The 72,089-nt window shown below is 33.3% G+C and overlaps 5 protein-coding genes, 4 non-coding genes and 1 pseudogene across 14 annotated transcripts; 5 read left to right on the top strand and 5 right to left on the bottom strand.

The window, feature by feature from the left end:
• Positions 1–14,450: 14,450 nt before the first annotated feature.
• On the bottom strand, positions 14,451–16,766 carry LOC148192605 (septum-promoting GTP-binding protein 1-like). The gene is made up of 6 exons (XM_088099059.1): positions 16,320–16,766; positions 15,625–15,745; positions 15,419–15,515; positions 15,291–15,330; positions 14,884–14,967; positions 14,451–14,715 (listed from the first exon to the last, which is right to left on the bottom strand). Exons 1-6 carry the CDS (start codon positions 16,650–16,652, stop codon positions 14,551–14,553), a joined length of 840 nt encoding a protein of 279 aa, XP_087955185.1. The 5' UTR covers positions 16,653–16,766; the 3' UTR covers positions 14,451–14,550.
• Positions 16,767–31,337: 14,571 nt separating this feature from the next.
• On the top strand, positions 31,338–31,496 carry LOC148192604 (U1 spliceosomal RNA). Its single transcript, XR_015782461.1, has one exon. It is a non-coding gene; the product is annotated as a U1 spliceosomal RNA (small nuclear RNA).
• Positions 31,497–32,340: 844 nt separating this feature from the next.
• On the bottom strand, positions 32,341–35,903 carry LOC148192602 (protein LHCP TRANSLOCATION DEFECT-like). Its single transcript, XM_088098067.1, has 2 exons — positions 35,596–35,903; positions 32,341–32,721 (listed from the first exon to the last, which is right to left on the bottom strand). Exons 1-2 carry the CDS (start codon positions 35,869–35,871, stop codon positions 32,467–32,469), a joined length of 531 nt encoding a protein of 176 aa, XP_087954193.1. The 5' UTR covers positions 35,872–35,903; the 3' UTR covers positions 32,341–32,466.
• On the top strand, positions 33,782–33,934 carry LOC148192603 (U1 spliceosomal RNA). The gene has a single exon (XR_015782470.1). It is a non-coding gene; the product is annotated as a U1 spliceosomal RNA (small nuclear RNA).
• Positions 35,904–36,107: 204 nt separating the features above from the next.
• On the bottom strand, positions 36,108–36,179 carry TRNAM-CAU (transfer RNA methionine (anticodon CAU)). The gene has a single exon. It is a non-coding gene; the product is annotated as a tRNA-Met (tRNA).
• A 1,347-nt stretch (positions 36,180–37,526) lies between these two features.
• LOC148192600 (U1 spliceosomal RNA) lies at positions 37,527–37,696 on the top strand (annotated as a pseudogene).
• Positions 37,697–38,215: 519 nt separating this feature from the next.
• LOC148192599 (disease resistance RPP13-like protein 4) lies at positions 38,216–40,252 on the top strand. Its single transcript, XM_088098046.1, has one exon. It carries the CDS (start codon positions 38,216–38,218, stop codon positions 39,797–39,799), a length of 1,584 nt encoding a protein of 527 aa, XP_087954172.1. The 3' UTR covers positions 39,800–40,252.
• Positions 40,253–41,080: 828 nt separating this feature from the next.
• On the top strand, positions 41,081–41,240 carry LOC148192598 (U1 spliceosomal RNA). The gene has a single exon (XR_015782419.1). It is a non-coding gene; the product is annotated as a U1 spliceosomal RNA (small nuclear RNA).
• Positions 41,241–43,756: 2,516 nt separating this feature from the next.
• On the bottom strand, positions 43,757–46,342 carry LOC124847486 (uncharacterized). Of its 6 annotated transcripts, none has more exons than XM_088098261.1 (3): positions 46,191–46,342; positions 45,868–45,989; positions 43,757–45,033 (listed from the first exon to the last, which is right to left on the bottom strand). In XM_088098261.1, exon 3 carries the CDS (start codon positions 44,968–44,970, stop codon positions 44,488–44,490), a length of 483 nt encoding a protein of 160 aa, XP_087954387.1. In that variant the 5' UTR covers positions 44,971–45,033; positions 45,868–45,989; positions 46,191–46,342; the 3' UTR covers positions 43,757–44,487. The 6 variants fall into 6 exon arrangements, with proteins under 6 accessions (XP_087954387.1, XP_087954386.1, XP_087954389.1 ...); XM_088098260.1 differs by having other exon boundaries at positions 46,186–46,341; XM_088098263.1 differs by having other exon boundaries at positions 43,757–44,981; positions 46,186–46,341.
• A 14,434-nt stretch (positions 46,343–60,776) lies between these two features.
• Positions 60,777–69,274, bottom strand: LOC148192597 (DEAD-box ATP-dependent RNA helicase 28-like). Its single transcript, XM_088098007.1, has 19 exons — positions 68,904–69,274; positions 67,794–67,973; positions 67,495–67,563; positions 67,287–67,393; positions 66,640–66,718; positions 65,846–66,019; positions 65,573–65,721; positions 65,098–65,193; positions 64,784–64,886; positions 64,533–64,595; positions 64,253–64,314; positions 63,993–64,089; positions 63,412–63,530; positions 63,266–63,308; positions 62,936–63,037; positions 62,095–62,196; positions 61,882–61,968; positions 61,502–61,776; positions 60,777–61,225 (listed from the first exon to the last, which is right to left on the bottom strand). The coding sequence occupies exons 1-19, from the start codon at positions 69,237–69,239 to the stop codon at positions 61,210–61,212; spliced, it is 2,259 nt and encodes a 752-aa protein (XP_087954133.1). The 5' UTR covers positions 69,240–69,274; the 3' UTR covers positions 60,777–61,209.
• Positions 69,275–72,089: the final 2,815 nt, after the last annotated feature.

Genomic DNA, 72,089 nt, shown 5'->3' with positions numbered 1-72,089 from the left:
ACGGACGTCCATATATAATAGACGACCGTGCCCCTCCTGGTCGGACGTTCAAGAGGCTGACAGGGTAGTGAACCCATCAGTCTCTTGAACGTCCGTCCTGGAGGGGGACGGTCGTCTATTATATATGGACGTCCGTCCCCCTCCAGGACGGACGTTCAAGAGACTGACGAGTTGTACTACCCTGTCAGTCTCTTCAACGCCCGTCCTGGAGGGGGACGGACGTCTACTACATATAGACGTCCGGCCCCCTCCAGGGCGGACGTTCAAGAGGCTGACCAGGTAGTTCAACCAGTCAGTCTTTTGAACGTCCGTCCTTGGGGGGCCGGACGTTTACTATATCTAGACGTCCGGCTCCCTCTAGGGCGGACGTCTCCACACTCAATTATTTACATTTATGCCACCGGTCAATTATTTACGTTGGAGTTTTCGTGGACGGACGTCTATGGGGTGACGTTAAAGATCAATTATGCACTAGTGATTTTACATCTAATATCAATAAATAGAAATAACTCTCCATGGTAGAGAACCTAGGGTTTACAAATTGAAGAAATAAAGAAGAAATTGAAACCATAAAGAAGATGAAGTTCCTTTCCCAAGGCACCTGGCAACTACTCCAAGCTTCAATCACGTCTCTCCTTCACATTTTCACCTCCATTCTACAACCTATCTTCATCTTGAACCCCAAAAGGAGGAAACCACCATGGATAAAGGAGGAGAGGAATAACTTCTCAACACTTCAAACGATCTCCAAGAGTCTCTCTCAAACACCCTAGGTGATTTTATTTGTGTAAAAACGAGGAATCCCCAAAACCCTCGCAAAAACATGACTAAATATCCACTTTTGAGTATTAGGGCTGACAAACTCGTCTAACGACTTCATTCTTGCCCAATGAGACGTATAAATCGATGCTTTATAACATTTAACTCATTCGGCAAGCCATATTTTCACCTAGCGACTCGAATACTGTAGGTTTAGGTTATCATTTTCATTCAGCGAGCAGCTAATGAGCCCAACAACTCAGCCTAACACCTAATAGTGGTTTTTTGGTCATTCAGGGGCAGTTTGTAGCTATATAACATTATAGGTAAGTCATTTCTTCATGTTTTGGGTGCGATTCTAGTGCCCCTCGGCATGAGTATTTGTCTAAAAATCACTCTTTGTTGTTCAATCATGTCTCCTTGAGTTTCAGCTTGTTTTCCTTCACTAGAATTGCTTCTTACTGACTTATTTCATACACTCAAACTACATATTAGAGAAAAATAATCATAAAACAACTAAAATACAAATAATGCAAAAACAAGATGAAATTGAGGATTAAACAAGATAAAAGCTACAGAGAAGTTTATTTTATTCACAAAACTTAACACCAATAAAAGGTAATAAAATAATGTTATCATGGAAGAAACATAGAATGATATAATGTTCTATCTTTTAATTAAATGCAAATTAAAGGGTATTAAAGGATATTCAGTGAGAATTATTGTAAAATTCGTAGGATATTGCTTAATTCATCTTATAAGAATAAGACATATATATTCTAAAAGAAAATGAGATTTCTATTTGTAAGAGTTTTTCTATCTGTAAGAGTTTTATGGAGTTTTAAATTATAAAAATCTAATTTAGATCTTATTAGGTAACCTCTTCTCATTTTTCTTGAGTATTAATGTTCGTCTACAAACTTACTATCAAAATATTCCCTCTAGTTTTACATCATATAGGTACTTTTAAATATAAAAATAATTCATGAAAACCATTTGCTAATGAGTAAGTTTTAGTAAAGTAATTAAGTTAAATAGAAAAACGAAACAATTATCCTTACTTCCTAAAATGGCAATGTGTTTGAAAAGGTACAAGTCAAATGCAAGTTTAAATATGATGCAAGGTTCTCAACAAAACAAAATCATGATTCATACATACCAAGGAGTGTTCAAGATATAAGAAAGAATAAAACTACCTTTCTATGTTCAAAATTAGTCTTTACATTTACGTGAGTGAATAACCATCAATAGTCATGACTCAATCTCCCATGTATCAATTTTTAGCCACTTTTAATCTGCCATGAAGTTGAATAATATCTTAACATGAATAGCTCATGACTCAATTTTGGCCAAATTTTCACATCATCAAGCAAGAAATATTATACAAAACTTATGAATTATTGCTTAAGCTGAAACATGGTTTAAGTGTTGGTAACGTGCAACCGCAACCAAACAGACACTAAGATGTGTGTCAAGTTAGCATAAGATTATTGACGGGACAAAGACATTGTCATTAGAGTCCTCAACTTGACTTTCATTCTTCCTTTTATGCTTCCTCTCGTGTAATGTAAACTTGTATGATTTCTGTAACACAGGAAAAACTCTAGAAATGGGGGTTTGAATAAAGTTTTAAACTTTTTGCAAATCAGTGTTTAATTTTCTTTGTAGGGGTTAGACGGTCTGCAATAGTTGTTAAACACTTAAGTTTATAAAGCATCGTTTAATGAAAAACCTTTGAAAAACAAAAGCAATAAGACACAATTGTCTTTATACTAGTTCGCTCCAAACCGAGTTACGTTCAATTCTCCCTTAAATTCCTTTAAAGGGTTCCACTAATCATGAATGATTAAAAACGAGTTTAACCACTCTTAGTGTACAACTAACTCACTGGTTAGACGAGTATAACCACACCTAGTATCATTAGTCTATCTGACTAGACAGTCTAACTTCACTGAGTTAACCTTACAAGTCTTTTACTTCACTTTTGAATACAAACACAAGGTATTTTGAAAGATTACAAGAACAAAATGTATAAATCTATTAAAGAGGATTTGAAATCAATACAATATATTCTAAAAACTTGTAAAAGAACTTTTCTTTTCAAAGCCAAGTCTAAGAGACAAAGCTTACAGAGAGAAGTAGTGTGAGTGTATTGCAATAATATAATTCTTGTTGTTGTCATCTCTTCATGCAATCCTCTTTATATAAACTTCTTCGAAAAAAGATTTGTAACTCAGAGCTTTGACTTTCTTCTAAGTGTGTAGCCTTTATGGTACTGAGTCAGAAGCTATGTTGTGTCTTGACAAAGCAACTATGTTATGTGTATGAAAAGTATAGGCAAAAAACAATGAAGGAAACATTTCTTTAATATTTTCCTATCTGTTAACATTATTTTGATGCTGAGTAGGCTTTTGAATAAAGGTTGAGATTTGCACAGAAAAAGAGAGCACAACACTACAGATAAAGAAGTGCTAGAATGTACATGCTTTGAAGCGTTAAACAATCATAAGATTTTAGGCATAATACGTATACTATCGTTTAACACAGTCTGTTTTAGTAACATTATGTCGTTTAGGATATTAAAGTTATAGCATTTAGCGCTGATCTAAACTTTCGTTAGACGTTGTTCATATTAGATACTCCGTTAGAATTCCTTATAGCATTTAGTGTTTATCCTAGATGGTTAAACATTCATTAGACACTATTCTAGTTAGACACTTAAGGTGTATCATCTAACGCTTCTTATCTTTTATCCTAGGCAATTAAATGCTATTTCATTTAAATATTCTATTAAACTTCAAAACAAGGTTTGCTTAGACGATCTTGTCTAAACCTTAAACCTTAAATCTAATGTTACAAAATCATCACTAACAGGATAGAAATTTCTAAAAGCTTGCATCAATAAGATATACTAATAAGGGAGAAGAAAATATATCAACCTATCGTTTTACATTCATATATGAGAAACTTAGATGAACAAGAGGAACAAACTAACCTCAATTCCATCAAGAATTATTGTGTTTGACTATTTGGTTATAGAGAGAGAGAAGAAACCATGTGGAACAATGAAACAACATCAAGTAATACATGTGCAAGGAGTATAAAAATGGTTCAAATAAATTCGATCAATAATGTTATAAGATAAATGCATGATCAGAGTAAACAATAATTTATGTTTTACAGTATCTAATATATCTTTACTTTCCTTTTTCTTTGTCTTGCACACACCACATGTAAGGAAAAGGCAAACAAAACTCAATATATTGGAAAAAAAATCCTCATGTCATGGCAAAGAGCTAAGCACTAGAGAAGAATTGCCTGAAACATCATCACAACATAAATATGAATACAACATATTTTAAATATCCACTCATATTTTTTTGTCATTATTGTTGGAAGTCTTGTATCGGCTAGAAATAAAATCAATTTAGAGTATATAAATGAGTGGAAACTTCACCTTACATGCTGATTTTGTATAATTAAGTTAAATTTAAAGTCTACTTCTTAATATAATATCATGTGTTGAATGTTTTTTGTCATTATTGTTGGAAGTCTTATATCGACTGGAGATAAAATCAATTTAAAGTATATAAATGGGTGCAAACTTCACCTTACATGTTGATTTTGTATAATTAAGTTAAATTTAAAGTCTATTTCTTAATATAATATCATGTGTTGAACGTTTTACATCCACTAAGAATAAGTCAATTTATTATGTATGTGTGTGGGAAACACCATGCAAAATAATTGTTAGACATAATATAGAGTTACTTCTCTAAAAGAATAACCCTCTGTTTGTTTTATAACAAGGAGGCATGATATTAAAATACAAGTTCCTCCGAGTTTGTTGATTACATAAGTCTTAAAGTCCCTTCTCACCAACAAATTTCAATATAGACCAAAGAAACCCCAAAAAAGATGTACATACAATTTTCCTCACAAATGCAATCCTCGCTTTAAAAAAATAAATAAATTTCATGATAGTTGTGAAACATTATGCAATTGCTTATTGAATGTGGAGAAAGTGTAAAACATAACATGTAGTGAACCTCTAAAAGATGCTGGAAATTCGAAGAGTGTGGATGTTGGTTCTTATTCTTGTACATTATTCTAGGTAAAATGCCACACTCAGATTGAAGTTGGGAAAGCATATATGTTATTCTTGCCTCAATTGTTTCAGACTAGTATTTAAACTATTATTTTACCGTGCAATAGGATTTTAAAAATTAAACTATATGTGTTTCGGGTGTAGGGTCAATCAACTCCAAAAAACACACCTTCACACTTTCTCCTTAGTCGTTTACGTCCCTAGGTTCGTTCTAAGTCCAAGTCTTCCTTCGTCCGCTCTCGAAACCGATTGGGGGTACCTACCAAAGGTACTCCGATGTTTAAGTCAGTAATTAATCCGAATGGGAGTTAGAGCAAAGTCTTAAATTCAGAGATCACCTACCTCTTACCTTTGACCTCTATTTATAGTTTTTGAGATGAGCCTAAGATTAGTGAAACCCTAATCACGACCCAATCTCGGCCCATTTATACACAAATCAATACTTACCCTTAATCCTGATTTGCAATGTCTCTTAAGGAGTTCTTTATTGATGGAACCGTCCATTCGATCTCTAATCATGCCGACCAAATGGTCTTCGTCATATCTTGTCCGAGTATGATATTCCCGCATACGTGTTACGGTCGCTCGACCATATAAAGTCCAATATGTATTATTTTTGAGTTTATAAAAGTATAACTAAAATTTAATTTAAGTATTTTATTTTATAAAATTGAATAATAATATTTTGATTGTTTTTATGATGAAAATTTATTTAACTTATTTATATACTTTTTTAATAAAATGTGTTGTATGTTATTTCAAATAAATATTAAAATATTGAGTTAAAATTAAGAATTCAAATTTAATTTTACGTAAAACATGGTTAGGAAAGTGTAAGTACATGACTCTCTAATAATAAAAAATATGAACAATGTAGAAGTTAAATAATAAAGGGTTAAATATGTTTTTCGTCCCTTAAGTATCACACAATTTTTGTTTTAGTCCCTACTCGAAACTTTGATAGTTTTTAATCCTCGTAGTTTTGAAACTCTTACTACTAGTCCTTAAAATTGGACGGCGTTAACTTTTAGTAGATGTGGCTAACGACCAGCCCACGTGTGATGCCACCTTCCCTGACTACTTTTAATTGGCGTGGCAGTAAAGGTGTGGTTGCCGGTCGGCCTGGTGGGTTCTATTACAATCAACAGAACAATGCAATAGAAGCAGACTATATAAAAGACCGAATGATGTTGGGCAAAGACCGAACGGTTATGGTGACGGGTGGAGTTTAATATATGAAAGACCGAACGGTGTTGGACAAAGACCAAACGGTTATGGTGACGGGTGGAGTGCAATATATGAAAGACCGAACGGTGTTGGGAAAAGACCAAACGGTTATGGGCAAAGACCACCATGCCGACCACCAGACCGAGTGGCCGACCACCCACCAGGCCGACCGACCACCACACCTTTACTGTCACGTCAATTAAAAGTAGTCAGGTGGCATAACACGTGGGCTGGCCATTAGCCACGTCAAACAAAAGTTAACCACATACAACTTTAAGGACTAATAGTAAGAGTGTCAAAACTATGAAGACTAAAACCCATCAAAGTTTCGAGTAGGGACTAAAACCAAAATCGTGTAATACTTAAGGGATGAAAAACATATTTCACCCAATAATAAATTATCTAAAGTTAAAAAAGATGGATCATGAAAGACTTTATAAAAATATTAAAGTTACACGTATAATGAACTCATCTCATAAATTTCTTATAGTGATGTTTTAGCGTAAATTTATATTTTTAACTTTTATTTATCGTATTTATTTTGAAATGATAAATTGTAAATAATATAAAAAATTTAATAATTGATTTTGGTTGACAATACAATTAAATTAAATAATACAAAATTACGTATTTATTATTCAATTATATATTTATCATTTATATCATATTTTATTGTTATCATTATATTAAAACTATTGTGTTATTATATTATTAAATATTATTACGTATTATAATACATTATTATATTGTTAAGAATTATTTTTAACTTTTCAGCTTTCAAGTTTCCATCTTATTATTCAATTATTTAAAGAATTTCTAATTTTCACTTTCTAATTATACACTTATTATTGAAATTATTTTTTAAAATATTATTTTGTATTATATATGATCGAAGACTCTTCGGTTCTGTCAACTACATCTTTTGGATTACTTAAGACAAAGCCATAATATCATGTATTAGTTTGCACTCAATAAAGTAGTGAATGCTTCATGAATGAATCATATAGTCAAAAACCAAATATGGAATGCTAGGAATTATGCTTTCAACATGAAAGACTACATCTTCTTTCTTAACAACATTGCTAAATAAACAAGGATATCACGTATCCTACCAGACTCTCGTCATGCCTGTTAAGGACATTCTTTCATTGAATAACTTAACTAAAAAATCATTTTAGTTTCTCACAAGTAAGTTTTTCATTGGATCTTTGGATGAATGAGTCCATAACTATGGCTTATTTGAGTGAGTACCATAGCCAACGAGGTAAACCTATAAATCTTATTATAATCATAATTTAACTTTCACTTTTTTAGATTTAATTTAAATTTTTGATCAGAATCTCCGACTAAGTCGTGACTTAATCTTTAAAGAATCTTTTAGAGACATTATTTTATAGTGGACAAACAAAACTTAGAAAACGAATAATAGATAATAAAGAATTTGTGAAAATACAAAGCAACTTCACATGATACGGTTGATTCCACAAGAACATATTAAAATTTGACACAAGTGTTTTGTAATTTCAAAAAGAAGTATGCGAGTGTGTGTGGCTGTATGGGTGGTGTGGATGTAACTGCCTTATATTTTGTGGTTATACATCTTACGGTGTTCCTTCACAATGACATTTACTTCACACAAAAAAAATAAAATAAAGCAAAAGCTTGAAAAGTTGTTTATGTCAGAATCCCTTTTCAATAGCTAAACAATAGTATTCTTCTTTAAGAATAGTTAATGTGACACAAACTTCGCCTAAAAGATACAAATAAAATTTCACAAAATCTATAATACCTAACACTCAAAACTACATGCCATCAAGATGCACACAATAGAAAAAATCTAAACAAATGAAGTTGTTTCTTTCTTCAAAAATATCATACTAAATATTGTCCCCATTATTCTTTATGATACAATTTCACCTCTAAATTTTCATTCTTCTTCACAAATTCTAAATCACCTTTTTATCATAAGAAGTATCAAAAGAACCAACCTCAGCTTAACATAATAGTTTTTTATCATTGTACTTGCTCTCATTCTATAATACAAAACACAACCTATCATTTACACTATGAATCACTTTCTTCATATATGTTAATGCTAGATTCAAGTCAAAAATCTCATCATATATCACCATTCACATCATTAGACATTACATAGTTTGTCAATATAGTTCCAGTTTTGAGCATCATTCCATACAATAAAATATTTCAATTATGTCTTTACTCTATCATTTATCAAAATTAATATATACACATCTCCAACTCAATACAATTCACAATTTAATCATAATGAACTTTACGAAAATATTAGGAGCATCTCCTTTTAAAATTTAAAATAAATGTTTAGTTTCTCTTACATGAAGAGGTTTTTATCACAACTCTTCTCTTTTCACAATTTCACCACGTATGACACTCCTATTTTCACAACCCAAAAATCAAAAACCAGAAATATAAGAGAATACCTGTTGAAAATGTAAGGGTTTTTGCAACAACTTCTATTTTCGAAAACCCCTCTTAAATTTTTTTACCTTTTTATAATATAATTATTAATAATAAAAAAAAGAGTTTTTTTCTTATTATAATATATATATATATATATATAATTGTTTTCTCTTTAAAATTATACATAATTTCTCACAAAATGCCTTCAGAATTTTAAAGTTTGAGGTTTATATAGTAACATCCCAAAATATAGCATAATATTATATCATAGATTAATCACATATAATAATAAGATAGATCAGTTCAACCAGAGTTAGTAAAGTATTTAACATTACAATTATCCAAAATAACCACAAAACTTAAAAACTTTATAAAGTAACATAAGTCTAATACCAAAATATAACCATAAACCGAACGATGATACAACAGCCTATATAAACCGATCGGTTTACAAAAGGAATACTAAACCTATCGACCGAACGACCCAATCTAAAACTATACACAACTGATGATCGAGCGGTCATAACTTAAGCGACAGGATCTTCGCCTTCCAACACTTGCTCTACCGAACACTCGTCACCTTCTGCTCACATCCATAGGATGATCATCGCAGGGGAAAAGAAAACCGAACGGACAAGACAAGACAGAACAAGAAAATAGGGTAAGCTATTGTAATTTAATTATAAACACATATATGCATTTCATGCAAGTTCAATCCATATGAAACCGAACGGTACATCATACAACAATGAATACAATTCATCACATACAACCAAACCATCATAATTCATATAAATATATATAAACCGAACACTATGACTTGACCATCCGGATTGTATGAATATGTAGCTACAGTCGTCCTTGCACTTGTAGTAGTGTAACAACTAACACCAATCAAGCTACTACCCAAGGTTAATCCCATAATACCTACCTTGGCTCCCTAAGGTGGTAGGACCTCCTGCTATTCTCACAAATGATATACCTCTCTCTATGTGAGAATGATACTCATAGAATTTCAGGATGAACGTCAGCTTAGCATATCCATATTCATACTTTACAAATCAATAACCATACACGAGACATTCCGCCTTGGAATTCTCTTCCACGGTATTCAAAAGTTCAACCTTCTCATTTTCACCACAATCTATCATTCATCATTTATATTTCCATTCACATAATAAAGAGAACATGTGAACTTTGGAGACCGAACACCTTCACAGTTACCCAACCGAGAGAACCGAACGGTTCATAACAGACAAAATAGAAGAAACTGACCGAACGCTATTATTGACCGACCACCATAGAAACCAACTATTAGACACTTAGCCCAACCCAAAGAGTTTAAACCACACACTCATAACTTACACTGAAAACTCTTAAAAACTTATACCGAATATTATACTAGACTGAGTACTTAGAGATTTTTGGATACTCTATCCAGACCGAACACTAGTTTAATATTATAACTCTGTGATTAGACCGAACGGACATAAATAGATAATATTGCTAATAGACCGAACCCAGTTAATGACTGAGTACGTAACACAGCCGAACGGTCAACAAAACAAATCTCTGAATAACACTTCTTAAACCAAAACAAGATATTTTTCTTAATTTCTAACCCTCCAAACGTGATTTCTGAGTTATTTTAAACCTATTACACACTACTCACCACTCACATTTTTCGACACTCTCTTCTCTCACCCAGACTGACCGAACGTTCTACAATAGGAACTCCAATCCAGTTCACAAGTCTCGGCCAAACACAGAATTTGAATACAATTCAATCAAACATACCATCATTCATACATGCCAACGTTCACACATCAACTTCAAACACAGAAAAATATAATTAAATCACTAGCTTCCCTTGCCTTGAATAAACGAGACACTTCCTAAGCTTCCACAACTTTAACTAACCAAATCCCACTTCTAAAGCAACCCACTACAATTCCGATCGGTGAAAAGGGACCAACCAAAGGATTAAAACAGAAACAGGTTCAAAAAAAGATAGATGAAGAACACATGCAAGCTGAACAATGCTTGCATGTTCCAGAAACTACTGAAACTTAAAAAGAACGAATGAGTTTACTTACCCACTTCACACAACAACTAGATTGATGGAAGAGAACTTCTTGCCACCAAGGAAGAACTCACACACAGCCTAGATGATGATCAGAAGAAGGATAAAGTGAGGATTTTTAGAGAGAAGAAGGAGGATTATAGAGAGAAGGAGGAGAAACTCAGAATTCTGGAGAAAAGAAATGCATGCAAAAGTGGCTCAACGTTTGAAAATTTTGCTTATATACCATCATAAAAAACCGATCGGCCAACTAGATACACACACCTGTCTTTCACTTTTTGAATTAACACCTGGATTCCACTCAGCATGGATTTAATGGTTCTGACATAGGATCTCGTTGCATTTTATTTTTTGATAAAAAAGTTTAACCTTTTCTATTTTATTTTAGTTTTAGTTTTTTAAATATTTTTTAGATAACAATCTTTTGTATTATTAAAAACCTATAACTTTCATTCAAATTTTCAAAAATGAATAAATTTTAAAAAATGTAAAAAATGGGTAAGTAGCATTTTGGAGCTTTGAACGTGCTATTTTTACTTTTTTTTTTTATTTTATTTTTATCATTTTCAACTTTTTATATCATGTAACATTCCATTAAATAGTGATTGTATAGGCAGCTCTTGATCGTCAAATAGATGTCTCAAGAGTCAGTAATTTTAGAGAAAACAGAGAGAAAACTTAGAAAATGAGTTATAAAGATAATAAAGTCTGATTATGAAATTCTATTTATATTATTAAATTATTTTAACATTAAAATATTCAGTTTCATTATTTTGAAATATTTATCAATTCTAATACTCTATTTTATATGTTTTTACATATTCAAAATGTGTTTTTTATTTCATTCAAATAATCTTTGTGTTTTTAATTTTTTTAATTATTTAATTAATAAGTTAAAAATAAAATATTAAAATACTATTAGAAGTTTTTCATTTTAATTTATTAACCAGATTATTAAAAATATCTAAAACTAAAAATATTGTCACATTTTCTTAAAATAATATTCAAATATTTTTTTAATAAAAATTATCCATAAATTCTAATATTTAGATTAAATAAAAAAATTTAAATAGTAAAAGAAATTAAAAACACTACTTTTAATTCATCAATTAAATTATAAAAAACTAATTTAAAACTTAAAAAAAATATTTTCATAAAAATTTGAAAAAACATAAAAACTATCATATTTGAAAAATAAAAAAGTAATAGAAAATCAAATGTAAAAGTTAAAAGAGAAGCCAACACGACTTCTAAAAACGGAAATAAAAAAGTATATAAAAATGTAAAATAAAAGAATACGGAAGTTGAAAAATCAGAAGAAGTCGTTTGTAAAAAACATAATTTCTCTAAAAAAATAGTAAATTGAATTGCTCATTTAAAATATAACGCTTATTAGTTTGAAAATGTGTTTGGAAAACATGATTTTGTTTTTCCTTTTTGATATCATATTTCCAAAACACACTTTACTTATTTGTATAAACTTTTAAAAAAATTACTCATAGTAATAATTTGATAAAAAAACAATTAAATCGTTTTGACAAAAGCGTAATAAAATTAGTTTGTTGAATGATGGTTTTAGTAAACAAATTTATACGTGTTTTGGGTATAGGATATGTATAACAATATATACACTTTTCTTTGTATTTGATATTTATATAAAAATAACATATATATAAACCATTCCATTGAAAATACATTGTAATTACATTTTTATTATATATAAAAATAAAATTTTATAATTTTATTATTTTTATAATTAAGTAATAAAATATCATGAAAGTAATACGTTTTAAAATATATAACCGTTAATTTAAAAGAACTATTTAATTATGTTGAAATAAAAAATTATTCAATTACTTAATTTATCATATTACCTAATTAATTTTATTTCAGGTGTAGGGTCAAATGTTACATAGAGGAGTCACTTGTTCTAATGTTATACTTTCTTTTATCTGAGAATACTTGCTAAAGGTAATATGATGTTAAAATTCGTTCGAGTTTAATTGATTAAATAATTAATGTTGTAATAAATATGGTAAAAGTCTAAAAATCATATTTTTTTATCGATATAAATTTAGTTACTGAAATGTTTAAATTAACTAGATAATTAGCTGATTTTGATCGGATTGTGATGGATTATGTTATTTTGATCGTATAATAAAAATTTTATTTATTAATAGATAAAAATATTTAATTAAAAATAATACTAGAAAAAGTTACATTTATCAAGATATAGATATATAAATATACAAAATTTTCAATAATCTATTTTAATTATTTTCTTATTGATTAACGTATTCATCTTTTAATTTTAATTTAATTATTTTTTTTTAGATGAAGTGAAGAAGGTAAAAGTAAGAGAAATATTATAAGAAAATCACCAATTTATTACTAATAAAAACATATTCTAATAAATTTTGTATTCTTGAATTAAATATTGGTTTAATCACTTTATTTAAATGATTTTAAAAGAGATTAATCTCTTTATTTGGTTGCTTTTGTAATTTCGGTATTTTAAGACATTTCTTTAACTTAAAAAATATTCACGTATGTTTGTACATTTTTTTAAATTTTTATAATGGTATATTAAGTACATTTTTTAAATATTTATAATTTTATATTAATAGGCGATGATATCGTAATGTCATTAAGTATAATATACATTGATATACATATGTCAATGTTTACCACCATGTTGAACATATTTTTTTCGTTATACTTATTATTTTTTTTCAATATTATGGTAAAAAAGAAGCATCAATTAGAAATTGAATAGCTCATCTTACATAAACAACATTTTCTATCCTTATTATTTTTTACATTTTTCACCTTTTCAAATTCATATTACTGGCTCCCTTGTCATGGATAATTTCTATATGAATAAATTTTAGTTTAGAATAAGGTTAGTCTTATTATAAAATACCTCTCAATCATGTTATTGTGTCCGTTTTTATACTTTTCTCAGTTTTATCTGCATAACAATTTTAGAGGTATTAACTATGTAAAATATTCTAAAATTAAAAAAAAAATATTTATACTATAATTTGCATATATAAAATAATAACAAAAAATTTTGGGATATGAATCTTTTGAGCTCCTTCACTGATTCTGTGAACTATAATTTAACTTTTAAATGAAATTTAGAATTATTTATACATGGTTCACCAATATTTGTGTTTTGAATACTATGTTAATTTTTGAACAAAAATATTGATAAAAAATATAACATCATGACAAAGGCAATTGAAATTTGGTAGAAACCAACTGACCAACTTTAAAAATTGTTTTAGAAGTACTTAATTTTTTTAAAAGATGGATTAAATTAAGCTATTTATAATTGCTTCGAGTTATTTTGAAATATTGAATATTATAAATTGTTTTAACGCTTACACTTGTATTTTGGAGCAAAAAATAGATTTAAGTTGAGATTTAAAACTTAATGAGAAAATTGAATTTGATTCATTGGAATGGTATCTTTGTGTGTTAAAGAAAAGATTAAAAATAATAAGAATGATTTTGTCGTGAAAAGGATTAAAGATAATAATAATATATATTACATAATTAAAATTTAATTAAAGTTGGTTTTAGTATATTGGTTTTTTCTTAACTAAAAATTGATTTATTAGAAATGTTTGCTTTTAAAATTAAATACTAAGTTACAACTGGAAACATGTAGCACTATGAACATTTATCACTAGACTAAAAACTATAATCATTAATTTTTGTATTTAAAAAAGTAACATCCATCAAATGATAAATCTTGTTTCTTATAAATCAATAAATTTTCCCATTTTTCTACTCAGTAAAAAAAAAAAAACTTTTACTCATATAATAAACTTTACCAAACAAAATTTAGTCAATATGAATGTTTTTTTTTTCCTTTAAAATGTTGTTTTCTTTGTCATGCTATTTACATATAAATGTGAAATACATATCAAAAGTCAATAGTGGGCTCTCCTAGTGTCAGATTTCGTTCCAATTTCCATGGCAAGTTAAAGAGTTTGGCCATGATAAACTTGAAGATTTTGTTCACATTTATATTGTGGGTTGCACTTGAGAAAAAAAGCGTAGCTTTCATTGCCCTTGCATATGCCCTTGCCTGTGGGTAATCAAACTTCAACATCACTAATCCATACTTACCAATAATCAAAACAAGACTCAGTCAATCAAAACACTCTTCAATCTCACATGTTTGAAATGTTAAAACAAAACAAAACAGTATTTTGAAAACATGTTTGAAATCTTCTACTCAGCAATAATCATTTACCTGTGTTACAATTGTCCATTGCACATCAGGAGGAAGTCTAACAAAGTCATCAAATTTGGTTCCTATCAGAATGGGAATTGCAGTCTGTAGTAAATAAAATGAACAACATCAGTGAGTTCATTAATGAATGACACTGATTTTTCCATTTTAACACACAAAAACAATCACTAATATGTTCTCTGTTTGGTCTCAGTAAGAAGTTTACACCACATACTTATCCTAAATCATAAGGGTCATTAAACCTTTGTAAAAATCATGCATGTGCCTTGTCCTTTTCTTTGTACTATTCCATGTGAAAAGAATTTGAAACTAACTTTAAGCAGTTAAAGGTATTAATTATCTGTACCACACACAATGAATTCATGTAATTTCAAAATTATTGACCATGTGAAATTGAATTTTTGTACCTGGTTCCACTTCCTTGCCTTACTGTACCACCCCACAACACTGCAATACATAAACACAAAAGGGTAAATAAATATCTTTGCATTTTTGCTGTCAAAATGTTTCCACAGATCATGAAGGAAACAGCTACCTGTTCAGTGTACAACGATTGGTGAGATCAAACATGATCAAAATCGCAACTGAATCTTTGCAAGCCATTGGAATTTGATGAAGAGAACCTGTGTCACCTACATACATACATACACCAGCAAAAATTATTCACCATTAAAACTTCACTTAAAGTTACAACCCCAGAAAAGCCTTAAAAGTTCAAAGAAAAAGTTAAAAGTTAAACACCTGCAACATCCCAAATACTAAAAGAAATTCTTGCTCCTTGAACTGATAATGTTTTGTCCATCAGATTAAGTCCCTTCATCTGCAAGCTCCTCTTTTCTTGCTCATCCCCCACATACTTGATCTGAAAATAGCAGTCACACTCATCTATCAAAACAAGAAATGGAAAAAAATAATAATAAATTAATGAGAAAAAGAAAATCTTTTTTCCACCTAAGTTTCTGGGGTCACATAAATTTCAGGGACAAACAAATCTTGTACTTAAAACATAAACGTAAGTGTCAATGTTTGTTCCTAATGAAAAACATAAAGACAACCAACACTGCATAAATGAAAAGTGAAACCAAAAGCTAAGAAACCCAAAACTGGTTTTTCCCGGAAGAAAAATACCCAGCTAAAAGAACTAAAACCCATTTTAGATAAGTAAAAAGTGAAACAAAAGTTAGTTTGAAACTAGTCAAAACTTAAAACTAGTTTTTTTTCTTTTCAATATGGTAATGACCAAGCATAAACCATCGATACCCATTTTAGATGCATGAAAACTGAACAAAAGCTAGGAACAGATCAAATTAAAACTTGAAGCTAGTTTTTCCAATATGACAATAACCAAGGAAAAACAACTGATACACATTTCAGATGAATGAAAAGTGAAACAGAAGCAAGGAATAAACTATATATTAAAGCATGAAAACAAGTACCACAAAACTGGTTTTTCCAATATGGCAATCACCAAGCAAACTGATCTTGAGGTTGACCAAATCAGAGTCAGAGTCACATGGGGTGGTGATGGGGTGTCCATGCAGGGAGGAGCCACCGTGCACGGTGGCCGTGGAAGGGAGGCTACGGAGGGGCAGTCTGAGGTAAGGGGCAGGTGAAGGCCTTCCGAGACAGCAGAGAAAGATCCTGTCCCAGATGAAACGACCAAGAAAGGACACCCTATGGAACAGGTTGCAGTTAAGGTTGACATGATGAACCATTCTGTGACATACTTGAGTTGTTCTTCTTCTGCTCTTGCCAATGATTTTGGCCATGGAAGACTGGTGTCTGTTTCTTCTTCTTCTGCTACCTTTTCTCTATGCTCATTACTTCATCGCTTTACTTTGGTCCCATCAACGAAGCATAAATTCTTGTGCATTCAATATGTTTAAATTGTTAATTGTTCTCTTTTTGGTTTGACAGAATAAACAATAAAGTTCTTTTTTCCTGTGCCTTTTTTTTTAATAATATTCCCCAATACTTAAAGTTGAAAGTTGTTTGGTTTATGGATTTAATATTAATGATGGACATTCCTTGAACAATTAATTACTCTTCAACCAACCAATAACGATTATAGATCTTGAAATATAAAAAATAAGAAAGAAAATGTTTAGCAGTCTAGGCATAAAAACAAGTAATATTGGAATTATGTCAAAATGTTCATTCAAAACTGATCTTTACATTTCATTAATATATGAAAAATATATGAAATATATCTTCAATTGGCAGGGTTAACTTTTTTAGTTGAACTATTTAACTTAGCATGACCATTACATATCTCAATTAAAAATCAATACCCCTGAAGAATTAACGTGTTTTATACGATAAATGAAAGAATTCCAATTTTACTTATAAATTAAAAAATTAAAAATATATTTAATTTTTAAATTAATTAACATGCTAATATTACATAGAATTATAAACTAAATATGTGATATGAACATAATCGCTGAAGTAGTTGATTTATTTTTCCATTCTTGAATATTATTACAAGTGTAATTTTGTACTTAATATGTTCTGTTTTTAAAATTAGAATCGCTGTCATAATTTTATCTATATTTTAAAAAGTTTAATAAAAAAACATATTTAATTTTTTTTTCGACTTTTAAGAGGAAACTATTGGATACAGCGAGCGAATCATATATATTTTCAATACCAAAACAATGTATAAAAATATCTATTTTTTTATTTAAATGTATATTTTCTATTATTGCATATCACAAAGAAAGAAAGAGGTCAATCTGAGACGCTTTGACTCATATTTCTGAGACTCCAAAGGAATCCATGTGGCCGGCTATGATGGAAGAAAAAATTGTAAGGGTACTGTAGTAGTTGAACAGAGGGTAGTTTCGTAAATAACGATAGCAAGGCTTATGTACGTGTTTTTGTCCATATCTGCTAAGCGTTTTTGTGACTTGTTTGCGTGTTCTGCTTTTAAGATAACAAAAAGATGGTAAAAATGATAAAATAAAAAAGAGTGGTTATGATAACAAGGAATTTATCCAAATGAATGTAGAAAGAGTGTTGTTTCTTCTTTTATTCCCATGTTTTTCATGGAATCAAACGTACGTTTTATCATAAGCACATATAAAAGGGCCAGAGGAAAAAAGTAAAATAAAAAAAAAGTTGTTTGAATTTAATAAAAATTAAAACATGTGAAAAATAATTAAAATTTTAAACTATTAGGTTATAGTTGTTTTTATTAGATTATTTAAATCGTTTGATACAATCATATGTCGGGACCAGAAAAAATTCAAAAAATGGACATCCCGTTGATCAATGATGGTTTGTGTGAAAGAAGATTCCAACACTTATGCTAAAAAATGTCACAAGTTTTCAAAATTGAGTATTAGAATAATGATGTTCCAAAAATACTTCAAGTTAAGTGTTCTTATACAAGATCTATAAATTTCTGGCTTAGACTCTTCATGTTGAACCATATTTTCATATGTTGTTACATAATTTACTCTTAATGTTCCAAACTTCTTACTAGTCATCTGTGTGACCGAGGATCCATAACTAAGAGTAGAAAGTTTTTATAATGACATTCTCATATCTAAATCAACATAGGAGTAATAAGTAATAAACATGCAATATAATTAAAATGCCCATACCTTGAAATCACAAGTTTTTTGTACTAATTGTACCAAGTTATTATTAGTGTGCGAGTTCAAGACAAGTGCATATGTGTTTTAGGTGAGATAGTCTTTGTTCTTAGCCTAACACTATTACTTAGCAGTGTAATGTAATTAAGTTGTTAATTTGTCTCGTCCTTAATATATTCTATACAAGAAAGATCAAGATTGTGACAATTAGGAATGACAATGGGTATGTGATAAGTGCTCATTTTACTTATAATTCACATGCATTTTAAAACTTATCTTGATTGATTATATTACATATGCTAAGATTTTACTCCATTTTTCCTAAAATTCACTGAAAGCATTTGGATATGAACATGAGTGACAAACTAATGCAATTTCTCATTAATTTAAGCACTTTTAGAAGAAATAAAGCATAATATCTTGAGCCCTAGAATCACAAGTTGAGAACTTTATGACGGTTTCAAAATAATTCAAATTTTGCTTCCACAACTCAAGTAGAAAATATAATGTCTGAACCATGCGAGGAAAAATTCACTATAAAGCACTCTAAAGCACTAAAGCTCTGAAGCTCAAACATGGATGAAACCCACCATTGAAGAAAGTTTTGTGAGGACACTAAGAACAAAGTCTAAGTTATAAGGAAACCCATCATAGAAGAAAAGCTCTTAAGAATGACCACCATGTTTGGAGCTGCAACCAAGACCTAAAATTCTATAAATTAAGGGATAAACCTCTTGTTTTGATATCAGAATTTCATCTCAGGCTCTTAGTCTCCCTCTCTCTCACTTCACTTGTAATATCTCTTAGAATAAAGGAGACGTGGGGAATATGATTAGTTGTTAGAATCATCATGAGTTGTTGAACTACCTAGTGTTTGCATTAATATGATTAGTCAATCATCCATTGCACAAATAACTCGAGTTAGGCAAAAATTAATTCGTCTTATAGATCTAATTGAGTCATTTAATGTTGTTTGGTGGTTGACATGCATATATATGCATTAGTTGGTGACAAAGTCTTGTTCAAATTAATGCAAATAGTTCATTCATAAGGAGTGGAGAAATCACACATAGTTTTAATGTCTTTAAGTCTTAGGTTGCAGACATAGGTCTACAATTACATTAGAGTACTTCGAGGAACAATGAATGAAGGTTGTTAATCCAATGAAACACTAACCACACTTAAGGATAAAGTTGTGAAATCTAATCTCAACACACATTATTTGATTGAGTTATCCATTTTACTTTGAAGTTTTGGATCAATCTATTTCACAATCAAACAATTTTAAATACAAATCCAAATAACATCACGAGTTCTGATAAAATTTGATTAGATACTTATGGATACGACACTTGGTATTACGATTGAACCAGTGCACTTTTCGGTGTGATTACTGATAGTGGCATATTTTACTATGAATTCAGTATTGAATTAGAGAAAATATCAACTCTTTCTCATCCTTTTTACCTTGTAAATCCTAGTTTTCATTTAGTTTAAGAAGTGGTTTCATCTTAAGCTTTAATTAGATAAATTGATCTTTAACCCCTTTATTTATACAAGTTAATTAGTTGGAAGAAGTCTCTGCATCAAATGAAGAGTGCTGGAACCAGAGAAAACAAGAAAACAGCAAAAACAGCAAAAATATGAAGAACCAGAATCTGGAAAAAAGTTAGCTGGAGCGCCCCTGAACAATGGGCGCTGGAGCGCGCTCTGCACCAGGATTGGAGCTAGCTGGAGCGCCCCCTACAAAAGGGCGCTGGAGCGCCCTTTTTCCAGTCTTCGCGCGCTGGAGCGCGGTCTCAAGCGCGCCTATTGCTGATTTGGCAGATTGGGTTTATTTAACCCCAAATTAGAAGGGCTTTGACATCTTTGGCATCCCAGACACGATTTCTCTCAATTGGAGCGTCCAGAGGCGATCTAGGAGCTGTGGGAACAACCCTTCTTCATTCTTGGGTCTTCAACCTTCTTCCATTTCCACCTTTGTTGTAAGATCAAGCTCTCCATTCATGGAGAGCTAGTTTCATTATTGTTGGGGATTGATGTAATCACGGATCTCTTATGTAAATTACAGTTGTTTTGAATGATTATATGCCTCTTTGATTAATTGTTAGTGTTTAATTCCTTTGCTTAAAGCTTGTATGATTGATTCAACCATTTCATGATTTTAGGGTTTGCTTGATATTGGGAAATATTGGGTGAATCTAGAACTGGATTAAACACCTAAAGGAAATTGTATCTAGGGATAGAACATGGACCTTTGGTTTCTTGAATCTCAATTCTTAAAGCGGATGAACTTGTTAGGTTTTCCAAGGGATTGGAGTTTAAGAAGTAAGTCTAGGCTCTCTCTACCAAGGGATTGGGTTTGAGTAAATTAGAAGATTGACATTGGCTAATTAATGAAGAGGAAGTGATTTTCTATACATAAGAGTGAAGTAGGTGAAATCAACCCCCAACAATATCATTCCATATCATTTCTAATCTTTCCATTTCTAAGTGTTTGCGTTATCAAAGATCATTTTTACACTTTATGTTTTATCTTTAATTTAATTGCATGAAAACCACAAAAACATGGAATCATTCTTTAGTCTAAATTAGTTAGATTTTATACGATTGTCTAGGACACGAGTCTCTTGGGAAACGATATCCGGTCTTACCGGTTTTATTACTTGAACGATTTGGTACACTTGCCAAAGTCTCAACAAGTTTTTGGCGCCGTTGCCGGGGACCCGTATTAAACTAGAATTTTGTGTGATTTTTAACCGATTTAGACTTTATCTTTTTGTGTATAATTTTCTATTTTGTTGTAATTATTATCTTTATTTTTTGGGCTGACTTGTGGCACGAGTTTGGTTGTTTTCTAGTGTATGCAGGGAAACATCCGTACAAGGAGGACGGTGTCATCTGAACCACTCCTTGTGGATCCTGAGATCGAGAAAACAGCTCGTAGAAACAATAGTGACACAAGGAGACAGCGAGCTCTAAGTCAACAAGCTGCCCCTCAATCCTCATCTTTTCTCAACAATCAAATCATAGAATCTTTTGATTCTTCTTCTGTGAACGGGATGGCTGGCGCAGGACCACCTCCAAGGAGAACCATAGGGGACTCAATAACCTACACAAGCCCGAGGAATTTCTCAAGCATTGTGAGGCCCACTATGAGTGACAAGCTGGCAGAAATGAAGCCTGCTCTACTACAGCTCATCAGTTCAAATCAATTTTCTGGCTTGGACAATGAAGACCCTCATGCGCATTTGGTCACCTTCTATGAGTTGTGTAGCACTATGGGTGTACAAGGGGAGGATGAAGAAGCATTATACATGAGACTCTTCCCATTCTCGCTGAATGGCAAAGCAAAGGCTTGACTCCAGTCACAGCCTAATCAAAGTCTTACGAGCTGGGAGGATGTGGAATACAAATTTCTAGCACGCTTCTTTCCACCATCAAAGAGCACAGAGGTGAAGGCTGCCATTGCTACCTTCGTACAAGGAGTAGATGAACCACTTTGTGAAGCCTGGGAAAGATTTAAATCCTTATTGAGAAAGTGTCCCAGCCATGGATTCAGTCTAGAAATGCAAGTGCAAACTTTCTGTAATGGTTTGCAACCTCATACAAAGATGATATTAGACGCATCCTTTGGTGGTTTAGTACTATTCAAGACTGCTGATGAAGCCATTGCTGTGATAGAAAATATGGCTTCCACTGATTTGAGGAGCCAACATGGAATAATTCCAGCACAGAGGAGAGGAGTGTATGAACTGAGTGCCCAGGATGCTTTACTTGCACAAAATAAGCTTCTGGCTCAACAAATGGAACTCTTAACTCAACATATGGCTAAACTACCTCAGCAGTTGCAAGCAATGCAAGCTCAACCTCAATCACATCATCAAGTAATGAGATGTGATTTCTGTGGAGATAGCCACCCCAACGGCCATTGTCAAAGTCCTAGTAGTTCCCAACATGAAGAAGTCAACTATATGGGAAATCAAGGACGACAACACTTCTTCAACAATCATTTCCCTAATCCTTCCAATCAAGGGTGGAGACAAAATCAAGAAGCTTCTAGCAGTAAAAATCCGTATCAACCTGCTCAACATTATCCACCTCAAAATGATCGGACTTCAAAGCTAGAAGACACATTGCATATGTTTATGCAGCAGTCCATCCAAAACCAGAAAAACACTGATGCATCCATAAAGAACCTGGAAGTGCAAGTTGGTCAATTGGCTAAGCAATTAGCAAACCAACAGGGTGGACATTTTACTGCAAATACTCAAGCCAACCCGAAGGAGGAGTGTAATGTAATATTCACAAGAAGTGGGAAAGAGGTTGGAAGAAAAGAAGAAGAGGAAGAAAAGCCAGAAGAAGAAGATCAGAAAGAAAATGAAGAAGAAGAAGACATGGTTGGAAGAGAAGAAGAGAATAAAAAGAAAGAAAAAGAGAAAAATCAAAAAGAGAAAGAGATTGTGAAACACCTTCCTTACCCAAAAATCCCATCTATTGAAGGGAAGGAGAAACAATTGGCTCGGTTTAAGCAAATATTTGATCAACTTGAGATTACCATGCCATTGACCGAAGCACTACAACAAATTCCTGCCTACGCAAAGTACATGAAGCAAATCCTCAACAAGAAGAATAAGTATTTAGATGAGGAAACAATTGAAGTGCAAGGGAATTCTAGTGCCATCATGCAGAAAACCCTTCCTCCCAAATTTAAAGATCCGGGGAGTTTCACCATTCCATGCACAATTGGAAATCATGATATAGGTAGAGCTCTCGTTGACTTGGGAGCTAGCATCAATATGATACCTTTATCCATGCTCAAGAAGATTGGTGGTCTTGAAGTCAAGCCTACAAGAATGATGTTGCAACTGGCAGATAGATCCATCAAGTACCCATATGGTGTAGTGGAAGATGTGGTGGTCAAAATAGATAAACTCAAATTCCCGGTGGATTTTGTAGTTATGGACATGGAGGAATCTGCAGATATACCACTCATCCTTGGAAGACCTTTCATGAAGACAGCCAAGGTTGTCATTCATGTGGAAGAAGGAACAGTGAAATTGAAAGACCAAGATGAGGAGGTGACTTTCAACGTCTTTGGGGTTGAGCAGCAAAATCATGAAAAAGAGACTAGTCTTGAAGCTACAGATGAACTTCTATCAATTACTAGTCTAACAGAGCAAGCTGCCAAGTTGGTAAAAAGGAGCCTTAGTTGTTTATCTCCAAGAGTAAAGGGAGAAGAAGAAGAAAAGGAAGAGGAACTAGTTCACCAAAATCCTGTGATGGCAAGCGATGAGCCCAAACCTGGCAAACCAGTGAGATTCAAGAATAGGTTATGGGTCATCAAGAACATAAAGATAAATGGAGTGCTTGAGATAGAGGCTCCATATTCTAGGAGAGTCAAGTTGGTGACTAGGAAATTGCTGAGAGGATGTTGGTGTCATGACAAGAAGAAGCATTCCAACATCAAAAATCAAACTTGAGCTTAATGGTGTCAAGCTAATGACGTTAAACAAGCGCTTACTGGGAGGCAACCCAGCTTTCTAACCCTTTCTCATGTGTGATTTTATTGTTTGAGTGTGTTTTGATTGTTTGAATTTGCTTTAGAATGTTTTGATTTGATTTGGTTATTTTGGAGCATGTTAGTTTCAATTGTAGTTTATGTGTTGTTAATGGTTAACTAGTGTAATGTTGAGTTTTATTGTGTATTGATGTGTTTTAGATTTGTTCAATCTGTTTTTATGTGTTATAGTGTGATTAAGTATGTTCTGAATGGTTATGTTGAGTTTAGGTATGTTTAAAGTGTAAAATTTGAAGCCTTGAGTTGTAGAATTAGAAAGCTTTGGAAGTGTGCACCTAAATTGGCATTCTTGCACTCAATTTCAATCCTTATGGATTTGATCAAGTTTGTATAGTGAAAACATGTTAATCTGGGCTGAATTGAGCATCAAGAAGTGCCAAATTCCAAAAATCGTAGGTGTAGTTGGGAAATTCTGCAAATCTGCAATCTGGTATGGCGCTCCAGCGCCCTCTGCTCAGGGGCGCTCCAGCGCGCTCAGCACGAATCCAGTTTTCTGGCATTCTGACCCATAGCTAGCTCCAGCGCCCTCTGCTTAGGGGCGCTCCAGCTAGCTCCAACCAGACCAGATTTTTCAGCAACTCTATTTTTCTCTTCTGCTTCAAATTTTTCATGCTCCAGGCTGTGTTTTGTGATTTTTCTTGCATATTTAATGTGCGTTTGACCTTGTGAACTCATGATCATGTGATCTAATGATTGTTTGTTACAAATACATACATTGTGAGCTCACATTTGCAAACTTTATTTTCAATCTTTTGTGCAGAAATGACTTCTTCATCCAACTCCAAGAGAATAAAAACAAACGCCGCCACAAAGTAGAGATGTCAACAGAGGAATATGCGACCCAAGTAGCATGGCTTGGGGACCAACCCAATTTATTGGGGGAGGTGGTGCAGAAAATGAAGGAGTCTGACAATGAGCTACAAATCATGAGTCACAGGACCTTTTATTTTGCTTTCTTTTACTTTGGTTGCTAGTTAGCTTTTGTTTTTTTTAATTTTAGTTAAGTTGTTTTAGTTATCTGGCTTGATAGACTTATGCTGATTCATAATGCTTATGGTTTGATATGAAATGATGCTTGAGATGGGTCAGTTTAGTTCAAATTGTGGTTGCTTTTTACATGAAAAGTCTGACAATGCTTTATGTTTAACTGCGATCAATATTCTTGGCAGTTGCTTGATGATGTTTGTGGAACCTTGAGTTAACCTTGTGAGATGTTGTGCTTTAGACTTTTCTTGTGAATGTTATCATATTTGATCACAATTGACTTTGCCTGAGTTTCTCTGATTTGAACCATTTGCTTGTTAGTTGCACTGATCAAGGTCATCTTGCTCTCCTACTTCTTCCACATATTGCCAAAGAAACCAATTCAAAACCTTTCGACCTTGATTGATAAATGACTCTTTTTGAACCTTAAAGCCCAAATGAAAATTCCCTATTTTCCTTACCTTGAGCTAAATGGAGAAATCATCTGTACTGCAGGAGCATGGTTTAAGTTTGGGGGAGTTGTTATGAAAGGATGAATTGAGAAAAATTTAAAAGATACAAAAGTAACAAAAAGGAAGAAAGAAAAAGAGAGAAGGAAAAGTACTGAATGAAAAACAGTTGGGTGTAAGTTCGACATTGGTGGTAATCTAAGTGAAGCAAAAGAGAACTTTTATTCATGATTGTAATTGTTTGATCTCTTAGCTCAAGGTGCTTTGTTATCCAGAAAAACCATGTTCCTTCTTATCCCAGCCACAATACAAGCCAATGAAAGTCCTTGTGATGTTGACTTACTTGTGAATGTGTTTAATTTGGTTGAAACAAATGGCAAAGTTGATTTGTGTGACAATTTGATAGTAGAGTGATAGACACACATCCTTATACACCAGTGCATTAGAGTGAAACACCATCTTAAGTGAGGATTGGTTCTACATAATTCAGTAAAGCATCCTGCCATGACTGTTGATCTCTTATAGACTATGGCATTTGATTGATTGATTGTGTTGTGAGCATCATAGTGGAAAACTAACATGATACACATTTCTAGTTGTTTCAAGTTAAGCAATGTATTATGAATCCAACTGTAATCTTTGAAAAATATGTTTTGTTTGACAGTCAGATACCTTTTGCTTGAGGACAAGCAAGGTTCTAAGTTTGGGGGAGTTGATAGTGGCATATTTTACTATGAATTCAGTATTGAATTAGAGAAAATATCAACTCTTTCTCATCCTTTTTACTTTGTAAATCCTAGTTTTCATTTAGTTTAAGAAGTGGTTTCATCTTAAGCTTTAATTAGATAAATTGATCTTTAACCCCTTTATTTATACAAGTTAATTAGTTGGAAGAAGTCTCTGCATCAAATGAAGAGTGCTGGAACCAGAGAAAACAAGAAAACAGCAAAAACAGCAAAAATATGAAGAACCAGAATCTGGAAAAAAGTTAGCTGGAGCGCCCCTGAACAATGGGCGCTGGAGCGCGCTCTGCACCAGGATTGGAGCTAGCTGGAGCGCCCCCTACAAAAGGGCGCTGGATCGCCCTTTTTCCAGTCTTCGCGCGCTGGAGCGCGGTCTCAAGCGCGCCTAGTTGCTGATTTGGCAGATTGGGTTTATTTAACCCCAAATTAGAAGGGCTTTGACATCTTTGGCATCCCAGACACGATTTCTCTCAATTGGAGCGTCCAGAGGCGATCTAGGAGCTGTGGGAACAACCCTTCTTCATCCTTGGGTCTTCAACCTTCTTCCATTTCCACCTTTGTTGTAAGATCAAGCTCTCCATTCATGGAGAGCTAGTTTCATTATTGTTGGGGATTGATGTAATCACGGATCTCTTATGTAAATTACAGTTGTTTTGAATGATTATATGCCTCTTTGATTAATTGTTAGTGTTTAATTCCTTTGCTTAAAGCTTGTATGATTGATTCAACCATTTCATGATTTTAGGGTTTGCTTGATATTGGGAAATATTGGGTGAATCTAGAACTGGATTAAACACCTAAAGGAAATTGTATCTAGGGATAGAACATGGACCTTTGGTTGTCTTGAATCTCAATTCTTAAAGCGGATGAACTTGTTAGGTTTTCCAAGGGATTGGAGTTTAAGAAGTAAGTCTAGGCTCTCTCTACCAAGGGATTGGGTTTGAGTAAATTAGAAGATTGACATTGGCTAATTAATGAAGAGGAAGTGATTTTCTATACATAAGAGTGAAGTAGGTGAAATCAACCCCCAACAATATCATTCCATATCATTTCTAATCTTTCCATTTCTAAGTGTTTGCGTTATCAAAGATCACTTTTACACTTTATGTTTTATCTTTAATTTAATTGCATGAAAACCACAAAAACATGGAATCATTCTTTAGTCTAAATTAGTTAGATTTTATACGATTGTCTAGGACACGAGTCTCTTGGGAAACGATATCCGGTCTTACCGGTTTTATTACTTGAACGATTTGGTACACTTGCCAAAGTCTCAACAATTACTCACAATCCAAGAGGTCATCAAGTTTTTGGCGTTGTTATTGTGGATTTGATTCTAAATTTTTATCAAAAATATGTGATCACTTTTAGGTTTGTTGTAAATTTGTTCAAATCTATAGAGTTAGTTATATCTTAGCATCTACTTTTTTGCGCTCACTTATTCTTGGAACTTTTGTATATGTAAAGTAAAAATCGAGTTGGAGATTTGTTGTTTGATACTAAGATTGAAATAACTACAAGAAGAAACAACACCATGACAAAAAACACAAGAAATAATTAAGACAAGCATGGCAAGAAGGACAACCTTCCAGTTTAGAAATAAATAAGCAATCTCAAGAAGAAATCAAGTTAGGAGATGTTGGACCTAGGAGAAAGCTGAGAGAGACTATGCTAAAAGTCTTGGACTGAGACAATTTTCCAGCATAGATAGTCCATAAAAAATAATAGAAATGAAGTCAGGTTTATTGTCATTAATAACGTCAAACCAATTAGTAGTTTAGACAACGAAGACCCCTATAACTATTTATCCACCTTCTATGAACCTATTGGTACTATAAGAGTAAAAGATGAAGATGAGGACGCAACTTATCACAAGAGTTTTCCATTTTCATTGACAGGAAGAGCCAAAACGCGGCTGCAATCATGCCCCAACTAGAGTTTTAACAAATGAGAAGAGGTGGGGAGAAAATTTCTAACAAGATCTTTTTCCTCATTCAAATATGTGAGTGCCAAATCAGCTATAGCCACATTCTCTCAAGGTGCAGATGAGCATCTTTATGAAGCTTAGGAGATATTTAAGTCATTACTAAAAAATTCCTAAATCATAGTTTCGATTAGGTGACTAAATTAAACATGTTTTATAATGGGCTAAGACCTCAAACGAGTCTGCTATTAGATGCCTCAACAAGAGGATCAATGATGACCAAAGATGATAAGGAAGAAAGAACATCATTAAGGCACTAACAACTAGTGATCATCACATCCATCATGATAAAAGTCAACCTATTAAGAAAGAAGTATTTGAGTTCGACACTTAGAATGCCATCTTAGCACAAAATAAGATCATCTCTCAACAAATAAATGAGTTAAAGGAACAAATTATCAAAATGCATTGAGGAACATCTGCACAAGATTCATCTTAACAAGTCATGAGATGTTATTTTTATTCTGGAGACCATCCTAATGGCCACTACATTATCATAGAACCCCCAAGGAAGTTAGTAACATGAACAACTCAAAGAGGGTAGAGAACCGAACCATGTTGAGAGTCTAAGTGATTATTTCATCACTAAAGGATGGACTTATGTTGAGAGTGATGATTTGACTCCTATATAGTTAACTCATGTTGAAATTTATTTTACTCTCTAAAGGATAAACTTATCTTCAGAATCTAATATTTGATTTGAGCATCAATGCAGTTGTCAGTTGTCCCTCCCTTTAAAAGAGACTCAGAAACTTCTTTATTGTAAAAAAAGTTGTCATTGAAGATGTTGAGAAGAAATATCAAAATTGAAAATTGAGTTTTATAATATGGAAAACATTGTGTTAAAGTTTAAGTATGTGTACTAATTAACAAGAGTTTTTGTTGGTTTTATTTGGTTGGTATTTGATATTTGAAAAAACATTGGGTTGAAGTTTAAGTATGTGTAGTTATTAAGAGGACTTTTTATTGTTTTTATGTTGTCTGTATTTGATATTTGGAAAATATTGATTGAAGGTTAAGTATGTGTACTTATTAAGAAGACTTTTTGATGTTTTTATATTGTTCGTATTTGTTATATGTATTTGTTGTACAAGTTTAAGAATGTTATCACAAATTTTATATGTAATGTTATTTTTGTTTGTATTTGTATTTCTGCTTTATGTTAAGTTTTTTCATTTTTTTGGTTTAGGTTTTTTTATTCATCCTATGCTTATTATTGCCATTGAATACTTATGATGCTTTAATTGTTAAACTCATGTTAAACTCAAATAACACAATTAAAATGAATTTAATATGTTTGTTCTAACACTTAATTTTACCCAGCTATCCCGGTTTTGAATGAAAATGATTCACCAAATACAACAATCAAAAGTAGCACATCAATTAATAAAATTCTACTCAAAATGAACTTGTAAAAATAAAATCTTAACAGTCAACCTCGTAAAGTGACAAAGTGTAGTATAAAATAACCAAAAACAATTCATGTTTATTATTTTAAGTTTTTCATTTTGAGTGTAGATGCAAATGAAGTGATAGAGATGCAAAATGAAGGATTCATGTTTCAAGTTAACACGTTGAGGTAATTGTGTTGTCATTCAAGTTTACACTAAATAAAATTTGTACTATCGAAATATAATATTTTCTCTACACTTTGGTTCAAATTTTCCAGACATTGACATAAACAATTCACGAAATGCAAGAACACAGAGGAAGATCATTCTTAATAAGAAACTTCCACGAAATGTAGATGTTTAGGACATATTCTGTATTGTGTTGTTATAAGACAAGAACAATGTTAAAATAAAATCGTCTATGTGCCTAAATACTCTCATGTTTTGAAGTTTAACCAAATAATATTAAACGAAATAATAATCTGAAAACATCATAGGATGAAAACACAAGACTTAGAACTAAATTCCCCAACACAGAAAACCTTAGGAAAACACTTAGGATTTTAGGAAACAAAGAAATAACTAAGACAAAACACCCAGACATAATGCCAAAGCTACTAAGTTGTAAGGTAAGTGTATAATAGGTTGTAACTGAAACATTTTCTAAATTGATCGAAGCATTTTGTGGTGCTTGTAGGTTATATTGCTCAGTATGCTGCTAAAGTAGGAGGGGATGAGGACATCTTTCGTCGCCTTAAGAATCAATTAGTCAATGAGGCTAAGAAGACCAATAAGAATGTCATTCCTAACCCACAAGGAAAAGAGGTGGACATTCATCGAATTGTTAGTGGCAACAAAATAACTGTGCCCCCTAAGTAAAAAGAGGTTGGGAAAAATAGAAAGAAATTAAAGGCCATATTGCTCGACACTAGTGAAGGTGCTACCTTAGGGAGTAACTGATCTTAACCTTGTGGTCATAGGTTCGATCCTACGGTGAGCACCAATTGTTCTTACAAAGCTAAAAATGTACCTTATAAAGATTTCAACTCCATGAATTCAGTCTTTACTTTGGAAAGTACTCTTCCTCCTCCTTCTTGGTACTCTTCCTCCTCCTTCTTGGTACTCTTCCTCCGTAAGGAGAATGAGTGTTGTACCTGCAGAAAATATTTTGACATTATTATGGTTTGTTTAACCAATTTTTCAGATGGATGATAAGAATTATATTATATAGATTATTCTCATTGAAAAAAACCAACCTAATTTTGTAGTAATTTTAATATGCCATTTTTTTTATGTTGATTACATAATATATAATATATAATATATAATATATAATATATAATACGTAATATAATATATATATATATATATATATATTTATTTATATCCACATGTACAATCAAGTGCAAGGATAAATAAAGAGGTTTATAATAATTTTTTCTAATGCTGGACAAGAAAAATATATAATTGTATTGTCTGTTTCTTTAATTTAGGCATGAGATAATTTTTTAAAGTATTTCAGCTAACTAGATTTATTTAATCAACTTAAAAAGTAAATAACTGTCCTTTGTTGTTATATTTAGGTGTGATGAAGCATTGACTGTAAGCACTTTGGGATCTTTGATCTAACCATTAGGTAATACGTCAAATCCCACATTGAAAATACTAGTTACACTGACGAGAAGATTATACTACAAATTTAAGATGCGCCAGCACAGCCAACATACTTACCTGGACAGGGTCAATGGATGATCAATAAGGTCCATGTCCTAGAATGGCAGCCTTCATTGCACATGGAAGGAATGTTATTCTAAGGTCTGTCCAAGTGACAGAACCTATGTCATAATTTGTGGTTGTGGAGCCTGCGTTCGCGCGGCTCCTTTAGTTCTAGTTAAATTTTCTGTTGTATTCAATCAATATGTGGGTTTCAGATGTTGTCCCATGAGTTTAGCAGAATCTTTTCTCAAATAATGAAGCATTTTGGAAGTCAGATCTGGTTGTGTGTGATTGTTATGATCTTTTCTCAAATAACGAAGCTAACTTTGTTTCTGTACTTAATTTACATTTTTGAAGGTTGTATGTGATATGAAGCATACCTCAGTTTAGTTGCAAAATTGGATGCTTTTAATCTCAGAATTACAACTAGGTTTGGATATCTTTCAATACATGTTCATGCAGAATTTAGTTTTCATTTCCAAACCTATATCTCAAAACCTAACTTTCTTCAAGGGGTCAACAGTTTTAACTAAGCTTGCATGCATGTGAATGAACTTCTTTGGAACTAATGACTGAATTTATTAATTATAATGCCTTAGAAGAATTAAGACTCTTTTCTATTATAATTTAAGTATGAATTGATTTAAAAATTTAGTTTTTGTAGTAATTATTTTAAAAATTATATCTAGGGTAACTAGTTGACAATTTTCAGTAAAGCATGCATTAAAATTAAACTCCTATTCAAGACTCTTGCTAAAATACTTGTCCTTTAGCAATATTTCACTTCAGTTTGTTGGTTATGCCAGAAATAAAAGATATTTTAGTTTATCTTCACTCGTTATAAAACAATTCCATTAGATCAAAATATAGAATATTGTTAGAATAAAAACATGTTTTTGATTGTTAAGCATGTCTATATTTTTTATTTGTAATTGCGTAAGATTATGTTTGACGTAATAATTTAAATATGCTCAACCAATTTTATTGTCATGGACACGAAGAACTCTTGGTTTTATGGGTATTAAAATCCATTCTGATGATTAATCCAAAGCATATAAACTAACAGAGTTCAAAAGTTATCAAAATGTTAGCAACTATGTAGCTGAATAGGCATGCTTATGGTGGAAACAAACAAATCATGCCCTTTGCACTGAAAAATTAAGAATGAATTCTTTAATTTCTTCGTTGGCTCGGTCCAATGCGGTCCTACCCTCTCTATCTTTTACATCATATTTTGCTCCAGCTCTCAGGAGTTCTTCAATTTTTGGCTTGTCACCTTCTGATGCAGCTAATAGGAGAAGGATGTCCACAGGGTGGATGTTTAGGCTTAGAAGGGCTTCCATTTTATCATAGGTTCCATCTACTGCTAGCATCCCCATGTAGTTGAAGTACTGTATAATTTTATCAAATGTGAATTATATGATGTGCAGCAAAATGTTATGATGTCATTGTAAAGTTCATTGATGCTTTTAGAAACAAAAGCACTTTCTCTTCCAAAACTGAATTTCCAAAATTACCATGGAAAGTCAATCTAAGAACAGGAAAAGTAAATGAAAGTTAGAATAAAATAGATACCCAATAGAGTTACAGTTTGAACTGAATAATACACAAACAATTTAGATAAACTAATGCAGAGAAAAGTCGTACAAAGTGTTTGCTTGACTTATCTGTGACTCAAATGTTTGACTTCTCAAGATATCACTATGATGAATTCATCTCATTGTTACCATTTACTAAACTTTTGTAACTAATGCTCTAGTTATTAAGTTTCCATTTACTAAATTGCAGTTAGAGCGACTCCAAGAACAAATCCTAGTAAATGCATAAACATAATAGTTAACAGTTGCAGAAGTTTAAAATTTCGAATCAACAAAAACATCATTCACATTCCTTAGTAGCTGTAAACTCCTAGTAGAGAAAAATAATAAGGGCTTCATTACTGTCTCTTTTATTCAATTATGTTCTTGCCTACTTTCTCCTTTTGTTTACTTACAATTTTATTATTATAAAAAACTGTTAAAAAGTTCCAATCTTATCCTAGAAATGGAAGCATGTAAGCAATAACAGGACATGAACAATCTTATTAAACTAATAAGGATGAGAATAAGAACTTTCCTCCAAGAGTTTCTCTTTCATAAAAAGTGAGACTACTCTAAAAATCAAACAAAAAATATTTTGAATAGATATAACGAAATTGAGATAATGATTTTATTACATCTTTGTGATAGTAGTTTGACTATAAAATTTTGCAGAGTGGAGTAGCATCAGTGTTAAACGTCACGTCATTTTCTTATTGGACGCTCAATTTCTTAGTCGGAGTGATATTAAAGCTAAACAAATGTCCAACGAACAGAAGTACCAGTTAACTCTGTTCCAATCCCACATCGACAATGATAGATATAGTAACAGTAATAATAGACTACAAATATCAAATGTGTCACTCAGAGTAAAATACTTACCTGGACAGGGTCAATGGGCGATCAAGAAGGTCCATGGCCTAGGAAAGTGACTTTCATTGCACTTTGAATGGGTGCTTTTCTAAGGTCGGACAGAGCCTATGTCATAATTTGTTGAAGTGGGGGCCTGCGTTCGCGCGGCCCCTATTAATCCTATTTCTAATGTTTAATAATAGTTATATTTATATTCCCTGATATTAGAGGGTTATTAAAGTATATTATCATATGTTGCAGATGAAAATTAAATCTTTCATGCCTTGGTTTACTCAGTATGTATTGTGTTTGTTTTATAGACTTTGTTTGAGAGAATGGTTGAATAAGGGAATGTATATTATCAGTGGAATAAACTTCTACCAATGTGGCTTAAATCAAAGAATATCCTATTAAGTTGGAACATTTGAAAATATCGGGATGGTTTGCTTTTCTAGATGGAGTCTTTGATACCTTAACCAGTTTATAGACTGGGCTTTGCTACAGCAAACAGTCTAAAAACTTGATGTTCATTCCTTGGGAACTTGAAAAATCAATATTCTTTTAGTTCACCATCAAGAAATGGATTTGAAAGAAAGAATAGACCACTGGCACATGGGAATAAATAATGACGTCAAACTTGTCAATTAGTTCTCTTCTCATAGTCTACTGGAAGTTGTTCCTGAGAAAAGAAATGAATCATGTTTGGAGATTCTTTGCTTATTTTCTATTGGAATAACTTTATGGCAAAGGTAAACTTGGTAAAAAATATTTCTACCCAAATCTCAAACCTCATTCCACCCTATCTCCAATTTCAATACTGGAAAAGTATTCTGTTTCTTTTATCAGTTCTTTATGAAGCCATAGACTTGATACCTCAATCTTCTTTCCTCACGCCACTCTGTCCCTCCACCTTATAACCTGTATTGTACTTAGAAGGGATGTTGGCCTAAAGTCTCTTCAGGTGGTGTACTAGAATATTTTTTAAGTTTAGCCTTTTAAATTTGATGACATTGTAAGAGATTGTTCATATAAGTTGATTGATTCAAGATTACATAACAAAAATGCATAACGGTAAAGAATGGATGGGATGTGAACGGACTTCTATCTATTTTCTAGCAGATGTGGCAAGATGAGTTGTTGACAAGTGTATTACCATTCTCAATGTATTAAGTGATTACCTTGAGCAGAGGCCTAATCCGTTACAATTTATATTATTCCATGGCAATCATGTCTTAGTGAGACTTGTTTGTAAGGTATTTTAATAACAATATGGAAGATGAGTCAATCACAGCTCAAAATTGGGTAAAAGATCAAGCAGATTTAAACATCTATTCATCATAGCAATTCCAACCCAAATCAACATTCCAGCCTAATAGAAGAAATCTACAGTGACTCCAAGAACAACAAATCCCTCCAAGGGTTTCTCCTTCGCAAGAAGAGTTTCTCTTTCCTCACAAACTTTCTAATTCTCTGAATGTGCCTTTATTTACCAAATCGATTCCCTCAGTCTAACTCGCTAACCCCTTTAAGAACATGCACTCACTTTTATATTCTTCTTGCTACATGAGATTAGAAAATCCTAATGTAAATGAAAAATATCCCCACTTCTTAAAGCCACCCCCAAAACACAGACCAGCTATGCATAGGCATAATCTCTCATGTCAAATCTCCACAAGCTCAAATTTTTCCAAACAGCTAACATGCACATATAATCTTACCCCTAACTTAATGTAATTTCCTAACACAAACAACAATGAACTTGAACAGCATTACCACATGCGTAAGCATGACACAATTGTAATAACTAACAACTCTCTAACAGCTTCAATCACAAACCTGCTCCACATCATCTCTATCGAAGTCATCACGGCTCTGGCTGCCATAAATGCCAGCACCTTCGGCATCAACACCGTTCTTCCCGAACCTGAACCAGCACGTGGCTCTGGAGCCGTTGGAGGGGCCAATACTAGAGGTGAGGCTGAGCCACCCAACACTTTTTTTTGTGCCCAGAAACCTGGAAGCCAAGTTTGAGGCAGAAGCGTGAGGTGAAGGGGAGAAAGTTTTTAGCTTGGAAGTGACGGGGTGGTGGGTGATGCATGAGATAGAAGCCATTGCTGTTGAGTTTTGAAACAGCAAGCTTCTGTAGTGAAAGTTTCACTTCTTTTGTATTGTGTGTTGCTATCCACACACGTGTCTCATAGATGCTATCCACCAACTATGCAGATTTTCTTCTTACACCCCTACTTTTCTCTCTTCACCCTACAACTTTATTTATTTTATCAGTGACTAAAAGAATAATTGTAAACAGAGGAAGAACGGATGAAAATTAAAAAAAATAATTCCTTAATTATCAGAGCCTGGTTTCGATCCAGGGACCTGTGGGTTATGGGCCCACCACGCTTCCGCTGCGCCACTCTGATTTTTTATGTTTGTTGATTTATTACAGAATAAACTAATTAATAGCAGTTAAGGTGCATGATTAGTATAATGTACAGAAGTTGCAAACTATGGGCTAGATTCACCCTCTAACTCCAGAGGAATGAAAAAGCGATATCAATCTTGCTGATAAAGCACAACTTACTCATGAAAAACAGTCACTTAAAAATAACCTGTTATTCAATTTTTCATTTCATATTGAAACTCTAAATGTCAAACTAAACAGCACTCATTATACGCAGAAAGTAATTATATTTGTGTATTGCATTTTCTCCTGTATCGAGTCTATATTGATACTTGACATGTACTGGCTGATCTGATCAAGCTACTAGTCTTTTGAACCAGAATGACATGCCTTCTATCGATCCCAAGATGTTTTACAGTCGAAAGCCCAGCCAAGTGATTTGAAAAATATCTTCTCACTTCTTATTGAAGCTTCATCAATCTCTACCCTTTTATATTTCTATTTAGTTAATGCAAAATGGAGAAGTACTTAAACTTTGTCTGAAGTATAGGAGAGATCAGATGTCAATCTTTACTTAGTTGTAACAATGTAATGAGATAATCACATATGCTTGCCATTATACACTGACTTTTAATCTAATGATAGCATTTAGGTATGAATGAGAGTTGCAGCACATGCAGTTTTTATGCTTCAAGGAAGTGTTTGGTTTGCTAAAATATGTTATATTTTCATTTGTGACAATAATTTTCTTACTAAATTGCTAAGATAAGAAAATTATGTTTTGCTTTTACTTCTTGTTCTCAGTTTTAATTTCTTGACTAGCTCCCTATCTTCACCACCTGTTTCTCTACCACTTCTTTATTGTGGATTCTCAGTCCTGAATTGTCTAAGATCTTAAAGACTTATGGGGATATTGTTATAGAAGAATAAAAAGTGAAACTACTGTAATAATCAAACAAAAATCTTTTGAATAGATATAACGAAATTGAGATGATGATTTATTACATTTTTGTGATACTAGTTTGCAACTATCAAAATTTTCAGAACGGAGCAGCATCAGTATTAAACGTCACTTCATTTTCTTATGCAGTTTGGACGCTTAATTTCTTAGTTGGAGTGATATTAAATAGACACATATCCAACGAACAGAAACACCAGTTAACTCTGGACATTTATTCTAACATTTAAAGTACTCTGTTTCAATCCCACATCGACAATACTAGAAATAGTAAATGGAATAATAGGATACAAATATAACATGTTTCACTCTGAAAAACATACTTACCTGGATAGGGTCAATGGACAATCAAGAAGATCCATGGCCTAGAAAAGTGATGTTCATTGCACTTTGAATGAGTGCTTTTCTAAGGTCTGTTGGATAGGGTCAATGGACAATCAAGAAGATCCATGGCCTAGAAAAGTGATGTTCATTGCACTTTGAATGAGTGCTTTTCTAAGGTCTGTCCCAGTGACAGAGCCTATGTCATAATTTGTTGCAGTGGGGGCAGTGGGGGCCTGTGTTCGCGCGGCCTCTTTTAATTCTATCTTTTAAAGTTCTGTATGTAATTAATGAAATGAACTTCTATTAATGGAAGAATATTCTGGTAATTTCAAAGTGTCTTTCAATTACTATAAAATGTTACTTGGGTTCAGGGTAAGTTCAGAATCAAGGAATTTCTGTGGCAGCTGTTCCTGAAAAGAGATATGAAACATTTTTGGGGATTCTTTTCTTTGCTTCTTATTGTCTATTGGAATATCTTGATGACAAAGTTCAGCTCGGTAAAAAAAATATTTCTCTCCAATCTTAAGTCCCATTCCACCTATCTCCAATCTCGAGCAAAAGTATTGTTTCTTTTATCAGGTTTTGATGAGATCATAGACTTGATACCTCAATCTTGTTGCAAAACTTTATTGCTTCGTTAATTGATCTTTCATAGTCTCAAAACATCACACCACTCTGTTCCTCCATCTTATAGGAAAAAATATAGTTTCTTTCGTCAGAGATTTTTCTATAAAGTCACAAGTCTGTTCTTCAGTCTCATAGCAGAAAAAGAAATGGCTATTCGGACAAATCCCATGAAAGCAGTGCCTACATTGTTGAAACTTTTGGTGACTGTAGACAAACAAACAAAATTGAAGGATTTGAAAAGTGAGTTGACCAACATAAAGGATTTGTTTTCCAAGGTGAAGCAAAATGAACAAGATCTACTTGACAAGTTAACAAAGGTAGATGGCTATCTTCGCAACAACAACATACGTAAGTTGATGGAAGACGAGGAAATGATTTGCAAGGAAATAAAGGAATCAACTAAAAAGTTGCTGCCAGCTGATCAATTCCCACAACCTGAAAAAGCAAATAAAGAAGCTACTGCATCACTCCCTTCAACCCAACAACCTGAGGAGTTGGAAGTGATTGAGAAAAATTATGAGAGCCTTGGTTATACTGAAATGAAATGCTTGAAGTCTCTCTTACATTTCCCAAAGAATTCTGTCATGAAGAGAAGGAATATAATCCTTTGGTGGGTTGGAGTGGGTTTAATTGAAATGGAAGCAGCAAAGGAAAATGGTGAGTATATGTTTGGAAAGCTTATGGATCATAAATTAATTTTACCAGATAAGTATGACTTTGTGAATAAATTATTTAAAGTTAATCCTTTGGTTTATGGTGTTCATGAATCAAGGAAGAAAGCAAATGAAGGAAAAAAGCTTTTTCAAACTTACTCAGAAATAGTTACCTCATCTCATCAGAGTGATTCTCCTGCATGTTTAGCACTTAACAAACTGAAAGTTGAACTTAGTGATGCGTTTGGTTCTAAATCTAACCATTTCACAAGTATTTTTAATACTAGTGCAAGTTATCTTATATTTGGATCCCAAACGATGGCCAAAATGAAGCAGTTGCAGGTGCTTCAACTTGGTCGTTGGCTGCACGCTTCACCAAAACATCATATTGAAGTGAACAGCGAAGAATTCTTAAAGGAGTTAAGGAATCAAGAGAAATTGAAATATCTTAGCCTTCGTGGAATATCTAGAATATCTCAGCTGCCAGACTCCATTTTTCAACTTAAGAGCCTAGAGACTCTCGACCTCAAGGCCTGTCACAACCTAGAAACATTACCACGTGATATTGCATTGTTGAAAAACCTCAAACATTTGAATCTGTCTCAATGCTACTTATTGGATAGAATGCCAAAGGGGATTGACAAGCTGAATAAGCTTGAAGTACTAAAGGGATTTGTGATTAGTAGTTCAGACAAGATTCCTGATCTTGCAAAATTGTCAAAACTAAAGCAACTCAGCATACATGTAGGAAGTGGGGCTATTGTCCAAGATATAGGGTTTAAATCGGGAGATTTGTCAGCGCTTGAGAAACTAAAAATATCATGGGGTGTGTTTGACACAAGGTACTCTGAGATTGAGCTTAAGCTGCCTCAAAAGTTGAAAAAGTTGCATCTTGAAGGCTTTCCTGGACAACATATTCCAGAATGGTTGAAACCTGACAAGATAACCACAAGTTTGTGTGAGCTATATATTACAGGAGGAAAACTCCAAAGTGTGGATCTTCAAGGATATGCTCATGTGTCTTGCTCATTGCAGATCATTCGGCTCAAGTACTTACAACGTTTAAATATTAACTGAATCAACTCATTTGCTGGATCTGTTACCTGTTGTGTAGTGCAGAGAAATAAAATATGCTCTAAATTATCATGAATTTGAATAGAGAGCATTCTGAGTGAAGAAAGGTGAAAGTATGTGTCTATGTCGTACTACTATTTACAGAATTTTATGTACATGTTCTAAATTCTATTGTGCCTAGCTATGTTTTTCTGGCAAGAATAAATGTAAGCTGAAAAGAACAAAGAAACATGCCTTATATGACAATATCTATACCTACCTCATATCCTCAGCTTATGTAATTGATATTAAAAGAAGAGTGGTGATAAGTTCATAACTGATACATGAGCACAACTATTTTTCATAAACTTCATCAACATCTACACTCCTTAATCTTGCTTAATTGAAATTTCTTTGGTCATTTCTCGGTACCTCTGCTTAATAGAGCATGCACTATGTGCTGTGTTTTATTATAGTATCTTCTTCCATTGTCCACTGCAATTGCAATGCATGCAATCACGTAAGCATACTTCTTCCACATTTAACTTCCCCTTATCAGTCCAGGATTCATTAGGTCAAGATTTCCTTCTAAATGAAACACAAGTAACCAACCTTAGTTCTTAGAAAAGGTCAACATAACAAAACCTAAGACAAAAACTGTATGTGTTTGGAAATAAGAAAAATATTCTTGTAAGGTAGAATATAACTAAGTTGTCCTTGAATTGTGGTGAACTAAGACAGATCCATTACACATCTCCCAACCAAGTAATGATATAGTACTTTTTCACTCTGCCGTATAACCTTTTGTGTTTTTAGTTAATGCATATTGGGAGGATATTTAAAGAGTGAAACTAGTGTAATAACCACGAAAATATTTATTTTTTTATTAGAAACAATGAAATTGACACAAAATAGAAAGAGGTAATAAGAGAATAATGATCTTAGAATATTTTTGTTATGACAGTTTGCAGCACCAATTCAGAATGGAGCAGGTCTAGTTCAAGGTCTTATTATAAGAGAACTCAAATAGTACCTGTTTTTGACATTCTTCCATAACTGGTGTGAAACTAAAGCTGCAATGTTGATTCTACTTGCAGTATATTAATGAAACAGTGGTTCTTGAAGGCAAATCCTTCCTACTTTGAACACAATTTACCTGAATCCTTTTTCTTAAGTTAAACCAAGCACTCAAGGGATCTGAAACCTTTCCATGTTCATATAGTCTACCAAATCCCATATTGAAAATATTACTTACAATGGCATTGAAAATAGACTACAAAATAGAGATTTGTTACACTAAGCAACATACTTACCTGGACGGGGTCTATGGATGATCAATAAGATTCATGGCCTAGAGAAGCAACTTTCATGGCACTGAGAAAGGGTGTTTCTCTAAGGTCTGTCCTTGTGACAGAGCCTACGTCATAATTTGTGGTAGTAGGGACCTGCGTCCGCGCGGTCCCTTTAATTGAGTTTCTATAGTTTTGTCCCTTTAATTGAGTTTCTATAGTTTTGTGCCTCGATCATTTAGTTGATTATTGATGCTTATTCTGTGTAGTTTATTTGATGGTTTTGTGTTGTATTAATTTGTCTGTTATTAGATTACCCTTTTTAAAGCAAGGTGTATAATGGTAAGTGATGCTGTCTTTTTTGAGGTTCTTTATATTGTCTCATACATTTGCTTACATTGATATTGTATGAAATTATTGCAGCTCTTCAATCTTCAATCCACTGTTTCATACATTTTTAATATTGTCCCTTGTAACCATTCTCTACAGGGGAAAGGTTCAATCAAGCATGCACTCACTTTTGCATACTTCTTCCACATCCAGACAATAGAAAAAACAAAAACTCTAAACTTATGAAAATGTTCTTATCTAACTAAATGTTATAAAGAAACAATCTAACACATTAGTTGATCACAGATGTATAAATCACAAGTAGTACGATGTTTTATCAATTGATTTACTTAACTGTTTTTTGTCTCAAAAAGTTATATTAATAGTAGGACACTTGGATGCTTTAACCTTTACAAAAAAATATATACAAGGTTTTTCTTCTGCATTTTTCTCTAAATCTATATTTTGATGCAAAACTTATGGATTTGCATGTTACTTTCCCCAAAACACAACCCTCTCAACATTATTGTTCCTGAGTTATTGAATCTGCATCGTTCCACACACCATGTTGAGAGATCGTTACCCAGTTCACATCTCCTGATTTATTTTACTGTTTCCCTTAACTTTTATGTCGATGAATGTCTCTATTTGGATCTTTGGTGGTATCCACTCAATATTAAGTTGTATGACATACACAAATCTTAAAATTTATGTTTGGTAGAATTAAAAAATGATTTTGAGAAACCGTGTCTTAAATTCTTAAAAAACAATACAAAATATTATCAGACACTTGTCCCAGTCCAAGATGTCCCAAGATTACTGCTTCTTATTATAACAGCTCATTTCTTTAAGATTACACTATCCACTCTACTTTTAAAGTATACAAACTCTATGACAAGAATATTTCTTCCGTATTTAGCTTCACCTTAGCAGTGCATGGTTTCGTTACGTCAAAGTTTTCCCCTAAAGTAGAAAAGACCCACTTAACATGAGCAAACATAAAAACAGTACCATGTTTTGAAGTATGAAAAATTCAGATGAATGTGTCTTAACTCTTAAAATAAAATGATAATTGTTCATTCAATTACTCATCCTTGAATTTTAGAAAACTAAGATTGTTATGTATTATAAATTAAATGTAAGAATAAACAACCATGAGCTTTTCAAATGAACCCTAGGAGCTGAAAACACTTGCTGAAAATCACTAGCCTTATCAAAAGAAAACTTGAAGTGGAGTTAAAAAGATAGAAATGTGAAGTGGACAGTGAACAGTGCGTTTTAAATGATGCTAATGCCATAAAAACGTAATCACATGTGAAGTGTCTTCTACCAATGAAAATATCTGTCACACTCACATGCAAAACAGAACCAGAAAAGTTTATCACACTTCAAGAAAACAGTGACAAATGATTGAAAATAACAGGGGAATTGTCCTTATAGCTGCTTTACATTACCTTACCATGGTTAAAAACTAATCTAATCACTAACAAAATTGGTTATCTTGGGCAACTAGGATCACTAACTTGTACCAATTTGATCTATCTATTCCGTTGCATGACAATGACATAATTTCTCCTTCGAAGTAGAAGCTTATGAGCAGTGGTACTCTTAAAATGCACAGAATAAATGGTAAGAAATCAGTCCCTTTAGTGAATGAAAGTGTTACACAGTTTTGATAAGAACCTTTGCTTTCTATCTTGTGAAAGGAATATATGTCCAAGAAGTCCACATACAAATTAATGGAGCACCCGTGAATGACTCCACTACAAACAAATGCAGCAAAGGGTCCACAAAAAGTGACACATTGCGTTAGTTCCTCAAACTTGCAGAGTATTTTTTTGGGCAGTGTAAAGTGGGGGTGACAATAAAATCATATAGAAATATATAAAAAACCAAACAATTGGGTTTCCCAATGTAGAGAACAACTAAAATGTATCAAAACCAGATATGTGAAGAAGCATGGTGATATAATACAGTTGCAACTTGCAATGAGTAAATTTTAGTGTAAGAAAAATATTTGAAACCCTCAACACGGTTTTCTTACTAACAATTCTTCTACCTTCTCTCCATCTTGCCAAATATTTTAATTATAAACAGTGAAATCAGGAAACTATAAATCCTAGTAAGCATTGTCTTTGAGCATACAATGTTAAATGTCTCTCCCACTCCCCTTCACATCTCAAAAGAAAACCAGATTATATGATGGATGAAACCAACCAAAACAAAATCATCCACACTTAATCACTACCTCAAAAGTGCTCAAATGGAAAGTTATTTACACAACCGTCTAGACTTTTCTATTTTCCGGTGCCATTTAAAGACACCAAAATGTTACATTGGCTTGCTCAGAAGTCAAACAAAGTGATGGTCCAATTTCTTCTTTCACATGAATTCATCTGCTCCAAATTACACTGACTATAGTCTCAAATAATGAACTTATTATTGGGATGTAGCTAGACATGATTAAACATAAAGTTACAAGGATAATACTTTTTACTGCATGCACATGAATGGAATGACAATGTCATGTCACCAACTAACTCTACAACCATAAACATAATACATGTCATGCACTTCATATAAATAGTACATGGTAGAGTGGAGAGCTTCTGTGAAACTAAAGAAAATGCCTCAGCTTGTGGAAAAGTTCATCAAACATACAACAAAACCACTCTTCTTCAATCCCACTTTTTCTTTCTCCTTGACACCAACAATATAAAGCATACAGACACCCACCATCCTTGCCACAAGCAACACAAAAGAAATGGCTGAATTTCCACCTGTAGAAATAGGCACCAGAGGCACAGTGGGGTCCCTTCTAATGCAAGAAATTGAGTACTTTAGCCGGCTTGAACTAAATTCCAATGGCTGGTCACAGAACAACAAATCTCAAACCATCAACATGGGTTCCTCAGTTAGCACTGATTCCAGACCCTCAACTGTATCCAGAGTAGAAACAAGAAAGAAAAAGCGAGGAAGTAGCAAGCTCTTGCCAAGCATGTGTTCTATGGTCGATATAATAGACAGTAGTAAGCCAAATGTAATTTCTGCTTTCAGCTACAAGAACCTGAAGTCTGACATACAATTCCAGCTTTAGGTAATGCTCTCAGAGAGCTTTGAGAAACCCAACTTCTTGAGAGAATTTGTGATAGGTGTGGCCCAAGCTTTATCTGCATAACCACACTTGATGTCCACAACTTCCACAAATTTAGATTTTTTCTTCTTATCCTTTTTCTTCATAACTGGACTTGCCTCCAATGGAAGGGTGTGGGAACCAAGCATGGGTAGTTGATGGGTATGTTTGCCATTATGTTTTGTTTTGGGGCCAATCCCTGAGCTTATATGGTTTGTAACATTACTACTAGTACTACTACTACTGGCTTCAAATGATTTTCTTGGTTGTGGTCGTTTCGGCGTAGCACTACCACTTGAAACTGAAATTCGAGGTTTACTTGTTGAAGATAGATCCTGCTGTGGAACACCAGACATCTGATCCAATTCCTTTGTCATCAATAAGCTGATTGTTCCAGTGGTTCCTACGGTAATGGATCCTTCATCACCCTTAGTGCCTTCCATGCTTCTTTTAGCTACAATCAAACTCCCAAATGTTCAAAGCTCTGATGGATATAGCCAGATAATCTGTTATACATGTAAATGGTGCATTCAGATCAACAACTCCTAGTCTTTCATTTACCAGTTCACAATTCAAATATAAATGTTTCCATCAGAGTCAACAAAACATAAACAGCATAAGAAAATCAAAATTAGCAAGTAGCTTAGATTTACCATTTAGAAATTCACAGTTGAAAGTGAATGGAATGATGAATAAACAAGTGATAAACATCATATCTTACAGCAAGCAAGAAGGGTTGCAAAGGGTATAATGTGTCACCAAGTTCACACTAGCAAAGCATCATCGAATCAACCACTGCATGGCTGCTTGAGATGCAAATCACAAAACACAAAAATCCATTTTCCATAAACAGCAGAACTGAGTAGGGCAAGCAAATAAAGAATGCTTTATTGGGAGAAACAAACACAAATTAGAATGTACATTGTCACGATACATCATGTGGCATCTCTCAACCACAAGACACCAACCACACATAAATTTAAAATATCAATTTGAGGATGCCAACTACACCACTCTTCGTGCATTTATGACTATGGGCCTGCTTAAGTAGATCTCTGTAACCACTTACAGAAGAGGAAAATAAAAAGAACAAAAAGAAATAAGTTGCGGTAGTTCAAACTATCTTATGCGTAAGTTAAAACTCTGATTTTGGAGAAGTTAATATGAAAGAGCCATTATAAATTAACTTATGGATAAGGTTTTCACTTTTCCTTCTTATTTTGCTATTTCTAGAAATGTTTACTGAAAAGTTCATCCAAACAAGTTTCACGGGATAAAGGAAACAAAATTAATGAATAATTTTGAATAGGAAAAAGGATGAAAAAGGTAAAGAAACAAACCTAAGAGGACCACCAATCAAGAATAGCTACGATGATGCAGAATCAAATCTGCTAAAAAACACCCAACCCTTAGGGGGCTACATTAGCAGAATCCAGAGAAGGGTAGCAAGTTCACCAAAAGACTTCCAGAAACACAAACAACCCATTAAATTCCACAATGTTAAAGAGTATACACGAAGAAAATACTAAAGGCTCAATATTATAAAAGAATGTAACAAACTGAAGAAGAAGAAAAGCATAACTCAAATTTAATCACATTATAGATGCAAATCACATAGGTAAGCTCAAAAAGAAGTGGAAACAAGATTGGTTATCTACCATACTCAAAAGCATTACAGAGCAGACTGAAACACGGTTCCTCAAGTTTCGAATTCGAAAATTTGAAACTGACCCAGCTGAGATTTTCTCACGTAAAAAGAAGGGGGAAAGTAAAAGCTAATCCTTTTGCATATTGGAATATGAGGAAATGAAACTTTGGTTTATAGGGAAAATTAGGACAAAATGGTTTACAGCCAAAATGGTTATTTTTTTCCCCAAGGGAAAACATCGAAAGAGACAAAATCATATCTAAATCCAATTTTAAGACAAACTTTTGAGTGTCTCTACATTGGAGTTTGTCGGATCCACTGTTGTTGGTTTGACAATAATCAGTGTAGGCGCCGCGGGGTTATTTTTCAATACAAATGTTCATATTCAAACTATTTTGATATGATTTTTCTACGGAGATATGAACCTCTTGCTCTGCTAATATTATTAGTTGATATCACACTAATCACAACAAAACAGTTAGCTACTTAATTCAGTTCCACTCTCAAATACATATTAAAATATTATTATAATATTATTTCATTAAATACACATTCAAGATTTCATTTATCATAATTTTAAAGTGTTTCTAAAGCAAAACTCCATCCTTTCTTACAATAAGACAAGAAAAGGAGAGACGTGTTATTCAAAGAAATGAGAAATACAGACAAAAAACGCAATATTTGATACAAGTTATGAGTAAATCTATGTAAGATAATACAATATTATCTCCTATGAAGCTAAGTTTATGAGTTTTTCTTCTCTTTTTTTTTATCCACTATCTCTTTTGAAGAACTTAATTTTACACTTGAATTCCTAACGACTACACTTTGGTCCTAATTTTTGTTTGAATAATTCAATTCGTTATTTTATCTATATTTTTTAATTAAATCTTAATTTTTGTTAAAATAATTCAATTAGTTGATTATGGTTAGATGGACGATAGACATTTTTTTATAAATGTCAAGGATTCAAGTGTTAATAATATTTTATATTTAATTCAATTCTTATATTTAAAATTTTGACTTAATTAAGTTTTAATCTTTTTTAAAATAAGACCAAATTAGGAATTAAGTCTAATTACAATTAATGGTATTCGTCCTTAGGATGACCTAGTGAGTTGTGGGTTTGTCGTATTTTCCTATGAGGAGTTGAGTCTAAATGGGTATATTTTACCATGCTCTCCAAGTTTAGATAGAAGATATGTGTATCTAATTGGAAGTTTTAAGAATAGGAAATGTCTTGATAATAGTAATGAGGGTGCACACTCATGAATATATCAGAGACGATTTTCATTTCTTAATCCTGAAGGTGTTGGGAAAATAAAGAGTTATAAGTCAAGTTTGGTTTTCAATAGTGTTTCCTATCTTGTTCTTGCCTTTGTGTTAGTGTTTTATGCTTTATAGTGATAGAAGAATGCATATTTAAGGTAACTTGGTCTGTATACCTTTAGTATAATTGGTTAAAGTCTTTGAGACAAATTCTTGCCTCGAGGATAAGGAGTTAGAGGACCAGAGTTTCTGAGTTTCCAAGGATGGTTTAAGATATGAGGAGGTAGAAGCATCACTTTTGTCTCAAGAACCGAATTAGGGGAGTAGAAATCACAAGTTTTTCCAAGAGGAGTTTGATAAACATTGATGTAGCAAGGTTTGAGGAATCAGTTGGTTCTATGTGTCAATAACGTCAGAGGTCAGAAAAAGGAAGGTGTTAGTGAGCAATGGAGTAACAATGGTTGAGAAGGCAACATGGGTTGGTATATCAGTGTTTGAGGTCTGAAGAAGATAAGTGGTGAAAGGTTTGAAGCCTAAGTTAAGAAATGAATAAGAATTCTGAAAAGGACCAAGAGAAATAGATATCTAGAAAGGAAGTAGAAGAAGGAGGGTTGGAGAAACAGTTGTATAAGGCATAAAGCAGATTAGGGGAGAGTTTAGTAGAAGACAGAATTTCCAAGCTGAGAGAACATGAAGTATTTAGAGAAGAATGAAGCATTGCAAGGGACTTAGGTTAAATAGATAATCAGAAGGAAATGGTTAAGTTTTTCTTAACAAGTGGATGATTCAGAGTCAAGTTTAGAAGGATATTTCAAGATCAATGGTTCGCATAAAAGTTAGGTTTGACCTTGGATGGAGGTGGTAGACTTCAAGCACCGAAGGAAGAATCACATCATAAAGTTAATTTAATAATAAAAAGATAAGGCTAGAGAATTAAGGGCACTATGTATGAGGATGAAGAAGAAAGGTCTTGGAAATAGAGAAAATGATGTCTGCAATGTAAGCTGATGAAAAAGGTATAGAGAATGATCAAGGATTTTGGGTTGGCTGAGATGTTTATAGATATGAGGTTGCAGATTGAGTTGAAGTCAGTTTTCATTAAGTGTGGTTTTTGAGTAGTGTTGAATGATTGGTTGAGTTGATCAAGAGAGAAGTAGTGGTTGGATGTTGGGTTACAGAAGACGGTGGGTTTATGGGTTTAGATCAGGCCAAAGAGTTTGTGTTGAAGGATAATGGTATTCTGAGGTTTTGCGGTTCAGAGGCAGGGTTTTTGTTCTTGAGGATTTTGAGTTGAAGATGCTTATTCTTGAAAAAGGTCTTTTGTTAAGTAGTAAGGTTGTGGTAGTGGGGGCTACATGAAGATTTGTAAGTTGAGTAACACATGTCGAGATCAAAGGGATCAAATTTGAAGTTGTTATGAAATGATTTTTAGCAAGTTGGAGCTTAACATTTTGAGAGGCTTAATCGTCTCTTAACTTGGTTCTAGTAAATCTTGGTCTTCAATAAGTGTTTCTTATTTTGAGAGAAGGAAAACGGGGGTGGTGCATCAAATGTGGGTTAAGAAAAGGATGTCTGAAAAACGCAAGTGAAGCAAGGAGGACGTTGTTCTCTTGTAAGTTAGAGTGTGATCACCAGAGTGGTTATGGTCTTCAGGAGAAGTTTCATGTTTCAAGAGGAAAAGTCATTGGTTATACTCCAAGCATGGACCAAGTTAGAAAGTGAAGGCAAGTGTTGTGAGAATCAAAAGAGTTTAACAAGGACAGATGAGGAAGAGAAGACTAGATTTCGTTATGGAATGATATCTATAGAGGTTATGCAACAAGTACTAAGATTTTTGGCATTAGAGTAGTGGAGTACAAAAGAAAGGTAGAGGTTTGGTTAGAGCAATAGTGTTTTGGACTCGGTGCATTTATTAGGGAAAAGACTACAAGATTTTTGGATCTTGGAAGAGAAGGAAAGGGTAGGTTGGAACAGTGTAGTAAAAGTTTTGGCAGTTAGGAATGGCTTGGGGCATGTATGTTTTCTAAGAACAGAAACAGTTTTGAGGAAACAGAATGACAAGGTTATCGAGAAAGAGAATGGTTCTCAAAGTTTTGTAAAATCGTAGAAGTTTGAAGAAGGTTCTTCAAAGGTTAAATTTTCAGGTTAAGACTGATATGAAGAGGGTGTTCTTTTCAGTAAACCGATGAGTAAGGAAGTATGGGAATCAGAGTAGCGCAGCGGATGGTAGTGGGCATGTTGTTATTTGAGGATGGATTGGGAATGTTCAATGGTCTTCAAAAGCCAGAAGTGAGTTTATTTATGGGGAAAATAAGTATGCGATAGAAATGATAAAGTGAGTCTATGGTTTCAAGCTGCAGGGTCAACTTTGAAGTGGTAAAGTGATATAGGATGTAGAACAAGGAAGATAGGTCACGAGATGAAGAAAATGAGCTACGTTTTGGTTTCAAGTGTGGTGAAAATATTGAGTGAGGAAATGTTAACAGATGATTAGAACAAATGGGAGATTCAAGTTCTTAGTTTGATAAGTATGGTGTAAGAGTTAGTCGAAGAGTATGAAGATTGGAGTCTGAGGTGAAGTTATAAGGAGATTTCATTAGTATAGTTGATAGACTATAACTAATGGGTTTCTCAAAATGTTTTAGAAATGAGTAGTTTAGACAATCCTAATTTGAGAGGTATAAATAGGTGGCTAAATACTAATCAAGCTAGTGATTTCAAGTCGAAAAGAAGTAGGAACTAAGCATGTGTACAGGCTAGTGGGTCAAGAAATGCAGGCGGTTCAAGTTAACTAGTGAAAAAGTGAAGATGAAGTCCTCAAGTTGGTTTTCTCATTGTAATGGATAAGAGTTCTAGTTTGATAATGGAATAACATAGTTGGAAATTATGTTATTCAAGGGTGAAAAGCAGTAGAGGAAGGTGAAGTTTTCATCATAATGGTTCTGTTTAAAGACGATCAAGAATGTTAATGGTTGGTAGCAAACTAGAAGTTGTGGTGATCAAGTCAGTAGTATGGTGTTTCTTCGAGGAAACAAGAGAAGGTGAAAGAATATTGATCAAGGGTTGATATACAATCAAGGTTAGCAGAAGTTTTAAAAGAGTTTTACCAGAGGCAGTGGAAGGTAGATAAAGGGTTATCAGTGTGGTAGACACAATATGGTTGGCTATGTGTCAGAAAGATCCGTAAGAGTTGAAGTTTGGAGGTTGAGAATTTGTGTTGAGAGTAGTGGCTAGATCAATTTACATTATTGAACATTAGAGTATTTTAGCACAGAGACAATTTTTTCATGTTAGTAAAGTTGTTGAGGAGTAATATCTTTGTCAAATGGATGGTTGTGATAGAGAATGAGAGGAAAGTAGGTTGTTACTTCTATTTGATGAATGAATTTTCGAGGATGAAAATTTTTGTTGTTGAGGAGAATATAAGAACCTAGAAAATAGAGTATTAGAGTAGATAGGTGTTTTAAAATAATGAGACCGATTATTTTATATTAAAATAAGTCGATAATATAAATAGAATTTCATACACTCGTCTCATTACTTAAAACACAGTTCATCTCTCTAAAACTCGTTTTCTAAACTCTCTCTACCTTCTCTCTACAATTTCTTCCCCTCTGATCATCTGTTAGACGATCAGAAAGTTCCTATGTGATCACCGCTGAGTTGTCTTCATTATGCACCGATCAATTTCTGCGGTAGAGTGGGTAAGTTTCTACCTCTTTTCTCGGTCTATCTTAGGTTTATGATCATGCATACCCAATCTGTTTGCATGTTTCAATTGAGTATCTCCTTTGATTCTTAGTTAATTATGGGTCCTAAGATTTCATCTCAACTGTCATTCCGTCAATTGTAGGCATTTTTCTAAATTTCTTCGTGATGGGAACGTCGGGCGAGAAATTGTTGAACTCTCTTAGTTTTCCCTAAGGTAAGGGAAGCTAATTTGCTTTTCATAGATATTGTAAGATGTTTGAAATCTAGTGTGTATTTGATTATATGGTAATTTATGATGTTAAATTTGGGAAAAATGTTGAGTGCGAGTACATTATGATGTGTTTTAGAATTAGGAAGTTATGGTTGCTATTATGAGTTATGATATGATGAACTTAATGTGTTGTTGAGATAAAAGGGTATTAATAATAATGGTTGGGAAGGTGTGAAAACTACAGTCTAGTTTTATAGCTTAAATTGATGAAGTGGGTATGTCAATTTTTAAATAGTGATCACATTGTGGAATCTGCAGTTTGTAATTGGTTTTGGAGTGATTTATGGTTGGTTATCATCATTAGATGGTCAAAATTTAGGAGGTTAAGGGAGGGAGTTAAAATAAGTTCAAATCTTACTTATTTTGGAGAGAAAATTTAGGGTTTTGGTAGGTGGATTTTCGAGTAAGCATTGGATTAGGGAAAATAAATGTTTAGGGGTTGTTTTGAAGTCCATTTGGACTTGTGAGAGTGATTAAACCAGTAAAATCTAGTTTATTATGTAGAAAAGTGTTGGTGAGATTTGGTTGAAGTGAATTTGAGTCCATTAAAAGGGTGTTGGGTAGTGAATATTGTCAACACCCAATTTTGTCCGAGTAAATAAAATTCATCACAAAAAAATAAATAAATAAAAAAAAACTATTTGTTTTACTTTTTGCACCCCAAAATTAAATTTTTAACCCATAGCCCATGGCCCAAAATAATCCCACATTTGTTTACTTCCTCACCACTTCTTTTTTCTTACCACACCTCACTCTCCACGTCACCTTCCACATCATCCTCCACATCACCCTCCACATCATCTACATTTTTCATTTACTATTACATTTTTTATATATTTATTATTATTATTTTTTAAGTTTTCTAATTTTTCCACTTACTTTTTTATTATATTTTATTTCACCAAATTTTTCCACCAACTTTTTATATTATTTCTTTTACTTATTTTTCACATTAATTTTTACTATTTACTATATTTTATTTCACCTACTTTCTCTACCAACTTTTTATATTATTTCTTTCACTTATTTTTCACATTAACTTTTACTATTTACTATATTTTATTTCACCTAATTTCTCCACCAACTTTTTATATTATTTCTTTTACCTATTTTCCACATTAACTATTACTATTTACTTTTTTTATTATATTTTATTTCACGTAATTTTTCCACCAATATTTTATATTATTTCTTTCACTTATTTTCCACATTAATTTTTACTATTTACTATATTTTATTTCACCTACTTTCTCCACCAACTTTTTATATTATTTCTTTCACTTATTTCCACATTAACTTTTTCTATTCATATTTTTTTATTATATTTTATTTCATGTAATTTTTCCACCCACTTTTTATATTATTTATTTCACTTATTTTCCACAATAACTTTTACTATTTACTATATTTTATTTCACCCAATTTCTTCACCAACTTTTTTATATTATTTCTTTCACTTATTTTCCACATTAACTTTTACTATTTACTTTTTTTTATTATATTTTATTTCATCTAAATTTCCACCAACTTATTATATTGTTTTTATTCATCAACTTTTTTCATCCATAACTTTATAAATACCCATACACTCTTCACTTCATACACACAATTACATAATATTTATCTCTTCTCTCTCAAAACCTCTTCATTCCATCCCAAAACTCTACTTCATTATTCTCTCACACTTTACCATTTCCTAACTCCTATGTACACATTAAATCCCATACCACATTTTTACTCCAAGGTTATCTTCTTCACCTTCCATCTACCTCTTCTCAACACTTATTCCAAGTAAGGTTTTCCTTCATCATTCAAATCTTCAACAAGGTACACATATTCTTCTCATTCCATTTATACGTTTTGATCATTTTTTTTAATTTATAAATTTATTTTGTTTTCTACCCCATTTATTTGATTTTATGTTTTTTTTACATTTGTGTGTCATAGATCTTTCAACTCATCTCTATTTCTTAAAATAAAAACAAATAAAAAATGACAAAAATACATAAAACTTTAAAAAAATATATAATAATATAAAGGGTTAAATATGTTTTTGATCCCTTAACTTTCATTGAAAATTGGAATTAGTCCCTCTTTAAAACTTTGGACTAATTTAGTCTCCAAACTTTAGAAATGTGTGAATTTAGTCCTTTTATAAATTTTGTTAACTTTATTTGATGTTTCAAACACATTTCTCAGTTAACATTGAAGCAAAAATGTGTCAAACGGTGTAAACAACTCAAATGCTATCATGAAACGCACTTAAAACATCAATAAACCTAACAAAATTTAGTCAAAAAGGACTAAATTCACACATTTCTAAAGTTTGGGGACTAAATTAGGTCAAAGTTTTGAAGAGGGATTAATTCCAATTTTCACTGAAAGTTAAGGGACCAAAAACATATTTAACCCTAATATAAATAACGGTATGAGTACTCGTGCGATCATACACATCAGCCTAGTACTCATTACCCAAAATATAAAAAAAAACAAAAAAAACCCCCTTGGGGGTAGATTGGGAGATGGTGACAACTCTCCTCTTCTCTTTCTAGGGTTTTTCTATCTCTTTCATTCTTTCATCATTGTTCATCTAGATTCACCATGAATATGGTGAACTAAACCTTGTATTGTTGTTGGGGGATTAATGTAATCTTGTGAAACTCTCATATATGGAATTAGTGTTTAAACATCTTATTTAAGATACATGCTTTCTTTCATCATTAGTTAGGGTTTTTCCTCTTTGCTCAAAGCATGCATTGTTTAACTCATTCATTGTCATGATCATTGATTTTGTCGACATGGGAACGTACGGGGAAGTCTAGATCCGGGGAATTTCTCCCAATAGTATATTGGTTGCCTTTAAGCTCCTGCACTTCAGAACTAATTACTAGGAATGCTAGGAATTGTATGAACTCGTAATTAAGGATAGGCCTTATTGACAAGGTAATTTAGAGAGTGGCATTAACATTGATGAAAAGATTGATGAATTCCTAAAGTATATGAGAGTGGATAAGATGAAATTGATAACCCCAACAACATACTCATCCATATCATTCATTACGTGTTTGTTTTACTCTTTTTGTCATTGATCAAATTCATGCATACATATTTACTTATTGTCTTTTGCATTTGAAACCACAAGAATTTGTTCACAAGTCTTAAATAATCAACGAATCAAATAACTAACTAGGCCGTGAGTCCTTTGGGAGAACGATACTTGGTCTTACCGAGTTTATTACTTGATACGATTCGGTCACACTTGCCGATTGTTAAAACAAGTTTGTGGCGCCATTTTCGGTGTTCATAAATTTGTCATCAAGTTTTTGGCGCCGTTGCCGGGGACTCGTGGTTTAACTAGTTCATTTGTTTGATTATTGATTATCTTTGACTTGTTTTCTGTTTTTATTTTATTTATTTTATTTTTCTGTTTTTATTTTATTTTATTTTTCTGTTTTTATTTTATTTTATTTTTCTGTTTTTATTTTATTTTATTTTTCTGTTTTTATTTTATTTTATTTTCTGTTTCCTATCTTCTTATCTTTTCAATTATATCCTTTGATTTTTTCTCTATCTTTTTGTGTTAACAAATATTTTCTAGAGTTTTGTGCCTAATGTTTGCAGGATGCAATTTGGTTAAGAATTGAACTATATGGGCACTCAATTCTACCAAAGTAATCTCAACCACTGGTGGGAACCTCACTCAAGCATGGATCAAAGCATATTTTGGCAAGCTGCCGGACAATTTGAGAACCAACCACAACAACAATGGCAGCAACAAAGCTTTAAAATCAACAAAGGGAAGCAAGAGATCTCTTCATTTAGACAAGGCATGGAGGAAACACTAGGTCACGCATGGGACAAGTACAAAAGCCTATTAAGAAAAACTCCCACGCATGGATTTGACGAAGGAGAAGTAGTCCTAATCTTCCTTGGAGGTCTTGGTTCACAAACCATGATGATGCTTGACGCCTCAGCTGGAGGCAATATCATATGGAAGACTCCAGAGGAAGCCACAGAAATAATTGAAAACATGACTACTAATGACAATAAGTGGAACAGTGAAAGAGGAGCTCCTATTCAACAAAAAGGAGTTCTACAGCTGCAAACCCATGACGCCTTGCTAGCATAAAATAAGATACTAACTCAACAACTGGAAGCTCTTACGAAAACACTTGCACAATTGCCGAAAGAGTTAAAGACTGTTGCACAGGTTCAATCACAGTTGTGTGAATTGTGTGGAGGTGACCATATAAATGGTCAGTGTGCCTTTCCAGCAGAAGCTTTGGAAGATGTGAAATTCATGGCCAACCAGTTTCTGTACCGACAAGGGAACTTCAATCAAGGGTGGAAACCACACCCAAGCATTGGTCAAGGGCAGAATGGGCAGGCTGGACAAAATGGGCAATTCAACAAGCAACAGCAACAACCAACTTTATGGCAACAGTTTTCTGCATTTAATGAAAGGTTCATAAAGATGGAAGAAACTCTTAATCAATTTATACAGAAAACTGAATCTTCTCAAAAGAGCACTGAAGCTGCTATTAAGAACTTGAAGATTCAAATGGGACAGATTACCAAGCAGTTGGAAGAAAGGCCTGACACGGATTTTGGGGCTAATACTGAGGTTAACCCCAGGGAAGAGTGTCAAGAGCTAGTGAGTGTAAATGTTGAAAAAGTTGAGTTGGAAAAAGAAGAGAGAAAAGAGAGAGAAGAGAAAGAAGAAGAGAAAATTTGTGTGAAGATTGAGAAGGTGAGTAGAAAAAGAAAAGAAAAAAAGAAAGTGAGAGAAAAGAGAAAGAGGACGAGAGGAAAAAAGAAAGAATCATATGAAAAACCTCGTCCCCATCCAAAGAAGTATCATAGGAAGAAGGAATTTGAGCGCTTTATGGAAATCTTCAAGAAATTGGAGATTAAAGTTCCTATGATTGAGACATTGCAACAAGTTCCTGGTTTGATCAAATTTCCGAAGAAGTTCAGTAGAAAGAAGAAAAAGAAGATGGAACATAAGCTTTATTGGGTCAAGCTAGTGACGTTAAAAGAGCGCTTGCTGGGAGGCAACCCAGTGATTTAAGAACTTTTAGTTTTGGATTTGGTGATGTAATTTTGAACTTTTGGGTATTTTTGTTTTTGTTATAAGTTTGTTACAGGATTTACATCTACTGATGGATGTTAGGCAGAAGAGTATCTACTGAAGGATACTATGTTTGTATACACCTACTGATGGGTAAGAAAGATTTGCATCTACTGAAGGGTGCTGGAGGATTTTGGGTCAGGCTCGTGACGTTAAACAAGCGCTACCTGGGAGGCAACCGAGTTGATTGATTTTATCTGTATTGTTTGTTTTTATTCTGCTTTAGTTGCATGATAGGGATTGAATGTTTGAGTGATCTGAGACCTTAATTGTAGGAAGCCAGTTAGGGGTATGTTTAGGACGCATTTAGGTTAAGCTAAGGAGAAGGAGAGAACTTCCCGTAAGTGCCGCTGAGCGGCAAACTACCGCTGAGCGGTAGTGTCGCAGAAGGGGCTTAGGTTGCCCTTCAGCGGAACCCGAGCCCATTAGGGTATTTTTATACCCTAAGCTGCGCCTTAGTTTCTCTTTTCATACTCTTCTCTGCACACACACTCCTACATACTTTTTCAAAGGATCTCTACAACTTTTTCCTCACCCCTCTTGAGAAAATCTTCCTTTCACTCACTTGCTTACTAGTTTTCCATCTAAGTTTGGGGTTGGGAGAGAGCATCATTGATGGGGCTGAGTTTTTCAAAGCACTAGAGTAGGATTTGTTTTATTATTCACTTATTTGTTTTTGTTTAGGGTTTGATGTACTCAATTGGAAACTTTATCTGTTATGATGGTTTGCTGATGATTGTGATTGTTTGATAAGTAATGCTTGAATGATGCTTTGATATAGATTGATGTTGAGATGTGCACATTACATGCTTATACAGGTGGTTCGCAAGCTTTGTGAACAAATGCAAGTTATTATGATTGTAATTGTGATATTAAGCAGGATGTGTATGTCAAATGTGAATGAGCTTAGAAGTGAGGTTTTCAGCTCCAGAGTTTTTGTGATTGAGTGCTATTACTTTGAAAGCATGAATGACTTTGCCCAGGTTTGCTATGATTGAATTACTTGCTTGTTTGCATTATATGATCAAGGCCATTTGTTGGAAACCCTTATATTAGCCAAATTGCATGAAATAAGCCACTAAAAGAGAACACTATGTGTTCTATCCTTTGAACCCTTAGCCTTGAACATAAATTTAAAACCCTTGTTGAGAGCTTTACCTTGAGTTAAGTAGAAAATATTTTGTGGTATTGATAAATGTTCAAGTTTGGGGTTGTTGGAAAATAGAAAGGGAAATTTAAAGCATTGAGCTAAGAGCTAAGAAATAAGAATGTGAAAAGAAAAAGAAAAAGAGAAAGAAAAGAAAAGAAAAAGCAAAGCTCAATGCAAAAGAAAGTTGGGAATAAATAAGAATGATTGTGTCGATATGATTCTCTTAACTCAAGGGTTTTGTGATCTAGAAAAAACCAATTTTCTTGTTAGCCCAGCCACATTATAATCCATTGAAAAGTCCTTGTGATGATGCATGCTTGTGAATGTATTTGATTATGGTTAAATGAAAGGCAAAGTCAATTCATGTGACATTGTGATAGTAGAGTGAATGAGTGATTACCTCTTATACACTTGTGATAAGAGAGTTGAAAAACCGTTATTTTTATGCTTAAAATTGATACCAAAAGCAACCTTTAAAACTTAGAAACTAGCTTGAACTCATATTTTTGCTTTAGTTTTGTGAATAAGAGAGTTGAAAGTGAATTTAATGGTTTTGTGCAAGATTCCCTTGATTTTGTAGGCTAATTGAATGATTTGAAAGAAGAATGGAAGTACCGAATGATTGGAGTGCTGAAAAGTCAACCAGAAACTAGAAAAGTCAATCAGTCAACCATAAAAGTCAACTAGTCAACCAGAATGCTGAAAAATCAACCAGAACGCAGAAAAAGTGTGACCGAGTGGCGCTGAGCGGTAAAATACCGCTGAGCGGCACTTTTCAGGTGCCAAAATCACCGCTGAAGGGCAAAAACAGCAGTTGGGGGCAAAATGGATCATGCGCTATTACCGCTCAGCGATAAAATACCGCTGAGCGCCATTCTAAGTGGGCTTGGACCGATTTTTTGTTACTTTTATGGGCTTGGGCCTAATTTTCTGTATTTTTAGAATAGTATATAAGCTTTAGGACGTCATAGGGTTTGTATCTTTGGCTGGGAGGAAGCAGAAACACATTTTTCACCCCTTGGGGGTAGATTGGGAGATGGTGACAGCTCTCCTGTTCTCTTTCTAGGGTTTTTCTATTTCTTTCATTCTTTCATCATTGTTCATCTAGATTCACCATGAATATGGTGAACTAAACCTTGTATTGTTGTTGGGAGATCAATGTACTCTTGTGAAACTCTCATATATGGAATTAGTGTTTAAACATCTTATTTAAGATACATGCTTTCTTTCGTCATTAGTTAAGGTTTTTCCTCTTTGCTCAAAGCATGCATTGTTTAACTCATTCATTGTCATGATCATTGATTTTGTCGACATGGGAACGTACGGGGAAGTCTAGATCCGGGGAATTTCTCCCAATAGTATATTGGTTGCCTTTAAGCTCCTGCACTTCAGAACTAATTACTAGGAATGCTAGGAATTGTATGAACTCGTAATTAAGGATAGGCCTTATTGACAAGGTAATTTAGAGAGTGGCATTAACATTGATGAAAAGATTGATGAATTCCTAAAGTATATGAGAGTGGATAAGATGAAATTGATAACCCCAACAACATACTCATCCATATCATTCATTACGTGTTTGTTTTATTCTTTTTGCCATTGATCAAATTCATGCATACATATTTACTTATTGTCTTTTGCATTTGAAACCACAAGAATTTGTTCACAAGTCTTAAATAATCAACGAATCAAATAACTAACTAGGCCGTGAGTCCTTTGGGAGAACGATACTTGGTCTTACCGAGTTTATTACTTGATACGATTCGATCACACTTGCCGATTGTTAAAACAAGTTTGTGGCGCCATTTTCGGTGTTCATAAATTTGTCATCAGTGTGGTCTGTTCAGGCGACAAAACAGCACAGATTCAAAGTACACAAACAATAATAAACCCTACATTAAACTATCTAACACAAAGGAAGAGAATGGTGAAGAAAACCAACTTGAAGAAGACAAAAACAAGCTGCAAAGGAACTCGATCCAGGCTCCTCCTTGACGCTCCTCGAAGCTCTGGACGCTCCTCAACGCTCCTCCACCCCTCGGCGGCAATGAAAGCTTACAAACCAAAAGAAAAACGAGGAAGAAACAAAATATAAAAGAAAGAAAAGGAAGAGGGGAGGTGAAACGGAAATGAAGAAAGAAGAAAAGAGTTTCGTGGGTGCTGAGGAGAAAGTAAATAAGAAGTAAGGTTTTAAATTATTTAAAATAGGATAAAAGTAAAAGACTTTTAACCTAAGGATATAATTGGAATTAAAATAATGTGGAAAAATTGAAAAAATATACAGTGGTAATCGAGGGAGCAAGAGCCAACAACTGATTAAGCGACTACTGAAAACAGTTAAAAAGCCCTTTAAGAGCCGAAACTTAATCTTATATAAAGAAAAATATATATTAATAGACTTATAACAATTTTATTTAACAAAGAAAAATGATATATTAATAGTCTTATAACAATTTTATTTAACTCATCGGTCATTAATTCATATTACTGAATTAATATAATAGTTGTGAAAAGATTATTTCAACTGTCGGTATTTTTCTTAATATAAATTGTTATTCTTCACCCGATTTTTGACTTAAATAATCTTTTACTTTAAATTAATATTAACATAATTTAGAACGTGTCAAAACTGAATTTATCTTATATCAAAATCTAAATCCTCTATTTTTTTTTTCAAAATCTAAATCTTCTATTTTTGACAAGTGACACTAAACTATGTTACAAACAACGGTTAATATCAATTGTAAATTTAATAGAAGAAATTATATTGAATTTAAAAAAAAAACTCAATTGAATAAAAAAAAATATAAAAATCAAAACAAATAAAAAACACAAATATAAAGTCAAATTACTAATTAAATCTTGATTGTTTGTTTTAGACATATACTTTCTACCAAATTAAAATTTTACATTTTTTTATTTTATATTAGTATCGTGTTTAAATAATAAACATGAGTCTAACATCCAACTTAAACCTCTTCTTTTATGATTTAATTTCCTTAAAATAGCCACTGACAGCAGAGGGTCAATAGTAAGCAGCTCAGGAGAATTTTGGCATTTACAATGAAATGATCATCCAACCCCAACATGCTATTGTATTACATAAATGGTGTCTTAACAGAAGTACAGCAGAAAGAATTCAAGAGCTCTCTGAAAAATAATTCTATGGGCAACATTTAAAACTCAATCTGATGCTAGTTTTACAATAAATCATGCTGTCCTTTTGGGATGAGAACAAGAAGCTAGTGATACAATTACCAAAAAAGCAGTACTGGTAGTATTAGTTACAGCTATCATAACCCCACAACAGAGGTTACACACCACTCACCACTCACCATGACCACCCAAATGCATCAGTTGAAATTCACACCTCCAATGGTGGGAGTAGATATCTGGTATTATAAGCATTTGAATACGTGTCTGGTTAGTAACAAGGACACATTGCAGGTTTCTATGGTCCTTCCATGCACAAGTTTATGACAAGGATTATCAGCTTCACAGACTACTTGCGCTTGTACCTGAAAAGGGAATTTGAATTGAGAGTTCATTTTTTGGCATTGAACAAACTAGTGTAAAATAAATCGACATGCATAAAGTTACCAATGTAGTAACTACAGAATTATAACTAGAGGGGCAAACAAATATCTAATCACTGTAAAAAGTAATGAACCAAAGAAAATGAAAACAATGAACAACTTTAGAAGCAAATAGAATGAATCAAGATGAGATCAATGATTTGAGGGACGCTTAAAAGCTCAGAGTTACTGGTTTCAGAAAAGAGACAATATTAATACCTTGACTTGCTTTTGAATGAACTCTTCGCCTTCTTTCCTCCTCCAACACCTCTTCTTTTTGGCTTTTTATCCTTCATGTCAGTCTGGAATAGATCCCTCATCTCTTCTGTCCTTGAAGGAGTTTTCCTTGGAACATTACTAGATTTCTTCTGACTCTTCTTCACAATCTTGCCAGAATCTACTGCCTTCTTAACAGCCTTCACTGCTTTTGCCCGTCGATAAGCAAGATCAACAAGTGACAATCCACCCTTTTCTTTTTTATTCGTTCCCTTGGCCTGCAATCACATGCATTTATTTTAAGTGCAACAAGAAGAACAACAAAGAGTATATTTCAGCCTTCATGCATGAAGAATGTTAATAGGAAGGAGGAGTGCATATACCTCTACTTGGTTACCATCCTGCTCTTCATCCTCCAACATCTCTCTAGCTGCTTCTAACTTTCTGCGCTTCTTTCTAGGCAAATGTTTCTACACCAAAGACATATTCATCAAGTAAATACATAGCAATGCATATAAACATGCAAGCCCACTTACATTTTATATGTATATAAACAAACAAACTGCATGCATAACAAAATTGGGAAACTCTGTTACCTCTCGCTCTCGCTTCCTCTTTTCCTTCATTCTGAGGTCTTCAGCTTGTTCGGCGCTAATTACCTCTTTCCCAGAACTCTTGTTCTTCTCTTGGGAGGATGCCTGATCATAATTATTGTATTTCTTATCAACAATTTGAAATATTTCACCCAAGAAAGAGAAATCTAAACAAAAATAACTTGCCATTCAGTCATTAGTTTGTTCACGTGCATTATAAAGGAAAGAGTCACCGTTGTTCATGTGCATTATAATTGCTAAAATATGACTTGATTACATTAAATAGGAAAATGTGATATGATTCGACCATAATAGATAGGAAAATATCTTGGTAAATATTTCGCTGTATTAACAATTGATTATAGTCCTTATTGTTGTTCCATGTGTGTAACACACATGTAACTCATTATATGTCTTTCCAGTTTCTCTATTCTCAACAATAATCATTAAAATATATCGCTGGATACTTACTGAAATGAAGCATACGTGTATATGATAGAATCAATTAGGGGCAATCTTAGGAACTAATTAAGGTTTCTATATTTGTGTAATTAGGATTGAATCATTGTAATTACTAGTTAATATAAGACTAATTGCATGTTTGATTTAGCTATTATTTTAGAAGAAACAACAACCATTTTCCAAAAGATTTCCTTAAGAAGCTGAAAATGGGAGACGGAGTGAGATTTCTTCTGAATAATCTTTAATCCAGACATGCATAAATATATTATAAGAACGGAGTGAGATTTCTTCTGAAGTATAACGCTCAATCAATCCATCGTAAGATGGTAAATTAATGCCACTAATTTGAGATATTATTCAGGAAGATAAGAAGATATTCTACCTTAGCTGCTTTGGCAGCAAGCTTTTTCTCCTTCTCTGTGACAAACCATGTTCTTTTGGGACGGGAAAAGATCTCGTCCTTATGTTCAATCATGTTTTCGGCCTGCCAATGTCATATAAGTGCATACTTTTAGTAAAGGGGAAATGTTAATGATGAGAAAATGAAAATAATCATACTGGTTCCGAAGTCAGGGACTGTAACATAATAAAATTAAGATAATATAATTTTCTAAGCGATGTTACTCTGAAATGACATAGACATGATTACATTTTTAGTTATCCAAGGCATGCCAATATTGGAAGCAAGCAAAACAAGATAACTGGTAAATACCTTTGTGGCCTCCATTTCAGCTTTCCTTAGAATTCTCTCTTCACTGAATAAATAGAAATATAAATACAGTAAAATATTAGTAAAATGGAAGTGAAAGATAAAGAATGAAGCCTTAAAAACTAAATAAAATAATATACAATCAACACCTCTCTTCTCGAAGTACTTCATCAATTTGATCCTCCATTTGCTCAATAATATGAGACCACTTAAGTATAGATTGCTCAGCAACAATGCGGCTTTTCAACTTTGAACCGGCCCTCTTGGCCTAATTAATTGAAAATCAATGATAGACTGATTAAATGGCTCATTTAAAGCATAACTAGATTTTTTTTTTCCATTTGTCTATTCTCTCCCTTAATTAGGAAAACAATAAAAATATCTGGTATTCTTCAAGCATATTTTAGTGAAATGATTAATAGTAAAGGTATATATAATCCGGACCAAATAAAAACTAAAATTAGTACATACACAGTGAATGGGATATTTCTCTGTAGACTATGTAATTAAAATATTTGGTGTAGAAACTTTCCGATGAAATGTCAAACTTGAATAACTAATTGGGAAAAATAATTAGCATACATTGGCAGAATATGTATAAATTACTAAAAAGGACGAGGACCCAAAATCAGATGAATGAACTCATGCAACCTTTTTTACCTTAAAAATAAGGAAAAGTATGAAAAAAAAAGTATGAAAAAAATGGAGCAATTCTTAAAACGATACTCACAATGGCTTTTAAAAGTGATCGATCATTGTCAGTCACAAAAGTGACAGCATATCCTTCTCTTCCAGCTCTTGCAGTTCGACCCACACGATGAACATAGCTTTGGGGATAAAAGAATTATTTAAGTTATCAGGATGACCAATGGAGAGAATGAGATATTGTTTAAGGTGAGATCAATAAATATATTCTCATATATACAGCAAAGCAGCAACACGTCAAGCAAAGTTACCAGTTAACAAAAAGATGGATATCATAGACTATACCTAGTAAGATCACGTGGACATGCAAAGTTGATAACTGTTTGAACACCAATAATGTCAAGGCCCTACAAATAAAAGCATAGGCAACAGTGTAAGATTTATATCCAAATTCCAAAATGCCAAAAGAAAATGCTAAAAAAACAACATATTTAATAATTGTAGGATCACCTTGAGTGACCACAGTTTTACGAGATCAAAAGGGGTGTTTGATTTAACAATACAATTAGTAAAATAATATTCAGAGAGGATAAAGAAGAAGGAAACATCAAGAATAGAGTCGTACACGAGCAGCCACGTCTGTTGCAACCAAAAAATCCACTTGCTGCTTCCTAAACTGCTCCAAAGCCTGAATAGACAATCAGAAGGGAGTAAATCTTGTCACAATCACAACTAATTTCAACAGGAAAAAAAAACATGAAACCCAAATGAAATCATCAAGTTTAGTATCCAAAAAATGTGATAGCAACATAACTACAAAATAAACCAAATAGAAAAAAATACAAATAATACACCCATCAATTATTAACAACATACTTCCAGACGCTGGGCTTGAGTAAGATTTCCATGAAGCTCAGCAGCTTTTATGCCAGCTAATCCAAATATAATCTTTAATCTATGTGCTGCTTGCTTTGTTCCACTGCACACAGGAAAGAATACTTATAAAGCAGTGCAAGTGAAGACCAACATAGATTAGAGGAGTAATAGTATGACACTGGAGTTGTAGTAAAATCAACCTCCTACTTGTCGCCAATCAGTTTCATATGATGACAATATATGAGAATCCATAACCAGTTCATTATATAGAATCAAATCCTACATGAATAAGCATAGGAAATGATAAATGAAACCTGAAGATGATGACTTTGGAGGTAAAAGTTTTTGAGCACATTGCAAGAAGAACAGCCTCCTGGTTTACTTCACGCATTCTTCGTATTCTAACAACTCTGGAATAGAAAAAAAATAATTAACAAAGCTTGAAAGATTTTAATTGATGCCAAAACCTTGTGAACCCATGTTTTAAAATAATAGTTTCGTACAAGTAACTTCTATGGATTAAAATATACTCTAAACAAGTATGAAATATGCTCTCCTTCATATGCTTTTAAAGTTCAAAAAATAAAACCATTCAATGTCCATTCCATTAAAAGACTTGCTTACAACAAAAGAACATTGAAGAAGTATTACTTATTGATTTTTCTTCCACAATAACCTTTTATTGATCACTACAATACGACATACAGCCGACTATCATCAAAGCATACAGAACAGAAGTAGAGATAAGTGATTATGAGATTAGAAATAATAATGAGACAAAGAAATTACTCCTCCGTCAAGGTTGCAGGCCGTTTTGTAGATGGGTCAGCAGAAAGGCGCAAGGGCTTTGACAGGGAAAGCTTAATAAGTTCATCAACCTCCTCAGTCATTGTTGCTGAAAACAACATAGTCTGCCTTTTTTTGGGGCACAAGCGAACCTGTTTAACATTAAACAAACACACATTTTTAACACTTTTTATTTTAAAAATTGATATCAGGAAAATTTATACAGCATATTTTTAAGTGTAATGGTTCTTGTATTAAAAGGACACTAAAACTCACAAGTTCTTGAATTTCAGCATTAAATCCAAGCTCCAAAAGACGATCTGCCTCATCAAGGATGAGAACAGCAAGATCATCCAAATCAACAGACATGGCATTGCGTAAATGGTCAATCATGCGTCCTGGAGTAGCCACAACAATGTCTGGCATTGATCTCAAAGCAACCTCTTGCACCTAGGATGGCAAAATACCGCTTGTAAACCACAAATAGCAAAGGAGACAATCTTTGTCCCCAATCAACTAGACAAAAGTAGAAAAATTTTATAGCTATAAAAGCCACAATTATTTAAAATTTGGAAAAAAAAAATGAGACAGACCACTGATTATGAAGAAACCAATGGTTTTAGTTTATTGAATACAATCCGTCATATTCTCTTAGTTTATTAGTTTGGAATTTCTTCAAAGGCTCACTAATCTAATTAGTCATCAGAAAAGGTTACTTTTACAAAATTCTTTCTTAAATCAATTCATATCATCTACAAATAGATATCATATCATATACAGTGTCAAACATGTCAAATTTAGATTCATTGATAGTATGAAAGAAAATTAATGTCTTCAAACTCAATTGATTTTTATGTATCAACTGTCAAACAGACAGGAAATGTACTGTATAAAACCCAAAATTTATCAGGTTTTATAAGAGACAGAAGGCAAAAGAAAACAATTCTCGTGGACAATACGATAACAGCTGACTGCAAACTGAAAGCATCACAAAAGGCACATAAATCTATTCTGAACCGCCAGAAAATCTTGCAAATTAAGCTGTCAGGAAATTGAAATAGTGATCAAACCTTTGTTGACAGACCCCCAACAACCAGGCAACACCTTATATCAGTAAACTGAGCAAGCTTTTCTATCATACTGTGAACCCTGTCAAAGAAAAATTAGAAATAAGTATATTTGGAAAGCAAATAGCATGAATCACCATAAAAAGAGTACTCTCAAAATTTAATCTACAGCCTTTTCTGCTTGATGTGCTTAATTTTCAGAATTAAATATATGAATACAATATATATATATATATATATATATATATATATATATGTTATGTATATTATATTTTATATATTCATATACAAATCATTGATTTAAAAGGTGCCTGATCTGAATTTGATGCATTAATTTAAATGCATTAAAAAAGCAATAAATGTTTCAAAAATTATATCCATCCAATGCATCCAATGCAACCATGAACTGAACCATCTATATACCCAATGAACCACTTTAATTCCAGCTTTTGTGCAAGTGACAATGAAGAACGAGTATGCAAAGCCTATATACTAGTCAGCCCACATCATACATGGTCAAAGAAAAGAAAAGCACATTCATACTACATTTTAGTATCCATAGGCCATTTTCTCTCCTAGACTATATTTGGAATACTTTTACAAAATAAACAAAATCCTAAAGTAAAAATCAGTACAATTGTAACACTTACTGGACGGCCAATTCTCTGGTTGGAGTAAGAATGAGGACCCTTATTGCACGCATGCGTTTTGGACGGAACAACAACCTCTCTAGCGTAGGTAGTGCAAATGCAGCTGTCTGCATGGAAACACATGAGCATGATATGAACAATATATGGAACACTGAAGCAAGATATCACAAATTTACAAACACCCGAAGAAAAGTAACAGATAGAATACCTTCCCTGACCCAGTAATGGCACTCCCACATATATCACGACCAGACAGTGCCAATGGAATACATGCTGCCTGTCATCAAAATTCAAAACGCCCAAAAACAAAGTAAAATTGTCTGCACAGGCGTCCTAAATAGCATGAAGATAGAACACGTCATGAAGTCACACAACTAATTCCAGTGCTAAGACTCAAAGATAAAGCAAGGCAAGATATTGAAGGTAATCTATCCTAAATAGCATTTAATTAAGCAACCATAAATGCTAAGAATTAACATAAAAATCAACAAAGCCAAAAATAAAAACCTGAATTGGCGTTGGTTTAGCATACCCCAGGGCCTCACAAGCCCGGAGCAAAGGACGAGACAAATTAAGCTGCAGGAAGGAATCGGCATGGAAAGAGGTTCCATCAGAAGGAGCAAAAAAGGACTTGCTATCACCACCATAACCCTCCTCTTCGTCTTCTTCATCCGGTTTATAATCTTCCTAACCAAAAGCAACAAATTTAAAAAAAAAAAATCAATTCTTGATACAAATGAGCACTATTGCATATCGTTTGGTCAGAGAGCAAATTCTGAAACAAGAGAAATGCTAGCAACACTGTCTCTAATACCCGTTTCAAAGCACAGTATTATTAGCTGAAATATATTAGAAAACAAAAATTTCCACACAAGTTTCACTACTTCAATAAGCCTCCATTCATGATCTTATAGCTTCCAATAAATTTTAACCAATAACAGAGCACATCAGGAGTGTGTTGCAATGCATTTTGCTAGCACTACTATTGAAACAAATGAGCACTCATTATACGATCTTCCTAAAGAAACTGAATAACTAAATAATCAAGTTTTTTAAACAAACAAGCAGTATTTTTCAACCCCTGGGACTGGAACAAACCCGACAGACCCCTTCCTCAATTTGCCCAAAAAAAACAACAAAATAAAAACAGCGTTTGAAGCATATAGAAAACATCCAAATCCTAAATAAAACCATCTTCTGAAAACAGAGAAACACTTATGTAATCCTCCCCAATAACCAAAAATTTCAATAGTGTATGCAGAAGGTATACGGCCACGGAAAAAAAAAACGAAAACCCAATAATTAGTTCCCAATCCCAAATAAAACTAACTTCTGAAACAGTTAAGCACTTCTTCACAATCCTCCCCAACAAAAATAAAAACATTTTTTCTTATCGTGTAAAAACCAGAAGAGTATACGAATGCACACACACATAAAAAACGAAAACCCAATAATTCGTTTTCAATCCCAAACAAAACCAACTTCTGAAACAGTGAAGCACTTCTGGTCAATCCTCCCCAACAAAAAAAAAAACACTTTTTCTCATCGTGTAAGAGTAAAAACCCAGAAGGGTACACCAATGCACACACACGCAAACAAAGAAAACCCAATAATTACTTGTTCATCAAGTTCAGACTCGGAGCTGTGGTCAAGCTCCGCAACGAGCGGCGTGGAACGTTGTCGGAGAGCTTTGGAGATTTTCTCGTCCACGGAGGTTGTGCTCCTGCGAGCGTGTTCCTCGGCCACTGATTCCGTGTATTTGGCGAAGTCCCATGGAGACTGCGTTTTCTTCTTCGAAACCCGCGCTTCTTTGTGCCGTCCCTCTTCTTCTGAGTCAGAATCTGATCCTGACTCAGCTTCCTCTGGTTCTTCTTCGTCTTCTTCTTCCTCTTCTCGTTCGGAGTGTTCGATTTCTTCGTCGCTGGGAGGTTCGAAGACGAAGCTGGGCGACATGGTTGTTTGGTTTGTTTTTGCCGCAGGTTTTTAGAAGGGTTCTGCATTGTGTAGTTGTAATTTAAACTATGCAAAAGAGCGATAATGGGCCGGGTCAGATCAAACATTTTTCAACCCATTGCTGTGAAGTGAAGTCACCTAAATAGCCTTTTAAAATCCTTACAAATTTACATAAAATACTTGGAGGGTCTATTTCAAAGTTTACAAATCACAATCCAAAATTAACATTTAACTATTTTGAAATACTAAAATATATTATTATAAAACAAAATTTTTAAGTAAATTTTAAATTTTGAGAATTGTTTTTTGCAATGGTAAAATTATTAATTTAAACATAATAAATATAAGGTTTAAACCTTCGGATGGTCCTCACATTTTCAATTGTCTCAATTGGATCCATATATTTGTAAAATGTCTCAATTGGGTCCAAATATTTGAAAAATTAAGCCAATTAAGTCATGTTCGTTATGTTTTCACAAACATCGTTAAATGTAGGGTTAAATATGTTTTTGGTCCCTTAACTTTCAGCGAAAATTGGAATTAGTCCCTCTTCAAAACTTTGGACTAATTTAGTCCCCAAACTTTAAAAATGTGTGAATTTAGTCCTTTTAACCAAATTTTGTTAACTTTATTTGATGTTTCAAGTGCGTTTCATGATAGCATATGAGTTGTTTACACCGTTTGACACATTTTTGCTTCAATGTTCACTAAAAAATGCATTTGAAACATCAAATAAAGTTAACAAAATTTGGTTAAAAGGACTAAATTCACACATTTTTAAAGTTTGGGGACTAAATTAGTCCAAAGTTTTGAAGAGGGACTAATTCCAATTTTCGCTGAAAGTTAAGGGATCAAAAACATATTTAACCCTTAAATGTATTGAGGTGAATATACTAAGGTAGATATTTTATTAAAAAAAATATGATGCAGTGATGACATGGAATTTAATAAATTAAAAAAAAAGTAGAATTATAATGCCCTCTTAATTTCCTTTTAATAAATAATATTTTTTATTCAAAATCCTAATTGGATACATTAGGATGAAAAACCTTGATCAAGCCCTACATTTTAATATCTAAGCAAAATTTTTCTCCCAGCCTTGGGTTTCCTTTCTCGTGAGCCTTAGTATCCTCCATTTTCTTTCCTCTTCATCTTGCGAAATCTAGAAGCTTGAAGCTTCTGCTCTTTTTCTTTATTACGGTAGACTCAACGTTGGCGGCGAGGCACGACGAGGGCGTCCTGCAGCGGTGTCGTTTCCACGAGGGTTCAAAACTCCAGCTTCTTTCTTCCCAATTTATCGCGGGCAACCAACCTGGAGGGATCATCGATGGCACTACAATGTCGGCGAGAAAGCGACGATGGCGCGGTAAAGGCGTGTCGTTCTCTTCGTGGCAGTGTGTACTATAATGACGGCTTTTCGCGGTCTCATGGAGGCTCTTGTGACGACCCTCAAAGAAACCGCGAAGGTGGACAGGTTGGGTGCGAACTATGATGACTGGTGAAGGTGGTGGCGAAGCGTTGTAAGGGAGACCGACGCGGCAGCGGAGTGAATCTTCCGTTTTGGCATTTTAGGGTTATGAAATTTGAAAATTTGGGGTTTATTTTTGTGCTAAATTTTTTATCTTGTAACTGGGCTTTATGGATTCACTCCGCGATTGCAGCGTTTTGAGTTTTGGGTTTCTTCTTTTCGCGATTGCAGCGTTTTGAGATTTCTACTTTAGAAATCTTCCGTTAGGATTTTCTAATTCTTGCAGTTCTGGTTCTTGATGATTGTTGGTGGTTACGCAAGAGGAGCAGCCATGGGGTTGCGATGGACGACGTTGGCAGCCCGGGACCGAATCTCGCAGGGATTTAACCGCGAGTTGCAAGACTTGGTTCTCAAACTCAAGCTATTCTCCTCGTTGGAAAAAGTTCTCCAGCATGAAAAGTGTGCAGACCGGGTTCGCGAGCAGGCCGGTCTTGCAGTCGCGGTAATGATTGGTTGGAGGAATAAATTTTACCACGTCAAAAACTCTTAATTTTAAAAAAAAATCCACGTAATAAAACATTTTTACATCAGCGTGCACCACGTCATCACATTTTAACGCCGTCTGTGAAAATTTAACGGACAGGGTTTAAATGGCTTAATTTTTCAAATATTTGGACCCAATTGAGACATTTTGCAAATATATGGATCCAATTGAGACAATTGAAATTATGAGGACCCACTTGAGATTTTCATACAAATACGAGGATCATCCGAGGGTTTAAACCTAAATATAACTTTCGAATTTTCAAAAATGGAGTAAACTTATAAATTTAATTGTTAGTTACGATTTTTATCTTCGAGTATTTGGGAACGACGAATTATATTTTCATCGTATGCAATTAACAATGTATTAATATACTCGTCTGTTAAATACGTCACTGAATTTATTTTTTTAATTTAAAAGTATAGCATTGTGTTTAAACAAGGTAATTTAGAAAGTTGATCTATTTATTTGAAGAATTTTTAATTTTGTATAGTAAAATATCACTTGTTTGAATAAAGTATTTTAAACAAATTTAAGAAAACTTGTAAGGTATAATAAATAAAATAAAAGAATTACAAATATCTTAAAAGATATAAGAAAAATGAAATTTTACTCTTTCACCTTTACTTAAAGGTTAAGTTGAGTTGGCTCGGGCTAAAGGCTAAGTTGAATTGGCTCGAACTGAAGATTTACTTGAGTCAACTCAAACTCTCAAGTCGCCTGAGGTTGAAAGTTGAATCGATTCGGCCCAAAGCAAAATTTAAGAGGAATTGACTCGAGTTAAAGGTCAAAACAAGTCGACTTGAGCTAAAGGTCAAGAAAACAGGTCAATCAGGAC

The sequence above is a fragment of the Vigna umbellata genome, chromosome 9 (assembly GCF_029865625.1).
Source record: "Vigna umbellata cultivar VRB3 chromosome 9, Vumbellata_1.0, whole genome shotgun sequence".
NCBI lineage: Eukaryota > Viridiplantae > Streptophyta > Magnoliopsida > Fabales > Fabaceae > Vigna > Vigna umbellata.
The sequence above is the reverse complement of the archived record's forward strand: the minus strand, read 5'-3'. Positions and strand labels throughout refer to the sequence as shown.

Bases quoted from the DNA above. Each gene is read 5' to 3' on its own strand.
- LOC148192605 (XM_088099059.1), bottom strand. From the start codon at position 16,652: ATGGCCAAAATCATTGGCAAGAGCAGAAGAAGAACAACTCAAGTATGT. The intron at 15,746-16,319 runs GTACTTGTTTTC...TGCTATTTTCAG, and splicing joins TTGGAAAAACCAGTTTTGTG to ATCAAGTATGTGGGGGATGA. The intron at 14,716-14,883 runs GTAAATGATTAT...GATTACCCACAG, and splicing joins AATGGACAATTGTAACACAG to GCAAGGGCATATGCAAGGGC.
- LOC148192602 (XM_088098067.1), bottom strand. From the start codon at position 35,871: ATGGCTTCTATCTCATGCATCACCCACCACCCCGTCACTTCCAAGCTA. The intron at 32,722-35,595 runs GTTTGTGATTGA...AAAATTATACAG, and splicing joins ATAGAGATGATGTGGAGCAG to TACTTCAACTACATGGGGAT.
- LOC148192599 (XM_088098046.1), top strand. From the start codon at position 38,216: ATGGCTATTCGGACAAATCCCATGAAAGCAGTGCCTACATTGTTGAAA.
- LOC124847486 (XM_088098261.1), bottom strand. From the start codon at position 44,970: ATGGAAGGCACTAAGGGTGATGAAGGATCCATTACCGTAGGAACCACT.
- LOC148192597 (XM_088098007.1), bottom strand. From the start codon at position 69,239: ATGTCGCCCAGCTTCGTCTTCGAACCTCCCAGCGACGAAGAAATCGAA. The intron at 67,564-67,793 runs GTTTTTATTTTT...TTTTGATGACAG, and splicing joins CTAAACCAACGCCAATTCAG to GCAGCATGTATTCCATTGGC. The intron at 65,722-65,845 runs GTGAGTTTTAGT...AATGTTAAACAG, and splicing joins ATGCTGAAATTCAAGAACTT to GTTCGCTTGTGCCCCAAAAA.